We start from the raw sequence: 60,884 nt of genomic DNA on the forward strand, positions 1-60,884 counted from the left end.
ACCATCATTTGCAAATAAATTCATTAAAAATCCTACAATGTGATTTTCTGGAGAAAAAAAATCTCAATTTGTCTGTCATAGTTGACGTGTACCTATGATGAACATTACAGGCCTCTCTCATCTTTTTAAGTGGGAGAACTTGCACAATTGGTGGCTGACTAAATACTTTTTTCCCCCACTGTATGTACATATCTACATCAATTACCTCAGTTCACACACCCACATATACACACACACACACACACACACACACACAACCACGCACGCACACACACGGACACCCCCTTCACTAATCCAATATTTTGCCATGATAAATATGACAGTTTTGTCATTTGATGGTGTCCAATTATCCACAAATCACCCATTTTCAATACACCACTAATTATGATTGAAATAATCATGTGGTCTAGCACATGGTGACCAGATAAACTGCATTTGATTTGGCAAATTAGCCAGAAGTCTGTCAATATCATCTCTAGAAATAGCAGAACATGTATTCTTATTCATTCTGTGGCATATAGCACGTCATGCTGCTGCAAGGGCCATTGCAGACCCTATAGCGTATTTTATGTCCTTCTCTCATTAATTATTGGTGCGTTGCGATTTTTAATGCGTCTTCTGGGTTTTTAACTAATTATTAACTTGTGCTCTAGCCCGTAACGCGTGGCGAATGGAATCCGCTGCGAGGGAGCTCAGCGTCCAGGTACACCTCAGAAAATGCGCAGCTCCTCAGACGTGTTTGTGTTGCACAATGCCCCATATAGCGCTGACTAAAGGTGAACGGAGAGCCGCGTTCAATGCTTATTCTTTTAAGATCTTCAGCCGCACAACACAGGGAGACCTGCTTGACGCAAATCTGGTCCGGACACCGCTGTGTCTTCTGAAATGCTCGAATTAGCCAAAGGAGATTGGATCTGCCTAGCATATTGATACGGTTCAGCTACTGCATGCATCCCGGCAACGTCTTCTTGCGCAATCATCGACACCTCGGGTGAAACGCGAATAGCCTACCCATTTTATTTCAAAGTCACCGAATTTTCTACGAAATAGCGTGTTTTTTGTGCAAATATAGTTTTGATGTTGGTAAAAAGACGCGCATGCGTTGGTCTTGGAATAATTGGGCAGCCTGTGACTTAAGTAGGTAGCATTCCTGAAATCTTCGCTCTAAGTCATCTCTCTGATCAAAGTTAGTGATGTGCACGGCTTTGGACCGCGGACGCTGGGGGATTTTTTGTATTTTCCTCATGGTCGCCATGGTCTGCGGCGCTCAAAGGTGAGATCCAACGGGTGTGATGTCTTGTTTCTGCCTGTCTTGCCTGTCCCTTTGCAGTTTAAAAAAAACTAAGCTTCTGAATCAATACCATATATTTTCCCTTTAGCGCCAACGAGCCTAGCAACATGTCATTTGTGAAAGCTACCGTCGACAAACTGCTAAAGGGGTATGACATTCGTCTGAGGCCTGATTTTGGAGGTAAATACCTTTTTTTGTGGTGAAGTATACCCAATGTTGGCTAATAACTAATAACACGTCGCATGCAGATTCATTTGTCGCGTCAGCGAGATGTCTGATTAAAAAGCCCCTGATACCTGTTTTACATGCGATTTAAAGGTGCCCCTGTGGACGTTGGCATGAGCATAGATATCGCCAGTATCGACATGGTTTCGGAAGTCAACATGGTAAGTAGCCTACCCAATGTTTTTTTTTTTGCAAGGGAGATGTGCCTCGTGCAACACATGTTAGTGTGAGAACACAGACCACGTGATTACCGCTTGGGTAATTTTCTGCGTATTTGCGTGTTTCATGCCACTGTCCTCTAGATGTAGTGATAAATCCTTGTATTTTTGTCTTTGCCCTTGTTTGGCTACTAGTATAACGTTTTTCCGTTGACCAAAATGGTTCGTTGCATTTCAGCACCAAGGAGAGCTACTGCAATGTGTGAAATCCATCGTATGCATAAACTTCCCTGTAGTGTCAAAACCACATGCGTGTACCTACATAATTGTGAGGTCTTACATATATACATTACGAGCTCTGATACAGGATGAATTGATGAAGAGGAGACTAAAACATAGTGCTTGTGTGCATATTTGCTGGTTTGGCCTCAATGCAGTAATTACATAACGTTGTCAGTGACTCAACAAGGAGGCCCAGAAAAGCCAAATTGTGATTCTGAATGTGGGCACTTAGTGTGTGCATATGAGCATTGTCATGGTGCCAGTGATATATACAAATTAATGTATGATTGGTTCAACTTGTCTTAAAAAATAATAACAGCAGGCATGACTATAAAGTGTGTGTGTGTGTGTGTGTGGCGTGTATGTACTGTATGTGCATGTGTGGCAAGGGAGAAAATATTTTGTTCTGCTCAGCTTCCAAGCAAACACTGAGTGTTTATGGAATGTTGGGTAGTTCAATGTTTTCACAATGCTACAGAAAACTGCAGTCTTTACAGTCATATTGCTCTGGGAGCTTTGGCATGTCTGCAACAATGTTCTGGGAATGTCATGGGACTGTTTTAAAGTTGCTCTGTGTGTCTTAAAACTGCTGGAAAATTGGATAGAGTGATGTTCTAAGAAAATGTTTTGGAAATGTTGGATGGTGTGTGGCTGAGTGTTTTGTATAAATGTAAAAATGAGCAGGCATGTTCATAAAACCAAACCATGTTTCAGTGTGTAAGGCAGCTATAGCTAAAGGATAGCAGATACGAAACATCTATTTACAACTAGAAATAATGTTACAACAATAAGGTGTATTGCAACTGCTATAGCAACACATTTACAAGTCCCCTCCACATAACACACATATACACTAACACAAACAAACACACACACACACGGAGTGGCCAGACGGAAGCCACTCCTCAGTAAAAGGCACATGACAGCCCACTTGGAGTTTGCCAAAAGGCACCTAAAGAATAGGCGAAACTCCCCAAATACACGTGTGCCAAGCTTGTAGCGTCGTACCCAAGAAGACTTGAGGCTGTAATCGCTGCCAAAGGTGCTTCAACAAAGTACTGAGTAAAGGGTCTGAATACTTATCTAAATGTGATATTTCTGCTGTTAAAAAAATAAAAAATGTCTAAAACAAATTTTACACCTGTTTATGCTTTGTCACAATGGTGTATTGTGTGTAGGCAGTAACAAAACAAAATGTTGAAAAAGTGAAGGGGTCTGAATACTTTCCAAATGCACTGTATATTAGAGTGACGCTATACACACTGGAAATCATGTGTTGGTAGCACTTTATAATAACTCCACATAATAAAGTATTTATAATAGATTAGTAAATAGTTTATTTATCATTTGTTAATCATTACTCCCAAATTTGTAAATGTTAGTAACCTAGTTATTCACACATTTATAAACAACCTTTAAATAATTGAATAATGATTCATAAGATCATTCATAAGACGTTTAATATAGGTCCTTGTGAACCATTTACTAATCATAAATTAAATATGTTTATGTATGGACTCATCTAAAGTGTGGGCTATTCATACTTTATAAATACTTTATAAATGTTTTGAGTGACCAGTGTAATTTCTCACAAAAAGATGGACATGCCATTGGTAGACGTTCCAGAAGTACCTGATGCTCCTTAAGGTCTCAAAATGGCCCCTAGAACATATCAATGGTAAAAGAATAAGCACACAACACAGGACATTTATCCCAAAACAGTCACACTGTTGTAATAGTGTGATGTGTAACTTCAGACACACTATACTGAGTAAAATAAAATGTTTAGCCCAAAAATGCTAACATAAATGTTTCTTGGCAGTGACTTTTCTACCAAAACCAAAGTGTGGATTGCAGTCACTCCTTAGAGCATTCTAATCTCGGTTAACCCAGAACTAAAATCTTGCATAATTTGGTCAGCTGCATGATTAAATTCTGGGTCCATACGTGATAGAAATTGGGTGTTCCGGTTTGCGATCCTGGTACGTCGAAATAATCAGGTACGCAAACCCAAACACCGGAACTACTGCTGCTCGTTATCCTACGCATTCCATCCAGTCGCAACAGATTAATCGGTTTACACGAGAGATTAAGAGCAGTCCATAGACTGCTTACAAGGTAAGGAAACAAATATCTGAATACATTATTTCGTGGATCTAGCCCATTAAGTTTATAGAGTTACTACCTTTAAAGGTCCAGTCAAGGTGCCGCTAAACAAAGCTATGTGTGAAAATACATGTAACATTTCTAGACAAGGGAGTCATAACCATCAGTCTGCAAATCATAACTGTAGGAAACTCTGGTTAGCCAAAAACACTACAATAACTCATGTGAAAAGGTTAAACATTTGTCCAATGTTCGTCATTGGTAGGGTCCCGAATAGTCTCATCTCTATAGTTCTTTCAAACACACAAATGGTATTCTTTATGCTATTTGTCTCATGACTCCTGCGTGCATTGTTGACCATGACCTTGCTTGTTTACCCGCCCGTGGGACAGACTGTTTGTTCCCACACTCTGACTCACTATTGGTTACACGGTCTCTTGGACTCCCATCCTATTCTAACCACCTCTCGCCGGCTTTGTATTCATGTTACCTGATGAAATTGCTGTACAATATGATCTTGTTGCCATCTGATACACATTAAAATGTCATAAAAAATGTCAAAGGTCCTAAATTATGTCACCATTGCCCTTGATTCTAAGCAATGTTGTGCTGCTATTTTTATTGACTTGGCCAAAGCTTTTGATACGGTAGACCATTCCATCCTTGTCGGCCGGCTAAGGAGTATTGGTGTCTCTGAGGGGTCTTTGGCCTGGTTTGCTAACTACCTCTCTCAAAGAGTGCAGTGTATAAAGTCAAAGCATCTGCTATCTCAGTCACTGCCTGTCACCAAGGGAATACCCCAGGGCTCGATCCTAGGCCCCACGCTCTTCTCAATTTACATCAACAATATAGCTCAGGCAGTAGGAAGCTCTCTCATCCATTTATATGCAGATGATACAGTCTTATACTCAGCTGGCCCCTCCCCGGATTTTGTGTTAAACGCTCTACAACAAGCTTTCTCTGCCCTTAACCTTGTTCTGAACACCTCCAAAACAAAGGTAATGTTGTTTGGTAAGAAGAATGCCCATCTCCCCACCGGTGTGATTACTACCTCTGAGGGTTTAGAGCTTGAGGTAGTCACCTCATACAAGTACTTGGGAGTATGGCTAGACAGTACACTGTCTTTCTCTCAGCACATATCAAAGCTGCAGGCTAAGGTTAAATCTAGACTTGGTTTCCTCTATCGTAATCACTCCTCTTTCACCCCAGCTGCCAAACTAACCCTGATTCAGATGACCATCTACCCATGCTAGATTACGGAGACGTAATTTATAGATTGGCAGGTAAGGGTGCTCTCGAGCGGCTAGATGTTCTTTACCATTCGGCCATCAGATTTGCCACCAATGCTCCGTATAAGACACATCACTGCACTCTATACTCCTCTGTAAACTGGTCATCTCTGTATACCCGTCGCAAGACCCACTGGTTGATGCTTATTTACAAAACACTCTTAGGCCTCACTCCCCCCTATCTGAGATACCTACTGCAGCCCTCATCCTCCACATACAATACCCGTTCTGCCAGTCACATTCTGTTAAAGGTCCCCAAAGCACACACATCCCTGGGTCGGTCCTCTCTCCATCTCTTCACTCAAAGACTCAATCATGGACACTCTTACTGACAATTGTGGCTGCTTCGCGTGATGTATTGTTGTCTCTACCTTCTTGCCCTCTGTGCTGTTGTCTGTGCCCAATAATGTTTGTACCATGTCTTGTGCTGCTACCATGTTGTGCTGCTGCCATGTTGTGTTGCTACCATGTTGTTTTCATGTTGGGTTGCTACCTTGCTGTGTTGTTGTGTGTTGCTGCCATGCTATGTTGTTGTCTTAGGTCTCTCTTTATGTAGTGTTGTGTTGTCTCTCTTTATGTAGTGTTGTGTTGTCTCTCTGGTTGTGATGTGTGTTTGGTCCTATACTTATTTATATATTTGTAATCCCAGCCCCCGTCCCCGCAGGAGGCCTTTTGCCTTTTGGTAGGCCGTCATTGTAAATAAGAATTTGATCTTAACTGACTTGACTAGTTAAATAAAGGTTAAATTAAAACATTAAAAAACATTAAAAATGTTCTCTCAAACACCCATAATGAAGCAGGTTTTTGATTGGTGAACCTTTTTAGTAGAATAATGATAATTCCAAAGTAATAGATGTAATAACATAGTAATATATCTGTCATGGATCATTATATCTGGTTTCAACACCATTGATGAACAACAGACTATTTGCACTTTGACATACGAAATGATTATAACTTAGTATCTGTTTTTCCGGTCATTCAACTGGCTATTGAGTATCAATGACATTGCCTTCATACATTCCACATTTGTATATTTTTTCTCATTTCTAACATTTTTGGTTGTCTAAAAGCCATTCATCCAAAGAAATGGGTCCCGTTACTGAGCAGCCTACTACTGAGTTATTTGTGACATCCGATAGTAGAGGGCCTGCAGTAGCTTTCCACAGGTGAGTTGCCCTTCTGAAATTGCCTTTTATTCTTGGGTTGTAAAAGGCTTCATTAAATTATAAATTGTAAGTCACAAGCTTGCACCTGAACAAAGCCTTTTACATGATTTACATTCATAGCATTCATACATAAGTCATTTCCACATGATATACTGAATTTGTCAAGTAAATGTAGACAGTTTGTGGAGTCAATGATGTGCTATGAATTGTTTATTAGGTTGGATTCCTACTGACAATATCTCCTCTGGGAAAATGGAAGGTGCTGCTTTCTCTGAGCCGGTCCCAGAGGAATTCTGATTGGAAAGCCTAACAGCCTGGACGGGTCATTGATTGTGCCTCTGTGGCCTCTTCCCGGTTTAGCATTTTAATGTGTATGAGACTGGGAGGCTGGAAGGGGTTTTATGCTCTGTCTGATAGAGACATTTGGCACTGGCTCTCCTTGAGAAAGGCCACACTGAAACGTTGGTCATACTGGTCACGATATAAATATCCATCCATAAATTGATTATATACTATAGTATGCCTATTGCTATTTCAATGCATGTACTTCACACCCTGCTTCAGCAACATCACTGTCACCCAGTAGACTTTTGGGGGTAAGCACTGTAGTCTTGGCCAGGTCATTACAATCTTTCCTGGTAAATAAAGGTTGTGAATAAATACCTGACTTCCACTCGACTACCACACTGTAGCATATTTGAACACACACTTACCCCACCAGAGATGCCACCAGGGGTCTTTTCACAGTCCCCAAATCCAGAGCAAATTCAAGAAAGTGTACAGTATAATATAGAGACATTATTGCATGGAACTCCCTTCCATCTCATATTTCTCAAATGAACAGAAAACCTGGTTTCAAAAAACAGATAAAGCAACACCTCATGGCACAAGGCCTCTCCCCTATTTGACCAGGTCCCAGTTTCTTTATAATGTACTGTAATGTTTGGGTGTAACCTTTTCAGCGTTTGATGCTTGAAGGATAGAAACAGTTTTTTTTTTGTAGTTATGAAAATTGACGTCGCTCAGTCATAGAGGATGTCCCTCTTAATGAAACTCTCCTTTTCTCCCACTTTTGTCAAATTCTCTGCAGACTTCACACCCCATTAGCTTTTTGTTAAAGCTCCTCAGCTAAAGCCGCTTGACTATCCCTGACGGACGCCAACGTGCTTCAATGGTATAACCTCAAGTTAAATACATTTGTGATAGATTAGCAAAGGAAACATTTAGAGGAGCAAGACACAGCTGACTAAGATGATGATTTTATTCAAATAGCTCTTTGGAAAGACTCCATTTTGAACTAGAAATTATATTCCTTAGAAAATGAGATCCGCAAATGCAAGTGAGCCAATTAACAGCCAAGTAATGTTACTGATAAAAGTATATAGTATGTGAGCTAATCATGGTTTGGAAGAGCAGTTTATACAGTGAGGGAAAAAAGTATTTGATCCCCTGCTGATTTTGTATGTTTGCCCACTGACAAAGAAATGATCAGTCTATAATTTTAATGGTAGGTTTATTTGAACAGTGAGAGACAGAATAACAAAAAAAAAATCCAGAAAAAACACATGTCAAAAATGTTATAAATTGATTTGCATTTTAATGAGGGAAATAAGTATTTGACCCCTCTGCAAAACATGACTTAGTACTTGGTGGCAAAACCCTTGTTGGCAATCACAGAGGTCAGACGTTTCTTGTAGTTGGCCACCAGGTTTGCACACATCTCAGGAGGGATTTTGTCCCACTCCTCTTTGCAGACATTAAGGTTTCGAGGCTGACGTTTGGCAACTCGAACCTTCAGCTCCCTCCACAGATTTTCTATGGGATTAAGGTCTGGAGACTGGCTAGGCCACTCCAGGACCTTAATGTGCTTCTTCTTGAGCCACTCCTTTGTTGCCTTGGCCTTGTGTTTTGGGTCATTGTCATGCTGGAATACCCATCCACGACCTGTTTTCAATGCCCTGGCTGAGGGAAGGAGGTTCTCACCCAAGATTTGACGGTACATGGCCCCGTCCATCGTCCCTTTGATGCGGTGAAGTTGTCCTGTCCCCTTAGCAGAGAAACACCCCCAAAGCATAATGTTTCCACCTCCATGTTTGACGGTGGGGATGGTGTTCTTGGGGTTATAGGCAGCATTCCTCCTCCTCCAAACACGGCGAGTTGAGTTGATGCCAAAGAGCTCCATTTTGGTCTCATCTGACCACAACACTTTCAACCAGTTCTCCTCTGAATCATTCAGATGTTCATTGGCAAACTTCAGACGGGCCTGTATATGTGCTTTCTTGAGCAGGGGGACCTTGCGGGCGCTGCAGGATTTTAGTCCTTCACGGCGTAGTGTGTTACCAATTGTTTTCTTGGTGACTATGGTCCCAGCTGCCTTGAGATCATTGACAAGATCCTCCCGTGTAGTTCTGGGCTGATTCCTCACCGTTCTGATGATCATTGCAACTCCACGAGGTGAGATCTTGCATGGAGCCCCAGGCCGAGGGAGATTGACAGTTCTTTTGTGTTTCTTTCATTTGCAAATAATCGCACCAACTGTTGTCACCTTCTCACCAAGCTGCTTGGTGATGGTCTTGTAGCCCATTCCAGCCTTGTGTAGGTCTACAATCTTGTCCCTGACGTCCTTGGAGAGCTCTTTGGTCTTTGCCATGGTGGAGAGTTTGGAATCTAAATGATTGATTGCTTCTGTGGACAGGTGTATTTTATACAGGTAACAAGCTGAGATTAGGAGCACTCCCTTTAAGAGTATGCTCCTAATCTCAGCTCGTTACCTGTATAAAAGACACCTGGGAGCCAGAAATCTTTCTGATTGAGAGGGTGTCAAATACTTATTTCCCTCATTAAAATGCAAATCAATTTATAACATTTTTGACATACGTTTTTCTGGATTGTTTTGATATTATTCTGTCTCTCACTGTTCAAATAAACATACCATTAAAATTATAGACTGATCATGTCTTTGTCAGTAGGCAAACGTACAAAATCAGCAGGGGATCAAATACTTTTTTCCCTCACTGTACATGCAATAAAATATGTTGGGACATCATTACGAGAGTAAATGTGTTGATTTTATTTATTATTATTATAAGGTCGATTGGCTGCTTACTATCTAACCCTAGAAAGTTGAATGCTCAGCATGTGTACTGTATGTAAGAAAATGGGCCAGAATGCATCACAAGTGCCGAATACGAACTAAAACAGAAAATAGATATCTACACATCCATCTTAAAAGCACCCAGCCTTGCCTACATAGACTAGCTAAGTGCAAACGACTTGTTATGTTAGCGTTGAGTTCAGATACTCTGTTGATGCCAACAGTGGTACTGTATTATTTTCTTATAATGATAGTATTGTTTGTTTGCTACAGTGAGATTCTTCTGAGAGTTAATGCTAGCCTAAGCATGACAATTCCAGGCAAAAACATATTTTTTATTGTATTCTTACCAAATATCACAGAGGGGAGTTTCTGATACCCTTACTTCTTCAACAAATCATACAACCTTGCTATGACATTGAAATTCGTCCGAAAGGCAGGCTGGGCTGTATGCTGAGTTAGCGCCCGAACATGGTAATACCAAAAGGATTATACAAGGATATTTCAGGTCAGTGTCTTACTGCTCTCACTCTTACCGACCTTAGTAATCAGACATGCTGTGCTGTCAAAGGCAACTGGACGACACTGATGTGACATGAGCTGTAGGAGGTTTGCTGTGAGGTCACAAGGGTCAGACTCATATTCTTCCTCTCCCTGAGTTGAGTGGTTGGCTGTGGCAATATTTCTGCCTGAGCGACCTTGGACATTCATTGAAAAAGGGCTGCTGCATGTGTTCAGGTCTTGGATTGCCTACATTGTTGAATGTCGTCAGGATGTCACACTGCCTACATGACAGTGGTGCTTCCCCATGGGGCAGTGTACTACAGTAGTAGTAATAGTCGAGGCTGCAGGATTTCTGTTCAGTCAAGAATTAGTATTTCAAGAGATTTAAAGGAGTATTTGATTAAGTTAGCATGTGTTGGAGACTTGAAATAACGGCCTGTGAAGGATGTGATCAAGGGAGAGGTGAGCGGTCTTGTTTTCAGACGATTTGATAGTCTGATTTCTGCAGTATTGTAGCAGCAGAGAGATTTGAGCACTCTTTGCTCTACTTAAGACTTTAAGACTTAGTATTGGGCTGAAATAGCAGGTCATTCTCTCCTTGTGGCTGGTGTGAGATACTGTAATGTATTAGTCCTGGTCTCTTTATCTTTCTGTCTCTCTCCCTTCCTCTTCCCTGCTCTCTCTCTACTCTCTCTCCTTGTCTCTCACACCAACTCCCTTTCCTTTTTCTCTTGGGGTTTTCTTCCTTAAACTGTACATGCTCAGATTTTTCATATTGCGTACTATACCTAGATTTGAGTGGTTTGTTTGTTGGACATGTGAAGGCCTCGCTTTTACAAGCTTGAGTGATGACAAGTAAAAGTGGTGTTTGTTAGCAATGTGCGAAAGCTGTTTTGTTATCATGGCAACCACAGTGGAATTGCTTTGACTTTGTCTCACAGTCCATATCATTTCAGATATTTTGAAAGCGGCATCTCCGTTTCTCAAGTTTAGAGCGGTAGGAGTGCTGCCGCATTCGCACGGTTAGTACAGACATGACTCTCATAAAGTGACGGCCACACTCAACATACTGTAGAAGAGACCCAGGCCCATGGAAGCCCACTTGTGCCAAACTCAATCAACAGCACAGGTAGGCAGGCAATAATCGCTTTATTGGGTTGTTAACGAAAATGCAGGTACCCTAGCTCTTGTCAACATGTGTCCTATGTTGCATTGGTTAGCTAACAATGTGATTATACTGTGTGAGAACTCCTCATAGGCCTAGTTGTTAGTATGAGGAAGCTTACGAACCCTCACTACTCCTCCTGTCATGGCACCTTATGTATCTCCACAGCAGCTCCTGTATTGAGCACCTTATGAAGCCCTCATAGCGGCTTGTGGTCAGGAGTTATTGATCTGTTTGGGAGATTGATGTGTCCGCCGCCTCCTTAGGATGAGGATTTATGTGATGCTCTGCCGATAGCACTTCATCTCACCAGTGAGAAAGATCAAGGTGTCACGGGTGGGTTCTCAGTTGAAACAACTTCATCTTAACTCAAAATCCGTTGCCCATGCTGCGCCATGATCAGGGGTCCAAGCACTGAGGACGCAGGAGCCCACCTGGATTTGATTGAAAGTTGTATTTTATTTTCCCCCTGGAAAAGAGCAACCAAGGCACTGCACAGTGTGGGTGCAGAGGTTTGAGTCCCACTGCCCCCCCCAAATTTACTTCAATAGATCCTATGGCGATTTTCCTATAGTCTCTGGTACACCATTTACTGTATATTACTGCAGTAACCACAGTATGAGAGAGTCATGGGGTGTCTGGTTGGGTCCTTGTACTCTATAGATTTGATCTCTCAGATGAAAACAGCAAGAAAGTAGGGAGTCACCGGCACTATAGACTGAGATGATGACACAGACATTGTCTGTTTGTCATATTAAAGTTGGGGGGCTCATTGATAGGTATTTACATTTTAGTCATTTAGCAGACACTCTTATCCAGAGCAACTTACAGTTAGTGAGTGCATACATTTTCATACTGGCCCCCCGTGGGAATCGAACCCACAACCCTGGCGTTGCGAATGCCATGCTCTACCAGCTGAGCTACACGGGGCTACAGAGTAATATGTGACATTTCCCCAATGCAAGACAGACTGCTGCAGTGGAACTGCTCTCTTTTTTTGTGCTTTCTCACCATTCATGCCTGGAAATAATGCAGAAGACGAGAGATGAGACGAGACGTTCTTGTGCTAAGAGCTCTGTGAGATTAATTTAAAGCAAGTAACTTCATTTTATTTAACCCCTTGGTGAGCCTGAAGCAGAGCAGATGGGTGAATGCTGCATTTAATCTAATCTGTCACTTCGGTTCTGTCTGTACTGTCCTGTCCTGTCTTGCACTGTACTCTACTGTACTGTACTGTCCTGTCTTGCACTGTACTCTACTGTACTGTACTGTACTGTACTGTCCTGTCTTGCACTGTACTCTACTGTACTGTACTGTACTGTCCTGTCTTGCACTGTACTCTACTGTACTGTACTGTACTGTCCTGTCTTGCACTGTACTGTACTGTACTGTACTGTACTATCCTGTCTTGCACTGTACTCTACTCTACTGTACTGTACTGTACTGTACTGTCCTGTCTTGCACTGTACTGTACTGTACTGTCCTGTCTTGCACTGTACTCTACTGTACTGTACTGTACTGTACTGTCCTGTCTTGCACTGTACTCTACTGTACTGTACTGTACTGTCCTGTCTTGCACTGTACTCTACTGTACTGTACTGTACTGTCCTGTCTTGCACTGTACTGTACTGTACTGTACTGTACTATCCTGTCTTGCACTGTACTCTACTCTACTGTACTGTACTGTACTGTACTGTCCTGTCTTGCACTGTACTGTACTGTACTGTCCTGTCTTGCACTGTACTGTACTGTACTGTCCTGTCTTGCACTGTACTCTACTGTACTGTACTGTCCTGTCTTGTACTGTACTGATACAGTACTGTACTGATACAGTACCATACCGTGCTGTCTATCTGTAGTACAGTACACTGGGCCTTTTTATAAAGCAGTACGAGTGCATCCTTTTTACCATCTTGTTCTGCAGAAGTGGCCTATGAATTCACAGAATATTAGTGTGAAGGAACTTTGGGGGCGTCTTGCTGCTTATTTGTAAGCCTTTTTAGTCAACCAATGCATGTTAGAAAGCACTTGTGTTTGGTAGCAAGTGAGAAAATGAGAGATCTAGCATTTCATCACACATAGAGGACACACTGAGCCTGTTAACAGCTAGACTTGACCACCGTTCTAGTGTAATTCCATACCCAAGTAAGACCCATTAGACTGGAGGTTAATGGTTCCCCATCTGATTAGATGTCAAGAGGCATTTCCTATAAGGAACATCACAGGCACTGCCCAGTCAGTGGGAGCGTGGGATAAAATATGAGGCTGCCGACAGTGCGGCACGACAGAGGGCACTCAGGGTTAATGTTTAATGGAATCATTCTCCCCTGGCCCAAGCCTCTCAGGATATCTGGAAGATAGAAAGTCACGAGAGGAAGAAAGTCTGAGAAAGGCTTTTTCTTTTTCTGCTCTCTTCACCACCAAGAGAATCTCGATGATAGTTTTATTGAATTGTCACTGTTTTACCTGTGTATGACTTCATGTGGAGGTGTTGGCATGGAAACAAGGGGAGAGATGAGACTAGAGGAGGTTATTGGATTAGGGGACAGGAAGAGGTGGGTGGGGGGGGGGGGGGGGGGTGTTCAAAAGCTGTGTACATCCCTGAGTTCGGGTTAAATTCATTTGAGTTCCAGTAGACTCCATGTCCAATTTATTTAGTCAATTGATTGAAATGTCAATGAATTTGACACCATCTCTGGTATGCATACATATAAATTCCCTGCAATGCCTGTCTGTTTGTACATTCTATTACGGACACAGTCTTATCCAAGGACTTATAACACAGGCTTCAGTCCACTCAAACTGCAATGTAGTCAGTCGCCTGCAGTAACACATGGTGACAAAATCTGATAAGTTCTTAGTTATATTGTGCACCCAAGTTGCACTCATGTCTCGATAGGACATAGACATTACTAAAATCTTGATCAATAACTAATTGGCAGTAAATGTATGAAAATAAGGCCTAGATTCAATCAGATCAAGTATTTACCTGGCGATAGCCGACACCCGCATAGCTGATGTTTTGGCGGTGTAGGCTATATAGAAATAATGATGCTCAAATTGAAAATCATTAAACAAAAAAATGAGGATTTCTATCATCCTAATGGAGGTGTAGATTACATCTCACATTCCAGTGTTCGAACTTGTAAACAAGGCTGCATGGAATTTATCTTAATGCGACTCCATGCAGCCAATGGCAATGTGCACTTTAGGTAAACGCCAGGAGCTTGTGGATTTGAAAGCTCAAATGCAGTTCCACCTCTGACACCGCCAAAACGACTGCTATGCCGATGTCGGCTAAAGCGGATCTGATTGAATAGAGCCCTTCGTCTTGGACCTTGAAACATAATAACACAGAACATTATACAGGTTTTTAACTGCAAGCAGAGCTAACATTTTTCTGTTACACTAAGCAGGTTGGAGATTCCTCTGACTTGTGAGAACCATTTGGTGTGATCTTCAAATTTGATTGAAAGATGAGTCTTGGGTTGTGTACTTGACTTTTCTTCATTGGCACGTCCGACAGCAGAAGGAGCTGCAGAGACCTTTGTCAAAAACTTTCCTCAGTGGGACTGAATTGCATATCATGTCTGTTTTTGTCAGGGATCCAACCCCGTTTGGATAGAGTGTCAGCCAAGATGGAGGAATTCCTACATCGGAATCCTCTTATGTCATCTAAATATATCACATGCAAGAGCTCAACAATGGGACAGTTAGACAGCAAATCGTTACCAAATTATAGCAGGAATAGTCCTATGCAACATTTCCACACAAGACACAGGGAACGATCAGAAGAGTATACTATTGATAGAGAAGAATAGATGAATAGATGCAGATGTGTGTAGTCTTTTGAGGGAGCTACACACCATAGTGGAATTTGGTGTTTGTGTGTGTTTGCTTACTTGCGTGTGTGTGTGCGTCCAAGCAATGCACGGATGAGAACACTGCAATGATGCCCAGCAAAAGCTGAAGCAAGTCTGCTCTCATGCAATGAACACCATTCATCCAATGAATATCTGCAGATCCAACTTTCTTTCATCATGATTCCCAAAAGCTGCAGAAGTTTTGACAGTAACTAGGCTGGGAGGGAGGACTGCGCCACCATCTCTACCCCTCTCCTCCCACCCTCTCTCCCTCTCCCTCTATCCTGTGATGTATTACAGTCTGCACCCGTAGATGGGCATGGATTGGGAGGAATTAGGTCACGAAGAAGCACACTGCAGAGGGGATAGCGCGGTGCCGACGTGCGTAGGAGAGAGCCCATGGTGTCGTCCGTGGTTCGGTGAAATATGGAGAGGAGTAGAGGCGCACTCACTTAAGGACTGCCAATCATACATCAACAAAGGAAATGGGAGTGAGAGGAAACATGCCAAGGGCATCGCCTGCCCCTGTTTCTCTTCCTGTGTGAGTGTGTGTGAGAGGAAGTCTGTGTGCAGTGCAGCAGCGGACGCTCTGCTTTAGCGCACTCATATGCATAACGGTATTCCACTCACGTTTAAGACTTTCTGCTGTGGAAACGCTGAGGTGACAGAGTGATGATGGGAAAGCGGGCGTCTAGGGGAACAGCTGTTTCTAATAATAGACTCCAAGGAACGTGTTCATCCCCAATGAGCGACAGAGCTGCAACGCCCCCCTTCCTCTCCTCCTCTCTCCTCCGTTTCTCTGTTCCCAGCCTTATGAGGCAGCAGTTTCACTTAAAGCTATGTCATCCCAGGTTTATGTTGCTCACTAACAGTTCCTGTGGATTTCTAATTCCCCTATCTGTTATTTATTGGTTTGCACGTAGGCTACAGTAAGAGGCTTGTAGCTGTACTTTATGTAAGATTACCTGTATTATGATGGTGATAGAGCCCACAGCGAGCCTTATAAATCTATCATGTTTTTTATTCAGGTTGCAGGTTCTATACGGTCATTCATTTGCAAATCAACTGTATGTTATGTTAATGTTTTATTTCTTGCTCATATCTTAAAGCCCAGTGCAGTTTTGTATCCTATTGTACAACAGCTGATGAAACTAACACTATAAATGTGTGAAAAATGTGATCAGTGTTATTTCCTGATAGTTGCTGGATGAAAATACAATCTACACAGGACCTTCTCATCAGCAGTTTTTGCATGGGTGGAGTTTCGGCTTCCCTGGTGACATCACCAGGCGTTAAGTTAGTAAATAGACCAATAGCAAAGAGAGTTCCAAACTTATTTTCAATAACAGCTAGTTTTCAGTTTTCCCCTCCTCACTCAACCACTCCCAGACGGTCTTGATAAGTAGTTTTTTGCTTAAAAGCTATTTCTGTTACTTTTTGACAATTTTAATGGAAAACTGTTACAGTAAAGTACTTAATTGATACCCATAAATGATTTGATACTGATATAAAAACGGCTGCATTGGGCCTTTAATCGTGCACATTTGAGTAAGATAGCCTGTATTTAATTTATTATATGGTTATATGGACTGAGAGGACCACCTCAATTGAAGGATGGTTCCATCTCCTGGGTAATAGTGAAAGTAATTACTGTAACATCTGCATTCTAGAAGCAGTTCTCTGACACCTGGTGGAGGGTTGACAGGTACAGATCTCTTGGCCCTGATCATACACATCAATCTCATATTGCATTCATCATATTGTCTCTTTCAACTGTCTGAAGAAACTATTTTTAATGACCAGTGCAGTCTAAGGCCAAGCAGTAGGCATGCTTTAAAGCAGACACATTATTTAGTGTGTTCGCATTGTAAAACATTTAGTTTGTCCATGAATAACCAACAAATTGTTCCTTCATCTGTGAATAAGAAAATAAAATGTGAATATGTAACTCCAATAAGCTTTTTTCCCAGAAAGTTTATTTCCCTGAAGCATGTTCTGAAATGCCTATATAAGCATCTTTGCAAACTGCAACGAATGCTGGAAAGCTTGAACGCTGTGAGTGGAATCTTAACTGCAGCTTTGCAACCCAGATTAGATTGATAGAAACCCGAGTGATGCAACTCTCCCCTGCCAGCCCTCAGAGAATGTTACCAGCAGTTAAGTGAAGCATTTTGAAGTGCTTTTCATCAAAATGCCTGCAAGACTTTTTGGATGGCTGATATAAATGAACTCCATTCATTGTTTATCCTTTGTTTTTGGTTGGCCTTGTTCCTGCTGTCCCGTCAACCGCAAGTCTTCAGATTGGGAAAAGATGCCGCAGTGCTGTCACTAAGATCAAACCGCAGCAGCAGCTCAAAAAGAGCCAAATTTAAAGACGGGCCCAGAACAGAGCCCTGGGGAACACCTCACTTGACCTTCGATAAAAGATCTAAAGAGAGAGCTAAATGAACATAGATAAAGTATTCAAGCCTGCCAGATTAAAGTGTTACTATTATTTTCTTCAAAGGCAATGGCATTTAATGTATACTGTATATAACAAAGAACTTTGAAATGAGACATGGGGATTAAAATGTACCGTCATGTTAGTTTTCTCTTCTCTTTCCCACAGTATCTTTTACTTTTTGTTCCTCTCTATATGTTACTCCCTCTGGAATTTCACACTGGTGCAAATGCTGGGTAAATCTGGCACACCATTTTTTATATCAACGCAGTACCAAATTACAACAAACACAGTTAAGGTCTTTCTCATTAAGCTGTTTTGCTGTTGCTGGCACGTCATTTTCTCAACGACCTTGAGTGATCTTGAGGACCTTGTGCACCTTGGCAACCGTCTCTGTCGCCTAATGATCAGTTCTGTTATTGTTATTCCACACCCTCCTCTCCCTCTCTCACACTGTGATACACACCACTCGATATGCAAGGAAGGTTACCCTTTGATATCGGACAGTGTGTTTATGGCAGAGCCAAAATGTTAGCCCTTCACGTTGCACCTCAGGTTTATTGACACATCATCCTTCTTCTCTCTCATCGGTAACTTTCCACTGACTTATCCAAACTAGCTCGAAACCTGACTGAACGTTCAAACTTAGCCATTGATAGTCACAACAATAGCTCATGACGGCATTAAGCATGATGCCCGTGCATGTAGCTGTTATAAAGCCTTCATGCATCCCTCAAGTATAAATGTAAACCGAGAGAACAACAGAACAGAGTAAACAGGTGAAAGAGGCAAAGGTTCAAAGTGAAGTCGGATTGACGTTTGGGGTGCTGACACAAGGGTAGAGAGAAAGGGGAGAGTTTGAGGGCAGGACTGGATGGATGGCGTGACAGGAGTGACCGTGGAGCAGGTGATGGAGGTAAAGGACTGTAGCTGCTCAGCCTCTCCAAGGAGCAGAGGAGCCAAGTGCAGCGAGCGAGAGTCGACTGTTTGCTGCGCTTAATAAGAACTGACGTTACACAACATAATCCACCTCAGCAGTATGTGGCCTTATTGCAGAGTCTGTGGTTGCCATTTTTAAAAAGAAGGTGCACACTGTGTGAGAGACTGCAGTGCAACCCCGACTGACAGCAGAGACTCAGTCTGGAGCATTGGTAACACACTCACACATACACATTTAGTCATACTCTTAAGCCAAACACTCATGCAGGTAGTCACACACATACACACACAGACAACCCAATCAGACAACACACAGACAAAGGACATACAGTGCATTCAGAAAGTATTCAGACCCCTTGACTTTTTACACATTTTGTTACGTTACAGCCTTATTTTAAAATTGGGGTTTTCTTTTAAATCTACACACAATATCCCATAATAACAAAGCGAAAACAGGTTTGTAGAAATTTTTGCAAATGTATTAAAATTAAAAAACAGAAATACCTTATTTACATAAGTATTCAGACCCTTTGCTATGAGACTCGAAATTGAGCTCAGGTGCATCCTGTTTCCATTGATCATCCTTGAGATGTTTCTACAACTTGATTGGAGTCCACCTGTGGTAAATTCAATTGATTGGACATGATTTGGAAAGGCACACACCTGTCTATATAAGGTCCAACAGTTGACAGTGCATGTCAGAGCAAAAACCAAGGCAAGAGGTCAAAGGAATTGTCCGTAGAGCAGGATTGTGTCGAGGCACAGATCTGGGGAAGGGTACCAAAAAATGTCTGCAACATTGAAGGACCCCAAGAATACAGTGGCCTCCATCATTCTTAAATGGAAGACGTTTGGAACCACCAAGACTCTTCCTAGAGCTGGCTGCCCGGCCAAACTTAGCAATCGGGGGAGAAGGGCCTTGGTCAGGGAGGTTACCAAGAACCCGATGGTCACTCTGACAGAGCTCCAGAGTTCCTCTGTGGAGATGGGAGAACCTTCCAGAAGGACAACCATCTCTGCAGCACTCCACCAATCATGCCTTTATGGTAGAGTGGCCAGACGGAAACAACTCTTAAGTAAAAGGCACATGACAGTCTGCTTGGAGTGCCAAAAGGCACCTAAAGGACTCTCAGACCATGAGAAACAAGATTGTCTGGTCTGATGAAACCAAGATTGAACTCTTTGGCCTAAATGCCAAGCGTCACGTCTGGAAGAAACCTGGCACCATCCCTACGGTGAAGCATGGTGGTGGCAGCATCATGTTGTGGGGATGTTTTTCAGCAGCAGGGACTGGGAGACTAGTCAGGATTGAGGGAAAGATGAACGGAGCAAAGTACAGAGAGATCCTTGATGAAAACCTGCTCCAGAGCGCTCAGGACCTCAGACTGGGGCGAACAGCACAAAAACCCTAAGCACACAGCCAAGACAAAGCAGGAGTGGCTTCGGGACAAGTCTCTGAATGTCCTTGAGTGGCCCATCCAGAGCCCGAACTTGAACCCGATCGAACATCTCAGGAGAGACCTGAAAATAGCTGTGAAGCGACGTTCCTCATCCAACCTGACAGAGCTTGAGAGAATCTAAAGAGAAGAATGGGAGAAACTCCCCAAATACTGGTGTGCCAAGCTTGTAGAGTCATACCCAAGAAGACTCTATTTAATCGCTGCCAAAGGTGCTTCAACAAAGTACTGAGTAAAGGGTCTGAATACTTATGTAAATGAATATTTTCGTTTTTTATTTTTAATACATTTGCCAAAATTTCAAAAAACCTGTTTTTACTTTGTCATTATGGGGTATTGTGTGTGGATTGATGAGGGAAAAAAACAATTTAATCATTTTTAGAATAAGGCTGTAACGTAACAAAAAAAAAGTGAAGGGGTCTTAATACTTTCCGAATGCACTGTATACAGTGTTGTAACGATGTGCAAATAGTTAAAGTACAAAAGGGAAAATAAATAAACATAAATATGGGTTGTATTTACAATGGTGTTTGTTTTTCACTGGTTGCCCTTTTCTTTTGGCAACAGGTCACAAATATTGCTGCTGTGATTGCACACTGTGGTATTTCATACAATAGATATGGGAGTTTATCAAAATTGGATTTGTTTTTTAATTCTTTGTGGGTCTGTGTAATCTGAGGGAAACATGTGTCTCTAATATGGTCATACATTTGGCAGGAGGTTAGGAAGTGCAGCTCAGTTTCCACCTTATTTTGTGGGCAGTGTACACATAGCCTGTTTCTAAAAACCAGTTTTTGCTTTGTCATTATGGGGTTATTGTGTGTAGATTGATGAGGGGAAAAAACAATTTAATCAATTTTAGAATAAGGTTGTAACGTAACAAAATGTGGAAAAAGTCAAGGGGTCTGAATACTTTCTGTATGCACTGTACACACCCACAGAGTGCCACAGCCAATAGGCACATTGTGAACACTCCAACAACAGAGAGCCAATCCCTCCCACAAACACTATACACCAAGTACTTTCCTATTGTGTGCCTAATCATCCCACCCCTTCCTCTTCTTCCACCCCCCTAGGATTACACCATCACCATGTACTTCCAGCAGTCCTGGAGGGACAAGCGCTTGTCCTACACAGGGATTCCCCTCAACCTGACACTGGACAACAGGGTGGCCGACTCGCTCTGGGTCCCTGACACCTACTTCATCAACGATAAGAAGTCCTTTGTGCACGGGGTCACAGTGAAGAACAGAATGATCCGACTCCATCCTGACGGAACTGTGCTCTACGGCCTCAGGTGAGTGTATCAGCATTATGTGTTCTTGGGCTCCTGTGTCAGCGTTTTTGTTTCAGGTGTGTGTGTCTTTGTCTTAGTGTCTGTATGTGACGGGTGGCTGGTTGAAAAACATGCAACCGTAGCTCTTACACATCATCTCTTAGTGTGTGGGTGCTGCAACTCTACTGCAAAAACATAGGCAAGGAAACCCTCCATTCCTCAAAGCCCTCTCAAACAGCCATTGCGCTTTCTCCTCTGCCTCTGAGAGGAAGACCCAGGTGGTGAATTATTTATGGAGCCGTGCTCCCCTGCAGTCCGGAGCACAGCAGCAGCGTAGCCTCGTACACTACATGCTCCCCTACATGCTTCCCTCCTCGCCTCTGCAGTGCTGAGTCGTGCTGAAGCCAGCCGCGCCGGGCTAACGAAGGGAACTGAAGGGCAGCCACTGTCAATAATGCAGTGGAGATCAGAGGGATTCAGCGCTTTGGTGGAGGGGAATGATGACTTGACAGTTTTTCTAGTTAGATATCCTTTTTTTGAGCTACGAGGCAGAACTGTAGGGTTGGTAGGGAAGATCCAAAACATGTTTATTACTTCAGTTGGGTGGCATATCTTGTAATCATGCCTGTGCTGAAGATGGATGTGGATGTGTCAAACCTGCTCTTTTTAGGGGGTTTGTTCTAGCCAAAAGGTGTAGTTTGTTTGGGAAGGCATTATTGGTGTTGTTTTGTTTTCGTTATCCAGCAGTACCCCGGACCATCAGGGTTGGATTAAAGTAATCCTGCTCTAGCCAATCACTGACATTAATTGATCAATTAAGTGCGAGGGAGAAAGGAAAACCAGCGGACACTGAGGCCCTCGAGGACAGGAGTTAGTCACCCTCTGCCATAGTTAATTAACTGGCTGAGTTAAAGGCTAGCTGGTAGTTCTGGGAGATAACATCTGTGTCGAAGATCCAGGCAAGATGACATCACCACAATAATCTGACTCAGATCACCACAATAATCACGGCGGAAGCTAATGACAACCAGGCAATCAAGCCCATTAGCTACGTTAGCATGAGTTGTTGTGACTGCACTCGATGTCTAGATTAGGGCAGTTTGTGTGGTTCATATCTTTCTGAGGGCACTGCAGTGTTTTCTTCACATCCATGTGACTTGTTAGGTTAATTAGGGCTGAGGGGGAGTCGTGCGTGTGGTTAACCTGGTGTGGTGGTGGAAAAGATGGTCTTAGATGTATAATTTGATTAAGTATTGGTTTAGGCTACATACATATTGGCTGTGCCCATTATAAATCTGAGGGGTTATTTTTGGTGTATAGGTGTAGTGTCTGTAGTATCATTTGGTGGCAAGGCAAATTTAAGACCATTTGTTGTTGTTTCAGTTGACACCAAAGGATTTGGTTTTGTGTATCAGGTGGCTGAACAGCATGCTCCTGATTGTTTACTGGCATGAACATGTATGCCAATAAAAACAAGGTAACATTTAGGACCGGATTCAAAGCTGCCATAGCAATGTTTATGCAACCGCTTTGTTTTCACATTGAATTCCAATTCACCCCATGAATGGACTGAATTCAAATTCAATACACACCATCTCTGTCTATAGGCAAACACTCAACTCACCTTCAGCCTTCCTTAGTCCTTTGAAGGGCACATTTAAAGGTAGACTCAGCAACATGACATCATCCTACACAGCAGGACAGATTGCCACTATTGGCTCTTCCCAGTTTGGGCATGCACTCATACTGGTAGTCTTGGCAGATTTATATTCTGTTGTTGTTGACGTCTGTAAGCAGGAAGTAGCCCCGCTGTGTATGATGACGTCTTATTGCTGAGTGTACCTTTAACAAATCCTTTTAATTGACATTTCAAGCTAGCCTACTGTAGAAAACCACATTAGCTTGGTTTGAGTTGAGTTGTCTGCCTGTTGGGTGAGCAGCAGTGGCCTGGGTGCTGGCTGGCACGGGCCTGTGGAGAGATTCATTAGCGATAGCCATGCCTCTCAGGAGGATCAGGTGATTCACCCTGCTGGCGCCGGCAGCTCCAGTCTGCCCCATCCATACGCTGCTCTCCCCAGGAGCACTACCAGGAAAACCTGCTCCGCTCGCCTCTCATATTATCTCCAGTCCACATCTATTTTGTCTCTCTAAAGGTAAATGGTGCCCAGTGCATCCAGTTATCCAGTGGTACTGGACTGAAGTGTAGATCCCGTGTTGGTACCAGTTTAGAGTTACAGTAACTAATAATGTTTCAGCATCAGAGTTCTCCCCATGACCCTGACCACTGCCATAATACTTTTGTTTGTAAACAATAAACAATATATCTTTGGTATGGCTCTGTCATTTCCTAAGACACTTTATACGTAAATATCCTAAGCCATGACTGTCATTTTCTTTGACGTGTAGTCATGTAATGCTAGGATATTATGGACCATGACTACATAATTTCTATGACACATTGTCGAGCATTACACATATTTTTTATTTTTTACTTTGTTTTTACAGCATTTTCTTTTGTTGTTAAATGTATATTCTACACACATTTTACATACATAGCACTTTTTATTTATATATATTTTTTAGAGTAGTTACATAGGAAGAGTAAAGTAATTTCATGTTTTGATATACATTACATCTAGATAGATAGTACTTATACATTATAAATCGTGTTTTCAGTCACAACTATTATAGAACATTTTAAACCCACCCCTCAGCTACGCTCAGTCCATCCCACCTATCTCGGTAAACCGCCCTCTTGTGATTTTCATGTACCGTATTTTTTTCAACTGTGCTGTATATGGTTTTCCAAATCTCCCAACAGTGCTATTTAGGGTACATTTTAAATAAATGTTGTGAATTTTCAGTAATTCCTGAACCTGTGACCAGAAAGAAGCTACAGTTGAAGTCGGAAGTTTACATACACCTTAGCCAAATACATTTGTAACTCAGTTTTTCACAATTCCTGACATTTAATCCTAGTACAAATTCCCTGTCTTAGGTCAGTTAGGATCACCACTTTATTTTAAGAATGTGAAATGTCAGAATAATTGTAGAGAGAATGATTTATTTCAGCTTTTATTATTTCATCACATTCCCAGTGGGTCAGAAGTTTACATACACTAAATTAGTATTTGGTAGCATTGCCTTTAAATTGTTTAACTTAGGTCAAACGTTTCGGGTAGCCTTCCACAAGCTTCCCACAATAAGTTGGGTGAATTTAGGCCCATTACTCTTGACAGAGCTGGTGTAACTGAGTCAGGTTTGTAGGCCTCCTTGCTCGCACACGCTTTTTCAGTTCTGCCCACACATTTTCTATAGGCTTGAGGTCAGGGCTTTGTGATGGCCACTCCAATACCTTGACTTTGTTGTTCTTAAGCCATTTTGCCACAACTTTGGAAGTATGCTTGGGGTCATTGTCCATTTGGAAGACCCATTTGCGACCAAGCTTTAACTTCCTGACTGATGTCTTGAGATGTTGCTTCAATATATCCACATAATCTTCCTTCCTCATGATGCCATCTATTTTGTGAAGTGCACCAGTCCCTCCTGCAGCAAAGCACACCCACAGCATGATGCTGCCACCCCCGTGCTTCACCGTTGGGATGGTGTTCTTCGGCTTGCAAGCCTACCCCCTTTTTCCTCCAAACATAACGATGGTCATTATGGCCAAACAGTTCTATTTTTGTTTCATCAGACCAGAGGACATTTCTCCAAAAAGTACGATCTTTGTCCCCATGTGCAGCTGCAAACCGTAGTCTGGCTTTTTTATGCCGGTTTTGGAGCAGTGGCTTCTTCCTTGCTGAGCGACCTTTCAGGTTATGTTGATATTGGACTCGTTTTACTGTGGATATAGATACTTTTGTACCTGTTTCCTCCAGCATCTTCACAATGTCCTTTGCTGTTGTTCTGGGATTGATTTGTACTTTTCGCACCAAAGTACGTTCATCTCTAGGAGACAGAACGCGTCTCCTTCCTGAGTGGTATGATGGCTGTGTGGTCCCATGGTGTTTATAGTTGCGTACTATTGTTTGTACAGATGAACGTGGTACCTTCAGGCGTTTGGAAATTGCTCCCAAGGATGAACCAGACTTGTTGAGGTCTACAATTTTTTTTCTGAGGTCTTGGCTGATTTCTTTTGATTTTCCCATGATGTCAAGCAAAGAGGCACTGAGTTTGAAGGTAGGCCTTGAAATACATCCACAGGTACACCTCCAATTGACTCAAATAATGTAAATTAGTCTATCAGAAGCTTCTAAAGCCATGACATCATTTTCTGGAATTTTCCAAGCTGTTTAAAGGCACAGTCAACTTAGTGTATGTAAACTTCTGACCCACTGGAATTGTGATACAGTGAATTATAAATTAAATAATCTGTCTGTAAACAATTGCTGGAAAAATTACTTGTGTCATGCACAAAGTACATGTCCTATCTGACTTGCCAAAACTATAGTTTGTTAACAAGACATTTGTGGAGTGGTTGAAAAACTGGTTTTAATGACTCCAACCTAAGTGTATGTAAACTTCCGACTTCAAGGGAAAAAACCTAAATAAGTGATCTATTGATTCTTCTTCGTAGCAAAATCTGCAGTGCTGAGATGGTTGTACAGTGGGGAAAAAAAGTATTTAGTCAGCCACCAATTGTGCAAGTTCTCCCACTTAAAAAGATGAGAGAGGCCTGTAATTTTCACCATAGGTACACGTCAACTATGACAGACAAAATGAGATTTTTTTCCAGAAAATCACATTGTAGGATTTTTAATGAATTTATTTGCAAATTATGGTGGAAAATAAGTATTTGGTCAATAACAAAAGTTTCTCAATACTTTGTTATATACCCTTTGTTGGCAATGACACAGGTCAAACGTTTTCTGTAAGTCTTCACAAGGTTTTCACACACTGTTGCTGGTATTTTGGCCCATTCCTCCATGCAGATCTCCTCTAGAGCAGTGATGTTTTGGGGCTGTCGCTGGGCAACCTGGACTTTCAACTCCCTCCAAAGATTTTCCATTGGGTTGAGATCTGGAGACTGACTAGGCCACTCCAGGAACTTGAAATGCTTCTTACGAAGCCACTCCTTCGTTGCCCGGGCGGTGTGTTTGGGATCATTGTCATGCTGAAAGACCCAGCCACGTTTCATCTTCAATGCCCTTGCTGATGGAAGGAGGTTTTCACTCAAAATCTCACGATACATGGCCCCATTCATTCTTTCCTGTACACGGATCAGTCGTCCTGGTCCCTTTGCAGAAAAACAGCCCCAAAGCTTGATGTTTCCACCCCCATGCTTCACAGTAGGTATGGTGTTCTTTGGATGCAACTCAGTATTCTTTGTCCTCCAAACACGACGAGTTGAGTTTTTACCAAAAAGTAATATTTTGGTTTCATCTGACCATATGACATTCTCCCAATCCTCTTCTGGATCATCCAAATGCACTCTAGCAAACTTCAGACGGGCCTGGACATGTACTGGCTTAAGCAGGGGGACACGTCTAGCACTGCAGGATTTGAGTCCCTGGCGGCGTAGTGTGTTACTGATGGTAGGCTTTGTTACTTTGGTCCCAGCTCTCTGCAGGTCATTCACTAGGTCCCCCCGTGTGGTTCTGGGATTTTTGCTCACCGTTCTTGTGATCATTTTGAGCCCACGGGGTGAGATCTTGCGTGGAGCCCCAGATCGAGGGAGATTATCAGTGGTCTTGTATGTCTTCCATTTCCTAATAATTGCTCCCACAGTTGATTTCTTCAAACCAAGCTGCTTACCTGGTGCAGGTATACAATTTTGTTTCTGGTGTCCTTTGACAGCTCTTTGGTCTTGGCCATAGTGGAGTTTGGAGTGTGACTGTTTGAGGTTGTGGACAGGTGTCTTTTATACTGATAACAAGTTCAAACAGGTGCCATTAATACAGGTAACGAGTGGAGGACAGAAGAGCCTCTTAAAGAAGAAGTTACAGGTCTGTGAGAGCCAGAAATCTTGCTTGTTTGTAGGTGACCAGATACTTATTTTCCACCATAATTTGCAAATAAATTCATTAAAAATCCTACAATGTGATTTTCTGGATATTTTTTTCTCAATTTGTCTGTCATAGTTGACGTGTACCTATGATGAAAATTACAGGCCTCTCTCATCTTTTTAAGTGGGAGAACTTGCACAATTGGTGGCTGACTAAATACTTTTTTTCCCCACTGTATGCCCCATATACAGGTACATAACATTCTGTTTGTGGCAAGAATTTTGTATAGTAATTTTAATTTAAAAACTATGTTTTGAGTCAAGCGTTGTTTTGCATATGAGTTCATAAACCATGTGCCACGGAATCGGCACATCTCTTCCCAACTATTTTGCAACCTGTATGGCGCCGCGGTCAACATTTTGGTCCTCAAATAAAACAATTTTGGTTTTTAATAATGGGCAAACAAACAAGTTCCCTACCTTCTCCCCCTTCCACTTGCCTCATCCATTTGTTGTGGTAATGCTGCAATCAGTTGGTTGTAATTTTGGATAGAGCAAACATTTCCATATATGTTTGTTATATGCACGTGTGACATAACTCCACCTTTCTTATTCATAATATCATTAACGAAGATAATTCCTTTTTTAGTTTTTTCCTCCATAAATAATGTTTTTGTAATCAATTAGTATTTTAATTTAACCATATTATTTGTTATAATATTTGTTCTGTCTTTTCTGGAGGATGAAACTGGAATTGCAACCAGCTTTGTATGGCAATATTTAGAAAAAGGTTCCATTTTCAATTAACTGAAAGTGAGAGGTTGTAATCTGGATAAAGGGAAAAAGGGATGAGCCATTCTTACTAATCTATTGGAGAACCAGTTCGGGTTTAAGTATAACTTTTGTGTGACAGATGCTTTTAGTGAGAGGTTTAATGCTTTAATATTTAATAATTTTAGCCCCCCGAACTATTCATTATATAAACAAGCACTTTTTTATTTCGTCTGACACTCATTCCAAATGAAGTGAAATATTTTTTACTCAAATCGGCGTAGGCAGGGCCATAAGTAAATAGGTCAACTGGGATATGACTAAATCATTAATCAGGGTGATTTCTCCACAAATAGACAGGTATTTACCTTTCCATGGTAGCAAGATCTTATCTATTTTTGCTAACGTTCTGTTAAAATTTGTTGTAGTAAGTTCATTTATTTCTTTAGGGATATGAATACCGAGTATGTCCACTTCACCGTCAGACCATTTTATTGGTAAACTACATGGTAATGTAAAAGTTGTATTTTTTTGTGATCCAATACATAATATGGTACACATAGTTTGGTTGTAATCCAGAGAGGTTAGAAAGATTATCTAGATCCTCTATGAGGCTGTGCAGGGATCCAGATTGTGGATTTAAGAGGAAATTTGAGTCATCAGAATACAATGATACCTTTGTTTTTAAGCTCTGGATTTCTAGCTCTTCTATATTATTGTTGGATCTGATTTTAATAGCTAACATTTCGATGACCATAATAAATAGATATGATGACAGTGAACAACCTTGTTTTACTCCTCTTGACAGTTTAATACTTTCTGAGAAGTAGCCATTATTTATTATTTTACACCTGGGGTTACTATACATAACTTTAACCCATTTTATAAGAGGTTCTCCAAAATTAAAATAGTCCAGGCATTTATATATAAATTCTAGTCATACTTTGTCAAAAGCCTTTTCAAAATCTGCTATGAATACCAGACCTGGTTTCCTAGATTTTTCATAGTGTTCTATTGTTTCAAGTACTTGTCTTATATTATCTCCAATGTATCTTCTATGTAAAAAAAACCTGTCTGATCAGGATGAATAATATCCGATAACACCTTTTTAATTCTATGTGCTTAATTCTGTGCATTTTGCTAGGATTTTTGCATCACAACACTGAAGTGTAAGGGGCCTACATTTTTTTAGATAGATAGGCTGGATCTTTATACTTACCAACTGGGTCCTGGTTCAGTAATATTGAAATCAAACCTTCTTGCTGAGTACCTGACAGTTTACAGTTTTTATAGGAATGGTTAAAACATGCTAATAGTGGATCCTTGAGTAGATAAAAAAAGGTTTCATATACCTCAACTGCTATGCCATCCAGCCCTGGAGTTTTCCCAGACCTAAAGGCTTTAATTGCATCAAGAAGTTGCTCCTCTACAATTTGGCCCTCACACAAGTCTTTCTGTACAGGTGTTCATTTTACACTATTATTATGAACAAATTCCTTACAGTTAACTTCAGCTAGTGGAAATGGAGGAGACTGAAAATAGAACATATGCTTAAAGTACTTTGCTTCCTCTTTCATAATATAATTTGGTGAATCATGGATGACTCCGTCATCTGTAACAAGTTTCTGTAAATTATTTTTGGTAGCATTTCTGTGTTGAAAATTCAAAAATAATTTGGTGCATTTTTCACAATTTTCCATCCAATTCGCTTTATTTTTATAATACATTATACTTGATCGTTCCCGAATAAGTTCCTCAATTTCTTTTTGTTTTTCCTCTAACTTATTCTGTGCCTCTGGTACAGCTTTTATTGCTATCCATCTGTACTGTTATTTCTTCTATTTCCTTTGTTAATATGAACTCTTTTGACCTAAATTGTTTGATTAAGCCTCCTCCATGTATATCTCACTAAATCTGGATTTTTAAGCCTCGATATATCCACTAGTTCTAATGTGTCCATAATATTCGTAATTTCCCTAAGTGCATGAGGGTGGTAGTTTGTAGTGTGATTTCCTTTACGATCCGTTGGGGTACTTAAAACTATATTATAATCACCTGCTATAATAATAGAGTAATTGGTTGCTTGTGAGCTCAATAGATTAGTACAGTATATATAATTTAGAAGAAGTGTGGATCATCATTATTTGGTCCATATAGATTCATTAGCCAAATGTGTTTATCGTCCTATAGCATATTTAAAATGATCCACCTTCCTTTCGGATCTGTTTGCACATTCGGATTCGAAATTGTTATTAATTAATATCATCACCCCTTTTGAGTTTCTTTGCCCATGACAGAAATATATGTCTCCCTCCCAGTCCTTTTTCCATACAACCTCATCTGTAATTGTAGAGTGAGTTTCCTGTTAACAATAGATATTATATACTCTTTTATCAAGATAAAAACTGATCGTCCTTTTCTTATTATCTGCTAAGCCATTACAATTATAACTAGTTATACTTATTTCACCACTTACAATAATGAGATACAAGTTTCAGTAATACTTACCATAAGTTATGCCTGTAAACTTACTACCAGAAATGACCATGATGATCAAGCTGCTAGACACCCTACAATGTGATTTTCTGGATTTTTTTTCCTCAATTTGTCTGTCATAGTTGACGTGTACCTATGATGAAAATTACAAGCCTCTCTCATCTTTTTAAGTGGGAGAACTTGCACAATTGGTGGCTGACTAAATACTTTTTTTCCCCACTGTAAATGCTTCACAGAGTTCAAGTAACAGACACATCTCAACATCAACTGTTCAGAGGAGACCGTGTGAATCAGGCCTTCATGGTCGAGTTGCTGCAAAGAAATCACTACTAAAGGACACCAATAATAAGAAGAGACCTGCGTGGGCCAAAAAACACGAGAAATTGAAATTTGTCCTTTGGTCTGGAGTCCAAATTTGAGATTTTTGGTTCCAACCGCTGTGTCTTTGTGAGACGCGGTGTGGGTGAACGGATGATCTCCGCATGTGTATTTCCCACCATAAAGCATTGAGGAGGAGGTGTTATGGTGTGGGGGTGCTTTGCTGGTGACACTGTCTGTGATTAACCAGCATGGCTGCCACAGCATTCTACAGCGATATACGCCATCCCATCTGGTTTGGGCTTAGTGGGACTATTATTTGTTTTTCAACAGGACAATGACCAAACACACCTCCAGGCTGTGTAAGGGCTATTTTACCAAGAAGGAGAGTGATGGAGTGCTGCATCAGATGACCTGGCCTCCACAATCCCCTGACCTCAACCCAACTGAGATGGTTTGGGATGAGTCGGACCGCAGAGTGAAGGAAAAGCAGCCAACAAGTGCTCAGCATATGTGGGAACTCCTTCAAGACAGTTGGAAAAGCATTCCAGGTGAAGCTGGTTGAGAGAATGCAAAGAGTGTGCAAAGCTGTCATCAAGGCAAAGGGTGGCTATTTGAAGATTCTCAAATATAAAATATATTTTGATTTGTTTAACACTTTTTTGGTTACTACATGATTCCATATGTGTCATTTCATAGTTTTGATGTCTTCACTATTATTATACAATGTAAAAAATTGTAAAAATAAAGAAAAACCCTTGAATGAGTAGGTGTGTCCAAACTTTTGACTGGTACTATATGCACTGCTAAACATACTGCAGCTGCAACAAACTCTAAGTAAACCTCCAATTGTCTTCCAATATCGCTCCCACGAAAGCCTCCCCCCATCCCAGAAGGGGGTGTTGTCCCTGATACTAGCATACCACCCCTGTAACTGTAACGCTCCTTTAGCATCCTAAAACACACCTTCAACCGCCGATTGGTGTGGTCCAGGTAAGAAATCGGGACTGTCCCATGAACCTGTTTCAATGCTGCCACCCCTCAAGTGCCCAGCCAAAACCCCTATAAGCATATGGCATGACCACGAGAGGAGCATCCTCTTTAGGAATTAGCCACATAACAAAACAAATGGAAAATACAAAATAGATAAATAAATTGGGTAGTACTGAGTACAATAAGACCTAAAAAATAAACAAAATTACCCAAACAACATTGCTAATTTACTAATGTCCTGAACCACGGCTATGTCATACTAGATTGCACTAACAGATCGTTACTCTGCACCATAAGCATGTAATTCATGTGGCTATGTGTCAGTGTCAGTGTTTCCCCTGCTCTGATGTATCTCTCTGTATAATGTGAATACCACTCTGCCCCTCCGTCTTCCTCCCTTCTTCTCTCCCTGCCTCCCTCACAAGAGCATCCAGAAATAACTTGCATGTTATTGTGACAACTTTTCTCCTTTCGCTCCTCACACACAATTCTCACAGTTTCACACTCGAACGCTGCAGAATTATTATTCCCCGCAGACTAACAAACTTCTTCAGCCAGTGTGCTGCTGCCTGCTGTCTACAGTGAGCCAGCTATATTTAGGCTGCCTGGAATGACCTCACCAGTTACTGTAGTGTACACATGTCTGCTGTTACCTTCATGTGTTTATAGTAACCACCCATATGCATGTGGCCAGTCTGAATGGTCACTGCACACGCTATCGAACAGTAGGCCTATTAGTTATGCTCAATGAAGATTGATTGAATATTGCAACGTATTTTTTATTAAATCTTTAATCAAATCTAGCATCACGTTCATATCTGGTAATTACTCATTTTTAGGCAGCACTGCCACCTCTATTCCCGGTGCTTCAGCATGTGAAGGAAAAGAGAGTGTATGTGTGATTAACATTTCATGAAGTATAGCAGTCATGTAACAAAAAGCTTTATGCTCAGTCAAATTTGACACGTTATTTAACAGATCAGCTCTCTAGCTAGCACCCTTTTTCAGTAAAAAAAAACACAATAAGACAATAGGTTTGAGCATGTTTTACCTTAATCTTCCCCTAGAAAACAGTATCAATTGTTACTGAGTGGACTATCCTGGTTAAATCAAATTAAATGAAAATCTTATAACCACTAAACTAGTGTAACTGCAACACATTTCAATAGCATCACTTCTCCAATATGAGTTAGGATTCCTCTCACATTACTCTCGCCAACTGCATTAGACATTTTTATTTTATTTCATCTTTATTTCACCAGGTAAGCCAGTTGAGAACAAGTTCTCATTTACAACTGCGACCTGGCCAAGATAAAGCAAAGCAGTGTGATAAAAACAACAACACAGAGTTACATATGGGGTAAAACAAAACATAAAGTCAAAAATACAACAGAAAATATATATACAGTGTGTGCAAATGTAGCAAGTTATGGAGGTAAGGCAATAAATAGGCCATAGTGCAAAATAATTACAATTAGTATTAACACTGGAATGATAGATGTGCAAGAGATGATGTGCAAATAGAGATACTGGGGTGCAAATGAGCAAAATAAATAACAATATCGGGATGAGGTAGTTGGGTGGGCTAATTTCAGATGGGCTGTGTACAGGTGCAGTGATCGGTAAGGTGCTCTGACAACTGATGCTTAAAGTTAGTGAGGGAGATAAGAGTCTCCAGCTTCAGAGATTTTTGCAGTTCGTTCCAGTCATTGGCAGCAGAGAACTGGAAGGAATGGCGGCCAAAGGAGGTGTTGGCTTTGGGGATGACCAGTGAGATATACCTGCTGGAGCGCATACTACGGGTGGGTGTTGCTATGGTGACCAATGAGCTAAGATAAGGAGGGGATTTGCCTAGCAGTGAGCCATCTCAGAAAACACAAACCAATACTAATGCTGCAGTCAGTCACACCCGCAACATCTATCACCTATCAATCATGACACTCATTACCATCACGGATGCAAAGCCCACCTCTGTTCCTGATGTGTGTTTGATCTGTATTGATCTGATGGGGAGGGGATGTTAAACACCAGGGTAATTGGGAGTGGGTTTAGTGCTTATAGCTCTCCGAGCTCTCTGCTGGAAGGGTAGGGTACACCCTACGTTGCTCTATTTTTACCCCATCTCTGCACTTGCTTTATAATTCATCCAGACTTCCCTAATGCATTTGGTGTGTCCGAGACATGGTCCACAGTCACAGAATATTCAGCTGCAGTGTATGAAAAATTATGGCCAGGGCTTTTTAGTTCACAACATCGTTGCGGCTGAAATTGACAGATATTGGTCTCACTGGACACTCGCTATTACTTGGTGAAGAAAGTGGCTATGGGCCAGTGAGATTAGCTTTTACAGGGCAGGGCTCTTGGATTGGACGAAGACCAGGACAAATGCACTGCAGACTGCCACTGGACTTTGGGATGCCCTTTACCTGCATGATTCTAATAATACATTCCAAATCGATCCCTAGCCTCTAGCCCCTTGGCACTACATCTGGATCGGAAAGGATTGGATTGGTATACTAAACAGTATGGTTATAGCTCAGCCTTGCCCTCTGATAGGCAATAGTGGAGATAACTATCCAACAGGGGCTAGGGGTGGATTCAAAATGTAGCATGTACTGCTATGCTTTCCAGGTTTTGGCAATAAGTTCTTCACCCAAAATAAACAAGTGGCAGCTTGAGTGAGTTTTAGGCGCTCAGCGATGCTTGACATTTTGCGGCAGGAGAAACTAGAGGGTAATGGGGAAACAGCAGAGGATCCCTAGAAATGTCTCAAACAGCTAGAGGGCTGAGGTTGGGTTAGGTGAATTCATTGCTGGCTATTACTCACATACTGGCAGTCTCACTGTGTGTGTGTGTGTGTGTGTGTGTGTGTGTGTGTGTGTGTGTGTGTGTGTGTCTGCACGCTCTTTTTTTGTCTCAGGTCTCCTCTCATTTTAAACAGAAGTTATGCAGTGGAAAATGGACACAGACACTTTACAGTAATGGTTCCTTGTTCACAATGATAAACCACTGAGCAAACATGTTAGTTGTACAGTAATTTGTAAGTCGCTCTGGATAAGAGCGTCTGCTAAATGACGTAAATGTAAATGTACCACAGGAGGTTGGTGGTACCTTAATTGGGGAGAACGGACTTGTGGTAATGACTGGAGCGGAATCAGTGGAATTGTATCAAATACATCAAACACATGGTCCTCCACTGTACAGTACATATGTTGTATAAACAAATGGACTTCTCTGAACATCTAATGTTATTTATGAACAGTGACACCACCACACTATCTAAAGTAATATTTTACTCAACATCAGCGGTTTACATTAAAACCAATATTAAATTGACTTATTCTTATCGTATGTGGTTTGTGAGCAGTGAGAACTCCAGAAGAGATGGCGACTCTGACCCCCCCCCCCCCCCCCAATGGCCAGCCAACCCCTCGGCAAGCAGCCTGTAATAAAATGTGGCCACAACCTTGATTGACCCATTTCTGTCAGAGACCAAGTAAACGGTGTGAATACATAAGCACAGCCATCTCACTGTTTGGGAAAATTTTGGGTTTTAATCAATACTACAAGAATGAAAGCACTCACAAATTCAATCTGCAATCGTCAAATTGAAGTGTGCTCTTTCAAATGACACCTCAAAGCAAAGAAGTCTGCCGATGGCCTGGATTATTTTGGTGTTAATTCTTAATTAATCATAGTGGTAATTAAGATAGAACATAGAGCATTTTAAAGAGGGAGTGCACAGTAATTATTTAAGCAGTATTAAGGCAAATATGGGAAAGAAATAGCCCTATTTGGTAGACCCAGAGTTACCTCTGCTGCAGAGGATAAGTTAATTAGAGTTACCAGCCTCAGAAATTGCAGCCCAAAAAAATGCTTCACAGAGTTCAAGTAATAATATAATATGCCATTTAGCAGACGCTTTTATCCAAAGCGACTTACAGTCATGCGTGCATACATTTTTTGTGTATGGGTGGTCCCGGGGATCGAACCCACTACCTTGGCGTTACAAGCGCCGTGCTCTACCAGCTGAGCTACAGAGGACCACAAGTCACAGACACATCTCAACATCAACTGTTCAGAGGGGACTGTGTGAATCAGGCCTTCATGGTCGAATTGCTGCAAAGAAACCACTACTAAAGGACACCAATAATAATAATAGACCTGCTTGGGCCAAGAAACATGAGCAATGGACATTAGACCAGTGGAAATGTGTCCTTTGGTCTGGAGTCCAAATTGGAGATTTTTGGTTCGAACCGCTGTGTCTTTGTGAGACGCGGTGTGTGTGAACAGATGATCTCCACATGTGTAGTTCCCACCGTAAAGCATGGAGGAAGAGGTGTTATGGTGCTTTGCTGATTTATTTAGAATTCAAGGCACACTTAACCAGCATGGCTAACACAGCATTCTGCAGCAATACGCCATCCCATCTGGTTTGGGCTTAGTGGGACTATCATTTGTTTTTCAACAGGACAATTACATTTTAGTCATTTAGCAGACGCTCATATCCAGAGCGACTTACAGTTAGTGAGTGCATACATTCTTTTTTAATTTTTCATACTGGCCCCCCGTGGGAATCGAACCCACAACCCTGGCATTGCTACATCCCTGCCGGCCATTCCCTCCCCTACCCTGGACGACGCTGGGCAATTGTGCGCTGCCCCATGTTTCTCCCGGTCGCGGCCGGCTACGACAGAGCCTGGATTCGAACCAGGATCTCTAGTGGCACAGCTAGCACTGCGATGCAGTGCCTGAGACCACTGCGCCACTCACACCTCCAGGCTGTGTAAGGGCTATTTTACTAAGAAGGAGAGTGATGGAGTGCTGCATCAGATGACCTGGCCTCCACAATCCCCCGACCTCAACCCAATTGAGATGGTTTGGGATGAGTCGGACGGCAGTGTGAAGGAAAAGCAGCCAACAAGTACTAAGCATATGTGGGAACTCCTTCAAGGCTGTTGGAAAAGAATTCCAGGTGAAGCTGGTTGAGAGAATGCCAAGAGTGCGCAAAGCTGTCATCAAGGAAAAGGGTGGCTATTTCAAGAATCTCAAATCTCAAATATATTTTGATTTGTTTAACACTTTTTTGGTTACTACATGATTCCATATGTGTTATTTCATAGTTATGTCTTCACTATTATTCTACAATGTAGAAAATATTAAAAATAAAGAAAAACCCTTGAATGAGTAGGTGAGTCCCAACTTTTGACTGGTACTGTAGGTCTCATATTTGACTCTTGTTTCTCAAGTGTTCCTGACCATACCGTACTACTCCTGGTTTATGATATAATGTGTTCACACATATTGTATACTATATGCTCTACACTTATAAAGACATACAGATGTAGCATCTTAATTTGAGCCAGTTTGCTACAGCAGGAAAATAATCCTGCAGCAACAGGAAATGTGAGTTATTATGTGGATTATAATTAATGAACATTTTTGTAGGGATTTATACATTTTTCGTAAGGGAAAATCAAGTGGAAATTGCAAACTTCAGAAGCCTTTTTAAACCTCAAATACACTACAAGTGTACTGCAGGAAAGTTCTGCTGCAACTGGTTGATCAAATTAAGATCCTACATCTGTATATAATGGTAAGGGTTAGTGAGATAGTAGTCCTATGGGATGTGGGGGTATATTTCTAATTTCTGTGCTAGATACAGTATATGCTAATGATATAATCTCTACCTTCCCCCACCCCTCTCTCTCTCTCTCTCTCTCTCTCTCTCTCTCTCTCTCTCTCTCTCTCTCTCTCTCTCTCTCTCTCTCTCTCTCTCTCTCTCTCTCTCTCTCTCTCTCTCTCTCTCTCTCTCTCTCTCTCTCTCTCTCTCTCTCTCTCTCTCTCTCTCTCTCTCTCTCTCTCTCTCTCTCTCTCTCTCTCTCTCTCTCTCTCTCTCTCTCTCTCGACATTCCTACCCCCCTCACTCTTTATCTCTCTCCCCCTCCCTCTCTCTTTATCTCTCTCTCTTTTTATCTCTCTCCCCCTCTCTCTCTCAGGATCACTACTACTGCAGCTTGCATGATGGACTTGCGTAGATACCCACTGGATGAGCAGAACTGCACCCTGGAGATCGAGAGCTGTGAGTGACACAGTGTGTGTGTGTGACATCACAATAAAATCACTGTAGTGTAGATTTGTTTGGGGGGTACCTCCCACCTCGCGGGCAAAACATTTTAGTGCCCCCGCCCCTCTTGGCTGTGGATACTTTTTCTTTGCAATTCCTGCAAATTCCTGCAATTCTACACATGTGGACATGGCATAAGTCATGGCACAATGTATAGAATTGCAGGAAATTAGCTTTACAACTGCAAAATTGTCTTTCCACCTCATGGCAAAATGTGTAGAATGGCAGGATATTACCTTTGAAACTGAAAACTGTTCTCTCCACCCCATCACAAAATGAGTATCTGAGTGAGATATCAATGGGGGCCCCCTGGAGGTCAGGGTCCCTGGGTGCATGCCCTGCGAGCACTGGTCGGTAATTTGGTGATGATTACTAAAAGGTTTCGATAGCTGGCTAGACTACCGTACCAAGCAATAAAAAAAAATGCTGACATGGACTAATTGAGTGGCTGTCAGTGACTGACATTACATTTTTAGTCATTTAGCAGACACTCTTATCCAAAGCGACTTACAGTTAGTGAGTGCATACATTTTTTTTTTTTTTTTCATACTGGCCCCCCATGGGAATCAAACCCACAACCCTGGCATTGCAAACACCATGCTCTACCAACTGAGCTACATCCCTGCCGGCCATTCCCTCCCCTACCCTGGGCCAATTGTGCGCCGCCCCATGGGTCTCCCGGTCGCAGCCGGCTACGACAGAGCCTGGATTCGAACCAGAATCTCTAGTGGCACAGCTAGCACTTATAACCATTACAATTATAACTAGCTATACTTATTTCACCACTTACAATAATGAGATACAAGTTTCAATTATACTTACCATAAGATATGCCTGTAAACTTACTACCAGAAATGACCATGATGATCAAGCTGCTAGACACCCTGAATTTATCCATACTTACCAATACTACCAGAATCAATGTCTGACATCTATCCATGTAGCTGTTCCATAATATACAGTACCAGTCAAAGGTTTGGACACACCTACTCATTCCAGGGTTTTTCTTTATTTTTACTATTTTCTACATTGTAGAATAATAGTGAAGACATCAGAACTATGAAATAACACATATGGAATCATGTAGTAACCAAAAAAGTGTTAAACAAATCAAAATATATTTTATATTTGAGATTCTTCAAAGTAGCCACCATTTGCCTTGATGACAGCTTTGCACACTCTTGGCATTCTCTCAACCAACTTCATGAGGTTGTCACCTGGAATGCATTTCAATTAACAGGTGTGCCTTGTTAAAAGTTAATTTGTGGAATTTATTTCCTTCTTAATGCATTTGAGCCAATCAGTTGTGTTGTGACAAGGTAGGGGTGGTATACAGAAGATAGCCCTATTTGGTAAAATACCAAGTCCATAGAGAAACGACAGTCCATCATTACTTTAAGACCTGAAGGTCAGTCAATACGGAAAATGTCAAGAACTTTGAAAGTTTCTTCAAGTGCAGTCACAAAAACCATCAAGCGCTATGATGAAACTGGCTCTCATGCTGCAGAGGATAAGTTCATTAGAGTTAACTGCACTTCAGATTGCAGCCCAAATAAATGCTTCACAGAGTTCAAGTAACAGACACATCTCAACATCAACTGTTCAGAGGAGACTGCGTGAATCAGGCCTTCATGGTCGAATTGCTGCAAAGAAACCACTACTAAAGGACACCAATAATAAGAAGAGACTTGCTTGGACCAAGAAACACGAGCAATGGACATTAGACCAGTGGAAATCTGGCCTTTGGTCTGATGAGTCCAAATTTGAGATTTTTGTTTCCAACCGCCGTGTCTTTGTGAGACGCAGAGTAGGTGAACAAATGATCTCCGCATGTGTGGTTCCCACCGTGAAGCATGGAGGAGGAGGTGTGATGGTGTGGGGGTGCTTTGCTGGTGACACTGTCTGTGATTTATTTAGAATTCAAGGCTCAATTAACCAGCATGGCTACCACAGCATTCTGCAGTGATATGCCATCCCTTCTGGTTTGCGCTTAGTGGGACTATCATTTGTTTTTCAACAGGACAATGACCCAAAACACACCTCCAGGCTGTGTAAGGGCTATTTGACCAAGGAGAGTGATGGAGTGCTGCATCAGATGATCCTGCCTCCACAATCACCCAACCTAAACCCAATTGAGAAGGTTTGGGATGAGTTGGACGGCAGAGTGAAGGAAAAGCAGCCAACAAGTGCTCAGCATATGTGGGAACTCCTTCAAGACGGTTGGAAAAGCATTCCTCATGAAGCTGGTTGAGAGAATGCCAAGAGTGTGCAAAGCTGTCATCAAGGCAAAGGGTGGCTACTTTGAAGAATCTCAAATATAAAATACATTTTGATTTGTTTAACACTTTTTTGGTTACTACATGATTCCATATGTGTTATTTCATAGTTTTGATGTCTTCACTATTATTCTACAATGTAGAAAATAGTAAAAAATAAAGAAAAACCCTTGAATGAGTAGGTGTGTCCAAACCTTTGACTGGTACTGTATATATTTTGTATATTTTTGGGGGTCGGTTCCCCCTAGCAGCCACGGGGCCCTACTCACAGTGCGTAGTCTGCGTATAGGCAGAGGTGGCACTGACTACTGGGCATGTTTTCGAAAGCTTGTGCCTATACATAGATCAGAGGTCTACATGACTCTATGGGTGCTATTGAATAAATCCTAATTGCAAGTTTCCTGGACCCAGATTGAGCCTATTGTCGTGACGTGACTTACTGTAATGTATGACTTATTTATTGAATCACCTATCTATGTTTAATTGTTACTTGATTAAATTAATAATTTAACAATTAACTCATTAGGAATTTGGGGCACCACGGAAGAAGTTGTTTAACGAGTTACCATCTCTCGAATTAAACTCTTAGAAGATATACAGTTGAAGTCGGAAGTTTACATACACCTTAGCCAAATACAATTAAACTCAGTTTTTCACAATTCCTGACATTTAATCCTAATAAAAATTCCCTGTCTTAGGTCAGTTAGGATCACCACTTTATTTTAAGAATGTGAAACATCAGAATAATTGTAGAGAGAATTATTTATTTCAGCTTTTATTTCTTTCATCACATTCCCAGTGGGTCAGAAGTTTACATACACTCAATTAGTATTTGGTAGCATTGCCTTTAAATTGTTTAACTTGGGTCAAACATTTCGGGTAGCCTTCCACAAGCTTCCCACAATAAGTTGGGTGAATTTAGGCCCATTCCTCCTGACAGAGCTGGTGTAACTTTTTTTATTATTTTTATTATTTTTATTTCACCTTTATTTAACCAGGTAAACCAGTTGAGAACAAGTTCTCATTTACAACTGCGACCTGGCCAAGATAAAGCAAAGCAGTGCGATAAAAAGTTACATATGGGGTAAAACAAAACAAAGTCAAAAATACAACAGAAATACATATATATACAGTGTGTGCAAATGTAGCAAGTTATGGAGGTAAGGCAATAAATAGGCTATAGTGCAAAATAATTACAATTAGTATTAACACTGGAATGATAGATGTGCAAGAACTGAGTCAGGTTTGTTTGCCTCCTTGCTCACACACGCTTTTTCAGTTCTGCCCAAACATTTTCTATAGGATTGAGGTCAGGGCTTTGTGATGGCCACTCCAATACCTTGACTTTGTTGTCCTTAAGCCATTTTGCCACAACTTTGGAAGTATGCTGGAGGTCATTGTCCATTTGGAAGACCCATTTGCGACCAAGCTTTAACTTCCTGACTGATGTCTTGAGATGTTGCTTCAATATATCCACATAATATTCTTTCCTCATGATGCCATCTATTTTATGAAGTGCACCAGTCCCTCCTGCAGCAAAGCACCCCCACATTATGATTCTGCCACCCCGTGCTTCACGGTTGGGATGGTGTTCTTCGGCTTGCAAGTCCTCCCTTTTTCCTCCAAACATAACGATGGTCATTACGGCCAAACAGTTCTATTTTTGTTTCATCAGACCAGAGCACATTGTCCCCATGTGCAGTTGCACACCGTAGTCTGGTTTTTGTATGGCGGTTTTGGAGCAGTGGCTTCTTCCTTGCTGAGCGGCCTTTCATGTAATGTTGATATAGGACTCGTTTTACTGTGGATATAGATACTTTTGTACCTGTTTCCTCCAGCATCTTCACAAGGTCCTTTGCTGTTGTTCTGGGATTGATTTGCACTCTTCGTACCAAGGTATGTTCATCTCTAGGAGACAGAACGCATCTCCTTCCTGAGCGGTATGATGGCTGCGTGGTCCCATGGTGTTTATACTTGCGTACTATTGTTTGTACAGATTAACGTGGTACCTTCAGGTGTTTGGAAATTGCTCCCAAGGATGAACCAGACCTGTGGAGGTCTACACATTTTTTTCTGAGGTCTTGGCTGATTTATTTTGATTTTCCCATGATGTCAAGCAAAGAGGCACTGATTTTGAAGGTAAGCCTTGAAATACATCCACAGGTACACCTCCAGTTGACTCAAATAATGTAAATTAGCCTATCAGAAGCTTCTAAAGCCATGACATCATTTTCTGGAATTTTCCAAGCTGTTTAAAGGCACAGTCAACTTAGTGTATGTAAACTTCTGACCCACTGGAATTGTGATACAGTGAATTATAAGTGAAATAATCTGTCTGTAAACAATTGCTGGAAAAATTACTTGTGTAATGAACAAAGTAGATGTCCTAACCGACTTGCCAAAACTATAGTTTGTTATCAAGACATTTGTGGAGTGGTTGAAAAACGAGTTTTAATGACTCCAACCTAAGTGAATGTAAACTTCCGACTTCAACTGTATATGTTATATACAGTGGGGGGAAAAAGTATTTAGTCAGCCACCAATTGTGCAAGTTCTCCCACTTAAAAAGATGAGAGATGCCTGTAATTTTCATCATAGGTACACGTCAACTATGACAGACAAAATGAGGAAAAAAAATCCAGAAAATCACATTGTAGGATTTTTTATGAATTTATTTGCAAATTATGGTGGAAATAAGTATTTGGTCAATAACAAAAGTTTCTCAATACTTTGTTATATACCCTTTGTTGGCAATGACACAGGTCAAACGTTTTCTGTAAGTCTTCACAAGGTTTTCACACACTGTTGCTGGTATTTTGGCCCATTCCTCCATGCAGATCTCCTCTAGAGCAGTGATGTTTTGGGGCTGTCACTGGGCAACACAGACTTTCAACTCCCTCCAAATATTTTCTATGGGGTTGAGATCTGGAGACTGGCTAGGCCACTCCAGGACCTTGAAATGCTTCTTACGAAGCCACTCCTTCGTTGCCCGGGCGGTGTGTTTGGGATCATTGTCATGCTGAAAGACCCAGCCACGTTTCATCTTCAATGCCCTTGCTGATGGAAGGAGGTTTTCACTCAAAATCTCACGATACATGGCCCCATTCATTCTTTCCTTTACACGGATCAGTCGTCCTGGTCCCTTTGCAGAAAAACAGCCCCAAAGCATGATGTTTCCACCCCCATGCTTCACAGTAGGTATGGTGTTCTTTGGATGCAACTCAGCATTCTTTGTCCTCCAAACACGACGAGTTGAGTTTTTACCAAAAAGTTCTATTTTGGTTTCATCTGACCATATGACATTCTCCCAATCCTCTTCTGGATCATCCAAATGCACTCTAGCAAACTTCAGACGGGCCTGGACATGTACTGGCTTAAGCAGGGGGACACGTCTGGCACTGCAGGATTTGAGTCCCTGGCGGCGTAGTGTGTTACTGATGGTAGGCTTTGTTACTTTGGTCCCAGCTCTCTGCAGGTCATTCACTAGGTCCCCCCGTGTGGTTCTGGGATTTTTGCTCACCGTTCTTGTGATCATTTTGACCCCACGGGGTGAGATCTTGCGTGGAGCCCCAGATCGAGGGAGATTATCAGTGGTCTTGTATGTCTTCCATTTCCTAATAATTGCTCCCACAGTTGATTTCTTCAAACCAAGCTGCTTACCTATTGCAGATTCAGTCTTCCCAGCCTGGTGCAGGTCTACAATTTTGTTTCTGGTGTCCTTTGACAGCTCTTTGGTCTTGGCCATAGTGGAGTTTGGAGTGTGACTGTTTGAGGTTGTGGACAGGTGTCTTTTATACTGATAACAAGTTCAAACAGGTGCCATTAATACAGGTAACGAGTGGAGGACAGAGGAGCCTCTTAAAGAAGATGTTACAGGTCTGTGAGAGCCAGAAATCTTGCTTGTTTGTAGGTGACCAAATACTTATTTTCCACCGTAATTTGCAAATAAATTCATTAAAAATCCTACAATGTGATTTTCTGGATTTTATTTTCTCAATTTGTCTGTCATAGTTGACGTGTACCTATGATGAAAATTACAGGCCTCTCTCATCTTTTTAAGTGGGAGAACTTGCACAATTGGTGGCTGACTAAATACTTTTTTCCCCCACTGTATCGATAACAGTCACTTATTAAATAATTACCTCTTATCAGTCTCATTCTGAACGTCGCATAATCCTTGAACCTGCAAGAACCCTAACCTTATTGATGAATCAGTAAAACACAAATTGGCTTAATTATTTATTTACTAACTAACTAAATAATAACATAATGCAAACACACACACACACACACACACATAGGTTATTGATTACTAACGTAATACAATGAAAACAGGTCCCTAGTGGACTGGACTAACAATAGCATGAATGCTTGGGTAGTGGAGGGGTCAGAATGGAAGGGAGAGACAGAGATTCAAACTATCGTGGTTACTTTGGAAACTACGCTACATGGAAATACAAACGCTTAAAACCCCACTAAACGCTCATTCAGATTAGAAATGCAACATGTATTTACGTGTAGCTGTCCTCGAAAGTTGAGTTTATGATGTAGGACTCTTGTTTGCCCACCAAAGATCCCAATGTCCTTGGTAGAGTTTCTGGTCGTAGTAGTGGTTAGAATGAATACTTCAGATGTACCAGTGGTTGTCTGAGAGGGATTGTCCTCTCCACTTTGTGTCTTTAGTGAAAGTTCTCTAGACGACTATACATGCCAGCTGCAGACTGAAATGATAAGGTCTAGTGCATTGTCTTCTTCTTCACCTCGTGTATAGGTTGAGAGTTTCAGAGTTTCTCCATTTCAAATTTGTGGACTAACGTCTCACGTTTTCTGGTCTTTCTGTTCTGGTAGAAATTCAACGATTTGCAACGTTTAGCTCACGCTTCACGTCTGCTGGTCTGTAGAGTTTCAAACATTTTAAGCCGTGGAGCTTGCTGGTCTGAGGTGAATTTCGTCACGAGGCTTTTTATGCACTTGGGGTAAAAGGGGCGTTCCATCATGTTTGTGCTCATCTGGGCATGGCTACTGACTGAAAACAGATCAATATGGAAAACAATCATCTCATCTAGAATGATAAAATCACATTGTTATCTTCACAAAAGTATTATTATACTTAATCATTCGTTTTATACAACAATTAGATGCAAACCTCATAACTGGGAAGGGAAGTGTACCCCCCCAGAGATACAGCTATGTTGTTCCACCGTCTTTAATGACATCACAACATAGTAACTCATTTGACATGATTGTTCTTTAAGTCCCCACCAACCATTTCCCACATACTTTTAAGTAGGAATATTGTTTCATTATCCACTTTTGGATGTTGGAGTTTTGGCGGGAAGACTTCCTTTGTTAACAAAGGAGTCCTTTCTCCAAATACTTCATGGCAAGGAAGAGAAAGTCTGCACGGTATTTACGACCGGTCATAAAACTGGCCCCCAGGAAAGGGGGTGTTCTAATCTTTGCCTAGCCTGAATCTGATCCTCAGCCCATGAGGGCAAGTCATGACACTATTCCTGGAGTAAAAGGCACTTTCAATGGAGAATTTCTATTGAGCATGCTTTTTAGTCCAGGAATAGACATAATCTGGGTCACTGAAACCGGACCTAGCTACATCCTTCAATTATAACATTCTTCTTTCTCTGTTTTAATTAATCTACACATCTCGTGATGACTTTCTCTCAGTCTGTTTATTTTCACACATTATTCTGTTACACGGGTCTATGTACCTCAGGGAAGGGATAACTCTATTCCAAATCACGGCAAAATATCTTCCCAATTGAGGACATGACGTACATTAAGCAGAAACAAAAACTACAGCACTTTATGTCAACTATTGCAAACTGCCATTTTTTGTTAAATCAAACTTGGCCGGAGTGCTTCAGTTGAATAATAGATGCTACCTGCATGCATCGTTAAATCAGTCCCACAGACGTGGACGCTTAGCTTTGGTCATTATGACAAGGTTATGGCAATCACTATAAGGCCCTGTGGAGCTGCTGGATTCATGGATTGACCGGGTTGATGTATTTAAAACTTTTGCCAACACCTTTCTCTAAACCCTCTTTCATATCATCTGTCTTAATTATGAGATATAGTTACCTAGGCATAATAATACTTTTTGCAACAATCAAGACTGCAAGCCAGACAAAATTAAACGTGCCTATTTATATAATGAATATGAATTCGGAGGGCAGAAATAATTAAATATTAAAGCATTGGACCTCTCACTAAAGGCTTCAGTCATACAAAAACTATACTTAAATCTGAACTGGTTCTCTAGCAGATTAGTAAGAATGTCTCACCCGTGTTCAAGAATGGCCTTTTCCCCTTCATTCAGATTACAACCTACCTCTCACTTTCAGTTAAATGAAAATGAAATAATCTCCAAAATATCGCTATTTATTAAACAAGCCATGGAAAGCTGTTTGCAATTTCAGTTTTATTCACCTGAAAAGACCGAACAAATATTACAACAAATATTATGGTTAAACTAGGGCGGCAGGTAGCTTAGTGGGGAAGAGCGTTGTGCCACTAACCGAAAGGTTGCTCGTTCTAATCCCCGAGGCGACTAGGTGAAAAATCTTTCGATGTGCCCTTAAGTAAGGCACTTAACCCTAATTGCTCCTGTAAGTCGCTCTGGATAAGAGCGTCTGCTAAATGACTAAAATGAAACTCAAATATACTAATTGATCAATAGAAAAAAGAAAAAAATAACTCTATAATCTTTGTAAATGATATCATAAATAGTACTGGTGGAGTTATGTCACACATGCAGTTAACAAAAATTATGGAAATGTTTGCTCTATCCAAAATTACAACCAACTGATTGCAGCATTACCTCAAAAAGTAGGGAGGCAAGTGGAAAGGGGAGAAGGTAAGGCACTTGTCTGTCGGCCCTGCATTAAAGACAAAAATTGGCTAAAGAAAATTGTGATAGATAAAAAGGTATACCAGTTTCATTTAAGAACCAAAAAATATACAGCTGCGCCATACAGGTTGCAAAATAGTTGGGAGATTTTCAATGTACCGATTCCATGGAACATGGTTTATGAACTGATACACAAAATGACGCTGGATTCAAAACAAGAGATTTTTTCAATATAAATGATTGTACAAAATTCTTGCAAACAATAGAATGTTATATACAGTGCATTCGGAAAGGATTCAGAACCCTTGACTTTTTGCACATTTTGTTACGTTACAGCCTTATTTTAAATGGATTAAAATGTTTTTTCCCCTCATTAATCTACACACAATACCCCATAATGACAAAGCAAAAACTGGTTTTTAGAAATGTTTGCTAATTTATTAAACATAAAAAATATCACATTTACATACACTACTGGTCAAAAGTTTTAGAACACCTACTCATTCAAGGGTTTTTCTTCATTTTTTACTATTTTCTATATTTAAGAATAATAGTGAAGACATTAAAACTATGGAATCATGTAGTAACCATTTAAAAAAAAAAAAATACAACTATATTTTATATTTGTGATTCTTCAAAAACCACCCTTTGCCTTGATGACAGCTTTGCACACTCTTGGCATTCTCTCAACCAGCTTCACCTGGAATGCTTTTCCAACAGTCTTGAAGGAGTTCCCACATATGCTGAGCACTTGTTGGCTGCTTTTCCTTCACTCTGCTGTCTGACTCATCCCAAACCATCTCAATTTGGTTGAGGTCGGGGGGGATTGTGGAGGCCATGTCATCTGATGCAGCACTCCATCACTCTCCTTCTTAGTAAATAGCCCTTACACAGCCTGGAGGTGTGTTGGGTCATTGTCCTGTTGAAAAACAAATGATAGTCCCACTAAGCCCAAACCAGATGGGATGGTGTATCGCTGAAGAATTCTGTGGTAGCCATGCTGGTTAAGTGTGCCTTGAATTCTAAATAAATCACAGACAGTGTCACCAGCAAAGCACCCCCACACCATAACACCACCTCCTCCATGCTTTATGGTGGGAAATACACACGCGGAGATCATCCGTTCACCCACACCACGTCTCACAAAGACATGGCAGTTGGAACCAAAAATCTCCAATTTGGACTCCAGACCAAAGGACAAATTTCCACTGGTCTAATGTCCATTGCTCGTGTTTCTTGGCCCAAGGAAGTCTCTTCTATTATTGGTGTCCTTTAGTAGTGGTTTCTTTGCAGCAATTCGACCATGAAGGCCTGATTCACACAGTCTCCTCTGAACAGTTGATGTTGAGATGTGTCTGTTACTTGAACTCTGTGAAGCATTTATTTGGGCTGCAATTTCTGAGGCTAGTAACTCTAATGAACTTATCCTCTACAGAAGAGGTAACTCTGGGTCTTCTATTCCTGTGGCGGTCCTCATGAGAGACAGTTTCATTATAGCGCTTGATGGTTTTTGCCTGACCTTCATGTCTTAAGGTAATGATGCACTGTTGTTTCTCTTTGGTTATTTGAGCTGTTCTTGCCATAATATGGACTTGGTCTTTTACCAAATAGGGCTATCTTCTGTATACCCCCCCTACCTTGTCACAACACAATTGATTGGCTCAAACGCATTAAGAAGGTAAGAAATTCCACAAATTAACTTTTAAGAAGGCACACCTGCTAATTGAAATGCATTTCAGGTGACTACCTCATGAAGCTTGTTGAGAGAATGCCAAGAGTGTGCAAAGCTATCATCAAGGCAAAGGGTGGCTGTTTGAAGAATCTCAAATATAAAATATATTTTGATTTGTTTAACACTTTTTTGGTTACTACATGATTCCATATGTGTTATTTCATAGTTTTGATGTCTTCACTATTATTCTACAATGTTGAAAATAGTAAAAATTAAGAAAAACCCTTGAATGAGTAGGTGTTCTAAAACTTTGGACCGGTAGTGTAAGTATTCAGACCCTTTAATCAGTACTTTGTTGAAGTACTTTTGGCAGCAATTACAGCCTTGAGTCTTCTTGGGTATGACCCAACAAGCTTGACACACCTGTATTTGGGGAGTTTCTCCCATTCTTCTCTGCAGATCCTCTCAAGCTCTGTCAGGTTGGATGGGGAGTGTCGCTGCACAGCTATTTTCAGGTCTCTCCAGAGATGTTCGATCGGGTTCAAATAGCCACCCTTTGCCTTGATGACAGCTTTGCACACTCTTGGCATTCTCTCAACCAGCTTCATGAGGTAGTCACCTGTAATGCATTTCAATTAGCAGGTGTGCCTTCTTAAATTTTAATTTGTGGAATTTCTTTCAATGCTTCACAAAGTTCAAGTAACAGACACATCTCAACATCAACTGTTCAGAGGAGACCTTCATGGTGGAATTGCTGCAAAGAAACCACTACTAAAGGACACCAATAAGAAGAAGAGACTTGCTTGGGCCAAGAAACACGAGCAATGGACATTAAACCGGTGGAAATGTGTCCTTTGGTCTGGAGTCCAAATTTGAGATTTTTGGTTCCAACCGCTGTGTCTTTGTGAGACGCAGTGTGGGTGAATGGATGATCTCCGCATGTGTATTTCCTACCGTAAAGCATGGAGGAAGAGGTGTTATGGTGTGGGGGTGCTTTGCTGGTGACACTGTCTGTGATTTATTTAGAATTCAAGGCACACTTAACCAGCATGGCTACCACAGCATTCTGCAGCGATACGCCATCCCATCTGGTTTGGCCTTCGTGGGACCATCATTTGTTTTTCAACAGGACAATGACACAACACATCTACAGGCTGTGTAAGGGCTATTTGACCAAGAAGGAGAGTGATGTAGTGCTGCATCAGATGACCTGGCCTCCACAATCCCCCCAACCTCAACCAAATTGAGATGGTTTGGGATGAGTCGGACTGCAGAGTGATGGAAAAGCAGCCAACAAGTGCTCAGCATATGTGGGAACTCCTTCAAGACTGTTGGAAAAGCATTCCAGGTGAAGCTGGTTGAGAGAATGCCAAGAGTGTGCAAAGCTGTCATCAAGGCAAAGGGTGGCTATTTGAAGAATCTCAAATCTCAAATATATTTTGATTTGTTAAAAAAAAAAAAATGTTACTACATCATTCCATATGTGTTATTTCATAGTTTTGATGTCTTCACTTTTATTCTACAATGTAGAAAATAGTAAAAAATTAAGAAAAACCCTTGAGTAGGTGTTCTAAATCTTTTGACCGGTAGTGTATATATAAAAAATTATATACAGTACCAGTCAAAAGTTTGGACACACCTACTCATCAGATGACCTGGCCTCCACAATCACCCGACCTCAACCCAATTGAGATGGTTTGGGATGAGTTGGACCGCAGAGTGAAGGAAAAGCAGCCAACAAGTGCTCAGCATATGTGTGAACTCCTTCAAGACGGTTGGAAAAGCATTCCTCATGAAGCTGGTTGAGAGAATGCCAAGAGTGTGGAAAGCTGTCATCAAGGCAAAGGGTGGCTACTTTAAAGAATCTCAAATATAAAACATATTTTGATTTGTTTAACACTTTTTTGGTTACTACATGATTCCATATGTGTTATTGCATAGTGTTGATGTCTTCACTATTATTGTACAATGTAGAAAATAGTAAAAATAAAGAAAAACCCTTGACTGAGTAGGTGTGTCCAAACTTTTGACTGGTACTGTATATTTTAGTCATTTAGCAGACACTCTTATCCAGAGCGACTTACAGTTAGTGAGTGCATACATTTTCATACTGGCCCCCCATGGGAAACGAACCCACAACCCTGGCGTTGCAAGCGCCATGCTCTACCAACTGAGCTACAGGGGACAATATATACCCCAAAAAATATGGGGGATTAGAAATGATGCAGACAATTACATTGATAGAAGCCACAATCTACTGTATCTACAATATTAAAGCTGATCTACCCCCTAAAAAAAATACAAAACTAAAAAAAGTATTTAAAAAAGAACAATCAAGACTTTAAGGTTACTGCTAGCGCTGATGTGGCCAGGCCTTAAAATGGAAGATATGATCTGTTTTTCAGATGCAAAGTCCAGTTTCTGTCTGTGGACAATCTGGTCCAGTTTCTGTCTGTACACAATCTGGTCCAGTTTCTAGCTGTGGGCAATCTGGTCCAGTTTCTTGCTGTGGACAATCTTGTCCAGTTTCTGGCTGTGGACAATCTGGTCCAGTTTCTGGCTGTGGACAATCTGGTCCAGTTTCTGGCTGTGGACAATCTGGTCCAGTTTCTGGCTGTGGACAACCTGGTCCAGTTTCTGGCTGTGGACAATCTGGTCCAGTTTCTGGCTGTGGACAACCTGGTCCAGTTTCTGGCTGTGGACAACCTGGTCCAGTTTCTGGCTGTGGACAACCTGATCCAGTTTCTGGCTGTGGACAACCTGGTCCAGTTTCTGGCTGTGGACACATACATGGGAACACATCTCCAGTGCTGCTGTGCTATTCTTCGCAGTCTCATTGAAATCAACTATCTCCATATTGGTCTACACATTTCTTTACACATCATTCTCCCATACCCTTATGGCATCAGGGGTGATGTGATAACCCAAGACCCTCTCACACATAAATTAAGTGAATGGGGAAGAAAGACAAAACCACTGATTGAGTACAGGCAGTAATGAGAAGCAGCTAATTCCCAGAAATCCTGCGGTTCCCTTTAGATAAGCTGAGGGGAGAAAAAGCCAACCCAGTCCAATTAAGTTTGCCTAATTACTGAAAGGCCAATAACTGACTGTTTCATTCCTGTTCCATCTAAGACCAAGCAAAGAGAAGTGTTAGAAAAAGACTTGAGCCTCCGCTTCAGACAAGTAAACTCTCAATGACACAGGTTTCTGCCTGTCCATGTTGAATGACTTTCCATTCTGTCAGATTCTCAGCTGGGTACACTGCCCGTGACATACGATAGCCTTCTGTCTGTCCATTTTAGATGATGTAACAGTCTCTCCCTCTCGCAGATGGGTACACCACTGATGACATCGAGTTCTACTGGAAAGGTGATAATTCAGTGACTGGGGTGGAGAACATCGAACTGCCCCAATTCTCTATTATAGACTACCACATCCAATCCACAAAAGCAGTGTTTGCTACAGGTAACAATCTGATTACTAACCCTTACAAGAGTGTATTATTAATTAAAGTTTCTGATGTTCCACTTAAGAGTGTCTAACGTTAGAGAGTGTGGCAGATTGTAACTGCCACATAAGCACCGGGTAGAAGTTCTCTCAGGCACAGAAAATAGGATAATCTTACCCCTAAATGCTAAACTGACCTTAGTTCAGCGTCTAGCGGGAAACTTCATCCTACTCCGACGTGAAAACTGTGTTTGGTCTCCCAGGCTCCTACCCGAGGCTCTCTCTGAGTTTTAAGCTGAAGAGGAACATTGGCTACTTCATCCTACAGACCTACATGCCCTCGACCCTGATCACCATCCTATCCTGGGTCTCCTTCTGGATCAACTATGACGCGTCTGCTGCCAGAGTCGCTTTAGGTCGGTGTCTTTGGGTTATTCTACGGGTTGTCCATGTGGGGGGGTGGGGGGGGGAGGGGTTAGGTTGTGTCTTTGGGTTATTCTATGGGTTGTCCATGAGGGGGGGGTTCAATAAAGAATCATGGCTGAATATGTCTTTAGTAGCTTTGGGTTACCAGGTGTAGGCATATGTTGTACTGCCATCCAGGCAGGCAGAATGTGCCCCTTCACACAGCTGAGAAAATACTTCTAGTTATATTGAGTCCCTCGACGGACAGTCCCCACGGCAGTGTGTAGTTGCACACAGCCTCTTAGGTAGAGTGTATATTTACACACGTCCCTTCTTGGCAGAGTGTACCCTTACACAAAGCCCCCTAGGTAGAGTATACTTACACACACAGTCCCCTTAGGCAGAGTGTACACCAAGGTTATTTTAGTAAACTATAACTGAAACTAAAACAAAAAAATTATAATGAAAAAACTATTTAGTAAACTGAAATAAAATAATTTACAAACCCATTTGAAAAACTACAACTATACTGAAAATATTACCTTTGACTCCAAAGCTAACTAAAATAAAAATAAAAACCATCATGAATTAAGTTCAGTTTAATGTTTTTAATTTTTGTGTTTTTGGGGGGCGGAAAAACTCTCACAGTTACACAGAGTATCTGTGCATGTGCAAGGGTTCGCTTCACACTTCAACGCTCATAGTTGTTGCAGAAATTGACCCACTATTCTGTTTACTTTCTGCATTTATGCCATATTGCTGAGTCTACCTTTAAGGAAGGCTTTCTGTTGATGTCCTTGGTGTCCTTGTCCCTTGTAGCGTCAGCTGGGTTCTTTGTGTCAGTTGCCCTGTCTAGTTGTGCATTTTATTTATATTTGGTTTTTACATTTTAATTTAAGCACTTTGCGCTTTACAAATGTAATAAATTGTCATTATTATTATTTGTATCACCTTATGCATTACTGCCCCACATTGACATGTAGTGACCTCCAATAAATCACAAAAACTATACAACACATACATGGCTCCTAGCCTCCCAAGCAAAGGTTACTTTTTGTCCCTAACACTAAAACTAAAACTGAAATGAAATAATATAAAAACGAAATAGAAATGTTTTTATAAAATGTTAACTAAATAAAAACTTGTCAATCAGATCTGAAAAATAACTGAAACTAACGAATAGAAATAAAAACTCTAAAAACACAAAACTATAATAACCTTGGTGTACACTTTACACACGGCCCCCTAGGCAAAACTTGTACTTACACACGGCCCCCTAGGCAAAACTTGTACTTACACACGGCCCCCTAGGCTAAACTTGTACTTACACATGGCCCCCTAGGCAAAACTTGTACTTACACATGGCCCCCTAGGCAAACCATGTACTTACACATGGCCCCCTAGGCAAAACTTGTACTTACACATGGCCCCCTAGGCAAAACTTGTACTTACACATGGCCCCCTAGGCAAACCATGTACTTACACATGGCCCCCTAGGCAAAACTTGTACTTACACATGGCCCCCTAGGCAAAACTTGTACTTACACATGGCCCCCTAGGCAAACCATGTACTTACACATGGCCCCCTAGGCAAACCATGTACTTACACATGGCCCCCTAGGCAAAACTTGTACTTACACATGGCCCCCTAGGCAAAACTTGTACTTACACACGGCCCCCTAGGCAAAACTTGTACTTACACACGGCCCCCTAGGCAAAACTTGTACTTACACACGGCCCCCTAGGCAAAACTTGTACTTACACACGGCCCCCTAGGCAAAACTTGTACTTACACACGGCCCCCTAGGCGGGATGCATCCATGCACACGGACACAGTCTCAAGAGGAACAGTTCATCCTCCAAAGCACAGTGATTCTTTAGGTGCTTACTACCTCATCCAATATGGGTTTCCTTACAGCCACAACATGGAGGTCAGAGATGAATGCTGAAATGCTCATTGTCATCAAGGTCAAGTGTGCACACAAACACACACACACCCCCCTCAGCAGAGTGTGTCCTTGTGTCCTCACATGCATGGTTGTCCTACCCCTGAGGCAGTTTGTGCCCTTACAAAACACACAGTGGACTAGCTACTGACTCATTGGTGTGCATCAGTGATATAACCTGAGTTTAAGGTGAGAGCTGAAATGTACCAAAGCAAACTCATCAGACCTTCTCTGGAAGAAGCAGAGAACACGTTCTCTTTGGAACAACTAAAGAATCAGTAAACAATTTTTTTTGAGGCATTATAAAGGAGCGTTACCGTAGCTAGCGAAGAAACGGTTGCTAACTAACTAACTGTAAAAGTGTAAATATTTCACACCACAGTTATTAAGCTAGCTAGAGCTACTGCTGCTCCTATACTCTTGGGCTAAATACCATAACGCTGCTTCTGGTCTTTGTTCCTGCCTACAAAAATGGTGGCTCCAGTTTTGTTTACATTTTGCTGTTTGTGAAGTATGAACTTTCACAGGTTATTGGGTTTAAAGAAAACACATACAGCATACACAGATACTGCATGTGCTTTGAATGGTAAAATGATTGGTTGAATGGATTGTCAAATGTGGTTGCATTTTCCAAGTATTTCACACTCTTCTGTCAGCTTGTCTACTGTTTATAGTGTGCAGGCTTACTGTTATCAAGATGATGGCACGCTTGGGGGTGTGCTTTAGCCAATAATGCATAGTGAACCCCACTATATATACAAAAGTATGTAGACACCCTTTCAAATTAGTGGATTTGGCTATTTCAGCCACACCCGTTGCTGACAGATGTATATAATCGAGCACACAGCAATCTCCATAGACAAACATTGGCAGTAGAATGGCCTTACTGAAGAGCTCAGTGGCTTTCAACGTGGCACCGTCATAGGATGCCACCTTTCCAACAAGTCAGTTCGTCAACTTTCTGCCCTGCTAGAGCTGCCCATTTCAACTGTAAGTGCTGTTATTGTGAATTGGAAACGTCTAGAAGCAACAACGGCTCAGCTGCGAAGTGGAAGGCCAAACAACTCACAGAACGGGACCGCCGAGTGCTGAAGCACGTAACGCAAAGAAAACATCTGTCCTCGGTTGCAACACTCACTACCGAGTTCCAAACTGCCTCTGGAAGCAACGACAGCACAATAACTGTTCATCGGGAGCTTCATGAAATGGGTTTCCATGGCCCGAGCAGCCGCACACAAGCCTAAGATCACCATGCGCAATGCCAAGCGTCGGCTGGAGTGATGTAAAGCTTGCCGCCATTGGACTCTGGAGCAGTGGAAACGCGTTCTCTGGAGTGATGAATCACGCTTCACCATCTGACGGACTAATCTGGGTTTGGCGGATGCCAGAAGAACGCTACCATAGTACAGACTGTAAAGTTTGGTGGAGGAGGAATAATGGTCTGGGGCTGTTTTTCATGGTTCGGACTAGGCCCCTTAGTTCCAGTGAAGGAATCTTAACGCATAACGCTACCTGCCCAAATGCATAGTGGCAACTATAAAGTTTGGTGGAGGAGGAATAATGGTCTGGGGCTGTTTTTCATGTGAAGGGAAATCTTAACGCTACAGCATACAATTACATTCGAGATGATTCTGTCCTTCCAACTTTGTGGCAATAGTTTGGGGATGGACCTTTCCTGTTTCAGTATGACAATGCCCCCGTGTACAAAGCGAGGTTCATAAAGAAATGGTTTGTCGAGATCGGTGTGGAAGAACTTGACTGGCCTGCACAGAGCCCAGACCTCAACCCCATCGAACACCTTTGGGATGAATTGGAACACCGACTGTGAGCCAGGCATAATCACCCAACATCAGTGCCCGACCTTACTAATGCTCTTGTGGCTGAATGGAAGCAAGTCCCCGCAGCAATGTTCCAACATCTAGTGGAATGCCTTCCCAGAAGAGTGGAGGCTGTTATAGAAGCAAAGGGGGGACCAACTCCATATTAATGCCCATGATTTTGGAATGAGATGTTGGACGAGCAGATGTCCACATACTTTCGGTCATGTAGTGTACCTGCAAAAATGTGGCATTTTGTCCACTAAGTATCTAATGTGGAACTGATTATGTATGGCTGATTATAATACGAGCTTGTCTCTTCCTTTACATGTTACTCTTACATGAGTCTCACACCTTAGTGAGTAATATACATCATTTTATACAGTTCATACATATAGCCTGCATGGGTGTAGATAGTTCTGTATACCAAAGTCTAACAAACCTCTTAGTCTTATATACTGATAATGACATGAAACTCACGTTATTTTGATGTAACAGTTTCGTGTAGACCAAACATTGTACGTATAGACTAAAACAATGCTCAAACGAACATTGATCTTCAATCTTGTGATCCCAGTACACTTATCTAATGCAGTAACGCAGGGCACATTTTTACATCCATCTGTTTGTATGAAGTGAGCAGTTGTGAGATGAGGTGAAGTGTATGAGCGGTGAGTGATTGGAATGCCTGTGTGCTGAGCCATGTTGAGTTGGGTCAGCTTGTTCTTGTTAACTCAGGCTCCCAAGAGTCTCTGTGTCACAGGGAACGTAGCGTTGTGGCTGAGTGACAACTTCACACCAAGGCATTATCTAGCTGTGTATTGCTCTTCTGAGGACTGTCTCACTAGAATACAATATAACACTGTTCTGGTGTTCTGGATCTATGCTTGTCCAGTGTTTTCACCTGGAGCTCAGAGGTGTTATGCATGTGACGGACACTGATGGCCACAGTCATTTGATATTTTCACAGGTAAATGTAAATACGGTATGTATCAGGTCAACGTAGGTAACATATTGGTATGCACCACCTTCAGACCAAAGATTTTTTTCCCCTTGTTCCCACATCTTGGTTTAATACAGAGCATTCTGACCTTGTACCCCATCCAGAAGTCCATGCATTTAGAATGCAGCTTTGGACTGGGTTGAGTTATCGAGATCATCATCAAGTCATGTAACGGGCTTTTCCACATCCTTGTTTCTACGGTACCCAGAAGTCTCCCATTTCTTAGGGCATGTGTCTTGAAAGACAAAAGCCTGCACACCCTGTATAGGAGCTTAAGATCCCTCATCTAAACCCTAAACTAACCATGACCCTGAGCCTTTCCCTCCCTCCCCCCAGGTATAACCACTGTGCTGACCATGACCACCATAAACACACATTTGAGAGAGACTTTACCCAAAATCCCCTACGTCAAGGCTATAGACATCTACCTGATGGGCTGCTTTGTGTTCGTCTTCCTCGCCCTGCTGGAGTACGCCTTCGTCAACTACATATTCTTCGGACGGGGACCTCACTTGCAGAAAAAGGTGGCGGAGAAAGCAGCTCAAACCAATAACGAAAATAAGAGCCGACTGGAGAGTAACAAAGTGCAGGTAGGAGTGGGGGTAGGAGTGGGGGTAGGAGTGGGGGTAGGAGTGGGGGTAGGAGTGGGGGTAATCTCGCGTTTCGTATTCGAAGTCTCTGGCATATGAAAATCGACGATGGGCTTAAATGTTTCCAAACTTCAAAAGATCAAAGCTCATGGTCTGTTGTGTTCTGTAATATATTGTGACCTCACTTCCAATTCCCATATCCCTCAACAGGTGGATGCCCATGGCAACATCCTCCTGACCAGTCTGGAGATCCGTAACGAGATGGGCGGGATGGGTGGCATGGCCGGGATGACCGGGGCTGAGATGATAGGGGCTCTCAACGACCCGCGGGCCACCATGTTCTCCTACGACAGCGCCAGCATACAGTACCGTAAGCCCATGGCCAGCCGAGACCTGTACGGTCGACCAGCCCTCGACCGGCCCGTCGGCCACAAGAAGAGTCGTTTGAGGAGGAGGGCGTCGCAGCTCAAAGTCAAGATCCCCGACCTGACGGACGTCAACGCCATAGACAAGTGGTCCCGCGTCATCTTCCCCATCGCCTTCACCTTCTTCAACCTGGTCTACTGGCTGTACTACGTCCACTAGGGGGCGTGGCTATTCCCGCTAGAGGTTTGTTTAGCTAGCTAGGTTCTTGTACAGCGAGGGTAAAAGAGAGGGGCATTAAATTCAGCCCCGTTTGTATGACTTCTGTTTGAGGAATGCAAGGCGAAGCGGATGTCTTTTCAATGTAAATACAATTTATTATATTATATATATATATATATATATATATATATATATATATATATATAAAGAGAAGTATAATTTAATAAATTCTCTCACCTTTTTGCTGTATTCATCCGTACAAAATAGAAATAGTGAAAATAAGTACAGAATTAAGAGGCGGTGAAGGTGTTCACCTGCATTTGTAAGTCTGAACTTTGAACATTGTTACTCTTAGGCTGCAAATGCATTTTATTTATTGGAAATCCTGTTCTCACCTTATTTCCTCTCAGCCTCTGCATGTGGACCGTAACACAACTTTTATTTGCTTCTAAAGAGAAAAAAAGCCCATCGCAAAAACCGTGGGTAATAACAAATACATTTTTCTCTTAGTTAAACCCTCTCTTGTTAATGAAGCAAATCCTTGCTGAGTTAAACTTCATCTTGTGGTTTAGGAAGTCCTTGTTTGGTTGAACTCCATCTCTGTGAATAAGGTAGTCCTCCTTTGGTTTAACTCCATGCTATGAATACGTTCATCCTCAATGATGTATTTACTCTTCCTCCCATGATTAAGGCAGTTCTCATTGTGTTGAGTCCACACCTTGTGACTAAGGCGGCATTCAGTGAGTTGAAGAACATGCTACCTTGCATGTTCTTATTGTGTGACATGATTTTGTTGGTTAATGGTAGGTGCATGTGTGCTTACTGGCTTTATGCACTGTAAAACAAAGCCTGTTTTCTTTATTTTATTAAAAACCTTAGCAAAGGCTCCATAGTTGAGCCTACCTGTATTATAATCATTCTACTGTATGCTTTTGAACAATCATTGCATTTAGGACAGGACAGAAGTGAATTGGAAATCGACTAATCTTAAAAATCTAAATTTGTTCAAATTTGTATCTATTCTCACAGCGTCTGTGAGCATGTAAAATGTAATTTTCTTTAAAAGAAATCAGGTAAAGAATGACTTATGATGTCACCATGCTTTCGAAACCACATAAAAACGTGCAAGCCCTGATAATACATGCTGTAGATGGTTGAGCCAAGTGCAGCCAACACAAAATCTCTGTTCAAATACACAGTACTGTACAGCGTATTTGCACATAGTATAGTAATCTATAGTGCAGCTCGGATATTCAAAAAGTTATTTGTTAAATGGCAAACACTTGAAGTAGATATACTAACATTAACGTTAGCATTATACTAAATTATTTCCACTCATAAACACCTTGGCCCCTGTGAAAACTGTTCCAGCATCAGAAAAACTGGCATAGCATAAAAGTGGGTCTCCTACACCTATAAGATTTGGCATGGAAATCCATTGACCTCATTGCTTTGGTGCATAAAAAGAACTGGAGCGGTGCTCTGAGGTTATTTTCCCCCTTATTTGGATTTCAATGGATTTGTTCACTCCCCTGTTATTATACACAAACCTGAACAATTCCCTGTAATTCCCACTTGTTTCATTGCTATTGTAGAAAAAGCTGTACCAGAATGGGTACTATATCAGTTAACAAATAAGATAAGTAGCTATAGCCGTGTTGTAACTGTGTAATTTGGTAGCATTGAAGGGCAGCAATTAGTGTCACAATAGGTGCATTTAGTAAGCTTATAAAGTAGGCTATGTGGCTGTAAATTCAATTAGCATAGGTTGGACTATATTACATCCTTTGGAACCTTACAATTTGGATGATGGGAAAAAAGCAGCATTCTAAGTGATCCTAACTTTTATTTACACACTGCAGTTCTCTCTGTTTGGCAGGCCATGTCACATTCAGATCTGGCCAGTCCATATTTACGTCTCTCAGATGACAATTTGCTCACCTTTGGAACTAAAATAACATATTTTCATTTTTCAGAATAAACAATGGTAGAGTTTCCTTCTAAAATATAACAGGGTACTTTACCATGGCTAAAATGCTTTTGCTCATGACTATTGCATTGCTTAGCTATTTACATTTACATTTTAGTCATTTAGCAGACGCTCATATCCAGAGCGTCTTAGTTTGTGAGTGCATACATTTATTTTATTTTTCACACTGGCCCCCCGTGGGAAATGAACCCACAACCCTGGCGTTGCAAGCGCCATGCTCTACCAACTGAGCTACAGGGGACTATCACAATGGCCAGTGACTATTTTGATGTAACTACTTTCTTATTATAATAATGGGTGGATTCCAAGTAGACATCTGAACTGCTTGTGTTATCAGGGCTTACAAAAAATGCTTAACCAGATAGGCTTCTACAG

General features: G+C 41.5%; 1 protein-coding gene across 2 annotated transcripts; it reads left to right on the top strand.

Moving 5' to 3' along the window:
* Positions 1 to 1,193: 1,193 nt before the first annotated feature.
* On the top strand, positions 1,194 to 58,519 carry LOC311102297 (gamma-aminobutyric acid receptor subunit beta-1-like; the record flags this gene model as incomplete). 2 transcript variants are annotated; one of them, XM_084143597.1, is made up of 9 exons in its annotated part: positions 1,194 to 1,273; positions 1,380 to 1,471; positions 1,610 to 1,677; positions 21,059 to 21,279; positions 37,780 to 37,862; positions 52,057 to 52,191; positions 52,437 to 52,589; positions 57,681 to 57,934; positions 58,145 to 58,519. In XM_084143597.1, the coding sequence occupies 9 exons, from the start codon at positions 1,194 to 1,196 to the stop codon at positions 58,517 to 58,519; spliced, it is 1,461 nt and encodes a 486-aa protein (XP_083999723.1). The 2 variants fall into 2 exon arrangements, with proteins under 2 accessions (XP_083999723.1, XP_083999724.1); XM_084143598.1 differs by lacking the exon at positions 1,194 to 1,273 and having other exon boundaries at positions 1,399 to 1,471; positions 57,681 to 57,928.
* Between the last annotated feature and the right edge of the window lie 2,365 nt (positions 58,520 to 60,884).

Source organism: Coregonus lavaretus, assembly GCF_964263955.1.
Source record: "Coregonus lavaretus genome assembly, chromosome: 27".
Classification (NCBI taxonomy): Eukaryota; Metazoa; Chordata; class Actinopteri; order Salmoniformes; family Salmonidae; genus Coregonus; species Coregonus lavaretus.